The sequence below is a fragment of the Balaenoptera acutorostrata genome, chromosome X (assembly GCF_949987535.1).
Source record: "Balaenoptera acutorostrata chromosome X, mBalAcu1.1, whole genome shotgun sequence".
NCBI classification, from domain to species: domain Eukaryota; kingdom Metazoa; phylum Chordata; class Mammalia; order Artiodactyla; family Balaenopteridae; genus Balaenoptera; species Balaenoptera acutorostrata.
The window spans coordinates 49,481,517-49,553,446 of record NC_080085.1 but is presented as its reverse complement, the minus strand read 5'-3'; the positions used below and the strand labels follow the sequence as shown (position 1 = coordinate 49,553,446).

Genomic DNA, 71,930 nt, shown 5'->3' with positions numbered 1-71,930 from the left:
GGAGAACCCTGGTTCCCTTCTGCCTGTACCATTCTGTTTACATCCCCTGAGCAGGTGAGGAGATAAGCACAGTTTAGAGGGTTTTAAAAGTTCCTTATTTCCTCCCGTTTCTTTCTCTGAAATAACAGTACTCTACCACCAGGTGGGCAAAAGCACCTTAGTGGGTTCCTGTGGTCTGCTTAACAAGTCCAGGCTGCATTGGATTGGGAGAAAGAGTGCCATGTTTTACCATTCAATTATGATTTGAAAAATTTAACATTTTAAAGTGTGAAATGTAATATACAGATAGAAATGTGCATGAGATGTATACATACAGACTAACAAATAGTTATAAAGTGAACACCCATGTAACTAACCACTGCTCAGCTCAAGAAATAGAATATTAACAGTATCCAGAAGCCCCTAGCATTAATGAGTCTTTTGTTTTAAAAAACAAAAAACACATACTTATGATAAGGAATGTTCTACTTGGTGTCTAAACAGTTGGGAGTGGTTTGGTACATTTCTCACCCATGTTTTTTTTTGTTTTTTTAAAAAATAAATTTATTTATTTATTTTTGGCTGTGTTGGGTCTTCGTTTCTGTGCGAGGGCTTTCTCCAGCTGTGGCGAGTGGGGGCCACTCTTCATCGCGGTGCGCGGGCCTCTCACTCTCGCGCCCTCTCTTGTTGCGGAGCACAGGCTCCAGACGCGCAGGCTCAGTAGTTGTGGCTCACGGGCTTAGTTGCTCCGCGGCATGTGGGATCTTCCCAGACCAGGGCTCGAACCCGTATCCCCTGCATTGGCAGGCAGATTCTTAACCACTGCGCCACCAGGGAAGCCCTCACCCATGTTTAACTGTCCTAGTTACTGAATCTAAACAAGGTTTTTAACCCAGGCTTGAATAAAAATGCTTCTTTCCAACTTATTCTGGAATTTTTCTTAGTTGGGGCCCCCTTTCATTCTCTCGACAAACTTTAACTTTTTTATTATGAACATTTCAAACATACAAACAGAGAGTAGTATCATAAATACAGACACACACAACCACGATTGGATAATGAATAAGATTCTGCCATATTTGTTTAATCTATTCCATTTTTTCTTTCATTGAAGTACTTAAAAGCAAACCTCACACACTGAATCATACCCATATATACTTCAGTATGCATTTCTAAAAAAGGACATAATTTAATAAAACCACTATTCCATTATTACACTTAATTCCTTGGTAATGTCTAATAATAAATAAGCAAGTCCATAATTACCCAATTGTTTTCATAATCAAATGACTTTTTACAGTGGGTTTGTTCTAATCAGAACACACTGCATTGTTTGACATGTCTCTTGATGGTCCCTTAATCTAGAGCAGGTCCTCTCTTCACACTTTTTGTGTCATGCCCTTGACTTATTGCAGTTGTGCTGTAGAAGGACTCATCTTCTGAATTTGTCTGTTTGCTCCCTTGTGGTGTCATTTAACATGTTCTCTAGTCCCCACTTTTCCTGGAGATAGAAGTTAGCTCTGAGAACTCTATTGCATCCGGGTTATTATTATTATTACTAAGAACACTACATAGGCGGTGCTGTGAGATTCCTATTTCATCATACCAGGAGTCATATAATATCTGGTGGTCCTGCTTTTAATGATGTTAAGATTCATCAGTGGGTTAAGGTGGTAATAGCCTGATACCCCCATGGAAAATTTCCCCATCAACCTTTCATTTAATGATTTCGTCTATTGATGATAGTTGCCTGGATCAGTTATTTTATTAGGACTTGCAGAGTGGTCATTTTTCTAAAATTCTATCACTTTTCTACATTTATTAACTGGCATTTTATATAAGTAAAAACTTTCCTTCATCAACTCAGGCTATTGGGTTACCCAAAATACAGTTAATACAGGAAAAACAAGATATAGATGTAATTCTGTCATTATAAATGCCAATTTTAGAGCAAGGAATTGATGCCCTGTGGTTCTAGTGGTCCAAATGAGGTTTTTGTTTAAACTTCTTTTTTGCTTCTTCTTATTTTTAGTGTCATTATGAACTCATGGGTTTGTTGTTGTTGTTTTATTTTGGCTGCTCCAGATCTTAGTTGCGGCATGCGAACTCTTAGTTGTGGCATGCATGTGCGATCTAGTTCCCCGACCAGGGATCGAACCCGGGCCCCCTGCATTGGGAGCGCGTAGTCTTACCCACTGGACCACCAGGGAAGTCCCAAACACATGGTTTTTGTTTTTTAAAAGTGTATTTAGTGTTTCGATCCATTGCAATTATTATTCTATTTGATGTTCAAATTGTCCCTCATTTGGCCAGTGGGAACCCCTTCAAGTTTGCTCCTGTACCTTTTTGACATGAGACTAGTAAAACTTTGATAGTTTTCATGACTTCTAGTATGAAAAGATGTTCCAGGCTCATAGTAGACATTTACTGCTCCAGATCTAAAATCAGCCATTTCTCCAAGGCATCCTGGTTCTTTTTAGTTGGGATGTATTTGGACAAGATAAGGGTGCTAGGTGTGTGCATTGATAGTGGGTGTCACTGCTTCTTGGTATTTTCAATGAACAGAGCAAGAAAATTTTTTCTTTGAGAGAAACAAAAAAGTCACTGGATCATATTGATATTTCCAATTCGAAATGAATATTCCAAGTTGTTTATGCAATTTTGAAATTTTATATTTCAAAAGTGGCACTTTTATATGGAAAATCTTGGTTCCTAACAGCATTTATATAATGGCTTCTTTGCAGTAAAGTAACAAAACCAATATTTCTACCAGCAATTAGACTCCTGAAAGAAGTCTAAGATTTCTTAGCAGCTCTATTTGTCCTTGGAATATATTCCATTAAGGGCATGCGTTCAAAACACGGTGCTCTAAAGTTGCTGGAAATAATATTTTATCTTTGGAAGCTATGTCATGAATGTGATATAGTTAGGTTTTTTCAGTCCCATTTGTTTGCAATTTTTAGGGATTGTTTTTAAAATTTTTAATCGAATTTTTGAATATGTAAAACATTTTTATGTTTTCAGTATATAGGCTAAAAACTATATAACTTCCACCCTGTCCTTACACCCTGTTACGCTCTCTCCGTCATAGGTCACTTTTTAAAAATGAGGTTTTTTTTTTTAACATCTTTATTGGAGTATAATTGCTTTACAATGGTGTGTTAGTTTCTGCTTTATAACAAAGTGAATCAGTTATACATATACATATGTTCCCATATCTCTTCCCTCTTGCATCTCCCTCCCTCCCGCCCTCCCTATCCCACACCTCTAGGTGGTCACAAAGCACAGAGCTGATCTCCCTGTGCTATGCGGTTGCTTCCCACTAGCTATCTATTTTACATTTGGTAGTGTATATATATATGTCCATGCCACTCTCTCACTTTGTCACATCTTACCCTTCCCCCTCCCCATATCCTCAACTCCATTCTCTAGTAGGTCTGCGTCTTTATTCCCGTCTTGCCCCTAGGTTCTTCATGACCTTTTTTTTGTTTTGTTTTTGAGATTCCATATATATGTGTTAGCATACGGTATTTGTTTTTCTCTTTCTGACTTACTTCACTCTCTATGACAGACTCTAGGTCCACCCATCTGACTACAAATAAGTCAATTTTGTTTCTTTTTATGGCTGAGTAATATTCCATTGTATATATGTGCCACATCTTCTTTATCTATTCATCTGTCGATGGACACTTAGGTTGCTTCCATATCCTGGCTATTGTAAATACAGCTGCAATGAACATTGTGGTACATGACTCTTTTTGAATTATGGTTTTCTCAGGGTATATGCCCAGTAGTGGGATTGCTGGGTCGTATGGTAGTTCTATTTGTAGTTTTTTATAAAAATGAGTTTTTGGTTTATCCTTCCAGTGTTGCTCTTTGAACCTATAAGTATCTACCTATATGCTTATATGTGTATATCTATATATACTCATATATCATACTTATACTTTGCATTCCCCTCTTTCTTATGCAAAGGTAGAGACTGGATATACTGTTTTACACCTTATGCAAGTTTCTATTGAGTGCTTATTATGTTCCCAGCACTGTGCTGAGGTACTTAGGCAAGAGTGATCCCACTTATCACCATGTTCTAGTGTATTTTTTTGGTATTGCAGTTAATTAGAGCTGCTGCTCTTATCTCTGTCTCTCAGGAGACAGTGCTCCTGGGTACCACCTCAGTGCGACTTATTTATCTCCCACTATCTTGCAGCAAGCACTGACAGTGACAAACACTTGTCCCTCAGCATGTCAAAAGAATAAACATATTTTTAATTACACAAGTGATGCAACATGCACACTGTGAGATGCTGAAACTACACAGAAGTGTATGGAATAACAAGCCATGGTTTGCCCTCACTCTCGCCCCATCCCACTGCACTTGGCTGAAACAATTATTCCTATGGTGGTTGCCAAATGGTGATTTTCTAATCCTATTATTCCTTCTACATTTATTAGTTCACATTCTACTATAAGGAAGAGTTCTATCTCTTTTCCTTCCTTCCTTCCTTCATTTATTCATTCATTTAGTTTTGTCATATGGATTTGTGGATTCTTATTTTATCCAATGAGTTATAAACTGCTACATTCATTATTTATTTTGTTGCCCAAATTGTCCCAGAATTTGACAAGGGGAGTCCTTTCAAGCTTGCTTTTTTGTCCTTTTGATATGTCCATAGTCCTTTGAGCATTCCTTTACTTTCTGGAACATCAAGGTGTTCCAGGCTCATCTTGTACTTTTCCTGCCCCAGCTCTGGAATCAGCCATTTCTCCAAGAATCCAGCCTTGGTTCCTTTTGGTAGAGATACCGAAATAGAGGCACGAAGTGTGCTCACTGCTGCAATTAGGAGTCATTGAATTATAGTCCATCTCAGTGGACAGAGCTGGTGTGTATATATATATTCCTAAGCACATACACACACATTATCTATCTACCTATCTATCCATCTATCTATCATCTATCATCTATCAACCATCTATCTATATCTATCTATCTATGAAATCTCTGTATCGCCTTAAAATCATGAATTCATACTGGTACTCCAACTCTAATCTCAAACCACAAGATTCATTCTAGCCTTCCCCCCTTTCCATATTTCTAACTCCCTTATCTGACAGTGAGAAATCTGGTTCTCATTATCCACAATATACTTACTTATTTGTTCAATCCTAGGATACGCATATAGTTGTTTCAGAACTGCCAACCCACTACTGTGAAAAATAAAGCTACTAACTAGGGTTTAATATTTGTTTACAATTTTTATTTTGTTTTTCCCCTTCAGTGTAGTTGTTATTCATTTGAAATAGACTCATTTGTTTCCATTTGTATTTCATTTTGTTTCTCCCCCATCCTTTTTGATTGATTGACTATGTAGAACATTAATATGATTTAAAAAAATTGAAGTATAGTCAATTTATAATGTTGTGTTAGTTTCAGGTGTACAGCAAAGTGATTCAGTTATACATATATACATACACTTATTCTTTTTCAGATTCTTTTTTATTATAGGTTATTACAAGATCCTGAATATAGTTCCCTGTGCTATACAGTAGGTCCTTGTTGTTTATCTATTTTATATACAGTAGTGTGTATCTGTTAATCCCAAACTCCCAATCAACCCCTCCCCCATTCACCATTTGGTAACCATAAATTTGTTTTCTCTGTCTGTGACTCTATTTCTGTTTTGTAAATAAGTTCATTTGTAGCATTTTATAGATTCCACATATAAGTGATACCACATGATATTTGTTTTTCTCTTTCTGACTTACTTCACTTAGTATGATAATCTTTAGGTCCATCCATGTTGCTGCAAATGGCATTATTTCATTCTTTTTTATGGCTGAGTAATATTCTGCTGTATATATATCACATCTTCTTTATCCATTCATCTGTCGATGGACATTTAGGTTGCTTCCATGTCTTAGCTATTGTGAATAGTGCTGCTATGAACACTGGGGTGCATTTTCAAATTAGAGTTTTCATCTCTTCCGGATATATGCCCAGGTGTGGGATTGTTGGATCATATGGTAGCTCTATTTTTAGTTTTTTAAGGAACCTCCATACTGTTCTCCATAGTGGCTGCACCAGTTTACAGTCCCATCAACAGTGTAGAAGGGTAACATGATTTTAAAAGTCAAAGCCATACAAAGTATTATACCCAGAGAAGTGTCACTCCCCTATGCCCTGTACCCCGTTCCCATCCTCCCATCCTTTTCACCCTATTCCTGCTCATCCCCTATAGGTAATAAATCCCACTAGTTTCTGATTTACACTTAGTGTATTTCTTTTTGCACAAATGAACAATACATTTTTTTCATTTCTACTTCTTTCTTACATAAAAGATAGCATACTATTGATACTCTATTGCACTTTGGTTTTCTTTTGCACTATTTGCTTTACAAAATATATCCTGAAAATGTATGTACTTATAAAAACATTTTAACGGTAAAATATAATATACATACAGAAAAGTTCAGAAAACATATATCCACTTTTTAAGAATAATTATAATTCAAACACCTGTATAAACACCACACAGGTTAAGAAACAGAACATTGCTAACACCCTAGAAGTCTTCTGGGTGACTTTTGCCAATCATAGCTCCCCCTCTCTCACCCTGAATTTTATGCTATTTACTTCCTTGCTTTTCTTTATGGTTAATCACCTTAGTTTAGTTTTGCTTTTATTCAAGTATAACACATATACCAAAGTGCACAAAAATTATGGACAACTTGATGAGTTTTCACAAACCAAACATACCAGATTCAAGAAACAGATCATGACCAGTACCCCAGAAGGCCCACCTGTGCCCCCTCCTAATCACTTTCTACCTCAGGGTAGCCACTATTTTGATTTCTAAGGGTGTGGTTTGGTTTTGCACTTTATATAAATGGAAAACTAATAGAGTATATGCTTCTTTTATTTAATTATGCTTGTGCAATTTCTCCACTCTGTTGACTGAAGAGATAGTTCATTTTTATGGCCGAATGGCATCCTATTGTATGAATATGTCACAATTTCAAAAATCTGTTTCACTGGCACTGTTGGAAACTTGAGTTGTATACACATAGCTTGTAAAAGAGGGAAAAAAATAACCTGAAGATCATAGCCCTGCAGGTGAGACAGACAGATGAGGCAGAGAGTTGTAGCATAAGCTCTCCATGAGAGTTATACATGTGGGGCTATGGATAGATGGACTTTGAGATGTTGAGGAAAGTTTTTTTTTTTTAAAGCAATACATATTCTTTTTTTTAAAAATTAATTTATTTATTTATATTTATTTTTGGCTGTGTTGGGTCTTCGTTTCTGTGCGAGGGCTTCCTCCAGTTGCAGAGAGCGGGGGCCACTCCTCATCGCGGTGCGCGGGCCTCTCACCGTCGCGGCCTCTCCTGTTGCGGAGCACAGGCTCCAGACGCGCAGGCTCAGTAGTTGTGGCTCACGGGCCCAGTCGCTCCGCGGCATGTGGGATCCTCCCAGACCAGAGCTCGAACCCGTGTCCCCTGCATTGGCAGGCAGATTCCTAACCACTGCGCCACCAGGGAAGCCCTTGAGGAAAGTTTTGAAGGACGAGGAGATATAATGTCCTTAAGAGGATATAGGGAGAGACGGGGGGAGGGAGGGAAAGAGAGAGAGAGAGAGAGAGAGAGAGAGAGAGAGAGAGAGAGAGAGAGAGAGAGAGAGGGATTCAAGGCAGGGGAGATCTAGGAACTGGTACCATTTTGGGAAGGCTGGGTCAGAGGGCACTGCATTTAGAGGTGGAGGGGAGAAATGAGGTTGTAGGGTAGATTGGTGAGGCAAAGAACATGTCACAAAAATCCTAGGGTGCTGGATTAAGAACATGAGACTTTATTCCTTAGGGGATTGGGATGCTACTGAAAAATTTTTTCTCCTCCTCCTTAATTTCCTCCTTTATTTTTTAAGCAGGGGCATTATATGGCCTATTTTGCAGTTTAGAAGGATTCAACCAGCAGTGGGCATGGAAGATGGATTGGAGGGTTAAGAGCAGGAGGCAGGGAGACCTGTGAGGAAGCCATAGCAACATTCATATTGGTGGTTATGCCTGAAAGTCCTGGAGTCAGGCTTCCAAATTTTCTCCAGCCCAGTTCTCTCTTTTGATTTCCAGTCTCTCATATCCAGCTTTCTACTCAATATCCCCACTTGAATGTCTAATAGGCATTCTCAAACTCAACACAACCAAAACTGAACTCCTGACCTTACCCCTAAAACCAGCTCCTCCTGCAGTCTTTCTCTTATCATGTTCCATCCTTCTGGTTGCTCAGGCCTCATTCTTAGAGTTTTTCTTCACTCCTCCCTCTCTTTCACACCCCACATCCTGAAGTCTACTAATCTATTTGTTTGCACTTCCTAGATTTCATATAAATAGAACCATACAATATGTTTTCATTTTTTGTCCGGCTTCTTTCACTCAGCATAATTAGTTTGAGATTCGTCCTTGCGGTTGTGTGTGTCAATAGATCATTCCTTTTACTGCTGAGTAGTATTCCATTGTATTTATATACCATAATTTCTTGATCCATTCACCCGTTGATGGGTATTTGGTTTGTTTCCAGTTTTTTGTGTATTATAAATAAAGCTGCTATGAACATTTATGCACACATTTTTGTATGGACATATGCTTTCATTTCTCTTGGGTAACTACATAGGAGTGGGAAGTCTAGATCGTATAGTAGGTGTATGTTTAACTTTGTAAGAAACTGCTAAACTGTTTTCCAAAGTAGCTGTACCATTTCATTCCCACCAGCAGTGTGTGAGAGTTCCAGTTCCTTCACATCCTTGACAAAACTTGATATGGTCAGTCTTTTAATAAGTGTGCAGTAGTACCTAATCATGGTTTTAATTTGCATTTCCCTAATGACCAATGATATTGAACATGTTTTCATGTGCTTATTTGTCATCTGTATATTTTCTTTAGTGAAGTGTCTGCTCAGATCTTTTGCCCATTTAAAAAAATTGGGTTGTTTGATTTCTTATTATTGAGTTTACAGAGTTCTTTACATATTCTGGATACAAGTCCTTTATTAGATACATATTTTGCAAAAATTTTCCTTCCAGTTTGTGGCTTGCCTTTTTATTTTCACAGTAGTCTCTTTTTGAAGAAAATATTTCTGGTTTTGATAAAGTCCATGTTATCAATGCTTTTTTTTTTACATTACATAATTTTAATTTTATCTTTCCAATAAATTTGTAAGGTGGTTGGTTATGGTCTTAAGTAAGTCACTTCTGTGAACTTCAGAATCCTCACCTTTAAAATGGAGATAATATTTCACAGGGTTGTTGTGAGGCTAGAACAAAGTAACATGTAAAGTACTTTGTACAGAGTACTCAATAAATGGTAGCCAGTTTTTACTATTATTATTATTGTTATTACAAATAGAGGAAACAATTGCTTAGGGAAAGTAACCAGCCCAAGGACATTCGGTGAATAGACTTTATTGAGTACCTGCATAGGGCTGTGAATATAAAAATGCATAAGATCCCATCTCTGCCTTCTATCTAGGAACTCACACTCACTCTTAGTAAGAAAGCAAACAAAATCTAGAACCAAATGCTCTTTTCACTCCATTCTGATGCAAATCTGGAAAGGAAAAGGTAAAATGAGAACCATGTCAACTATTTCTTAGATGAAAAACCTTCTTCATATGCACTAAATTTCTTTTCACTGTGCTTAAGGGTACTCTAACTCAGTGTACCCTCCCCAACCTGCATCCCCTCCATAATCAGGAAATCCTTATATACAAACTACTATACTATATATAAGATAGACAACTAATAAGGATACTGTATAGCACAGGGAACTCTACTCAATACTCTGTAATGACCTATAGGGGGAAAGACTCTAAAAAAAAAAAGTGGATATATGTATATGTATAACTGATTCACTTTTCTGTACACCTGAAACTAGCACAACATTGTAAATCAACTATATTCCAATTAAAAAAAAAGACAAAAAAAAAAGAAATAAGACCATTTCAACTCCCCTCATTTTAGAGATAAGAAAGGAAAAAAAAAGTTCCCTTTCCCTAATTTTTTCCTAAGTACTCTTTAAAAAACTATTTGCAAATGGTTCTGAAGAACCTAGGGGCAGGACAGGAACAAAGACGTAGATGTAGAGGATGGACTTGAGGTCACGGGGAGGGGGAAGGGTAAGCTGGGACGAAGTGAGAGAGTGGAACGGATAAATATACACTACCAAATGTAAAATAGATAGCTAGTGGGAAGCAGCTGCACAGCACAGGGAGATCAGCTGGGTGCCCTGTGACCACCTAGAGGGGTGGGATAGGGAGGATGGGAGGGAGACGCAAGAGGGAGGAGATATGGGGATATATATATATGCATAGCTGATTCACTTTGTTATAAAGCAGAAACTAACACACCATTGTAAAGCAATTATACTCCAATAAAGATGTTAAAAAAAAACCTATTTGCACAGTCTTTAAAATATAGCACAATGGTATTTTGTTTTAAAGCAATTGTTTAAAGATATTCTTAATGTTTTGTAAAGCTATGTTTTTGTTAATTATATGTAGAAAACTAAAAATTACTGATAAGCCATGAAATTAACATAATTTTAGATGTAACTTTAAAGAGACAAATGATCACTCCTTTTTAAAATATCAAAAAGAGGATGGAAAAACCCAGAAGAAGAAATTACAAAGTATCTTTTTTAAAAAAAATAAATTTATTTATTTATTTTTGGCTGTGTTGGGTCTTAGTTTCTGTGCAAGGGCTTTCTCTAGTTGCGGCAAGCGGGGGCCACTCTTTATCGCGGTGCGCGAGCCTTTCACTGTCGCGGCTTCTCTTGTTGCGGGGCACAGGCTTCAGACGCGCAGGCTCAGTAGTTGTGGCTCACAGGCCTAGTTGCTCCGCGGCATGTGGGATCTTCCCAGACCAGGGCTCGAACCTGTGTCCCCTGCATTGGCAGGCAGATTCTCAACCACTGTGCCACCAGGGAAGCCCACAATGTATCTTAGTTGTTACATTTTACTTCTGATTTCATACCTGTCATTAAATATGTAGCAAGACAAAATAAAGTCATAAAACAATGAAAAAAAAACATAATCAGGGAATCCTTAACAGTGGTATTTTCCTCCTTTGAGTGGAGAATTCATACCATTGCTTTGGTGTATTGCTGTACAGTTAACTAAAAACACCTTCACCTATGCTAACTAAACTAATCTAACTAGCTAACTTAATCTTCCCCAAGTCCTGTGAGGTATGAATTACTAAAATCATTTTAGAGAGGAGGAAATTGAGACACAACTATAAGTGTCATAATCTAGATTAGAACAAGATCAAAAAGCCTCATCCTAGTTTAATTACTCGTTTAAAGCTTGCTCACTAAGCTACACTGAACCTATATTAAAATATTTTTGCACTCTCACCTAGATTGTCTCCTATTTTCTCTGAGTCTGTGATACTCCAATTCTCCTAGGGGTCTAGTACTGAACCTTGTATTTGAAGGATTCTCTCAGGCAATATGTTTATTCAATAACCCATGCAACATAATATAATGTCACCTTTTCAAGTATGGCTATGACTTTAACATAGACTAGATCCATAAAGGGAGATGGAGAATGATACCTTGCATTTGTTTGGCAGTCTTTCAAAGTGCTTTCATATATATTATTCATAGAGGGAGAATGGAATTTGAATTTAAGAGTAGAAAGGATGTTAGAAATTCTCAAATCTAGTGTTTCCTAACCTTCTTCAGGTCACTTGCCCATTTGCGAATCTGACAAAAACTACAGACCTCATACCCAGAAAGATATACGCGCAAATTTGCATAGTTTCAGGGGATTCTTGGAACACCCCCAGGTTAAGAACTGTCTAATTTGCAACTCACATTTTACAAATGAGGAAGCTGCTAGTTATTATGACAGCATCCCTATGAGGTGGCAAAGTAAGGATTATTATCCACATTTTCCAGATCTGGAAACTAAGGTCTAGAGAAGTTTCAAGATTTGCCCAAAGTCTTAAAGCTAGGTTGCAGCAGTAGCAGAACCCAGGACTCTGGACAGTCTAGTTTTGTTTTTGTTTTTTTATAAATTTATTTATTTTATTTTTGACTGCGTTGGGTCTTCGTTGCGGTGCATGGGCTTCTCACTGAGGTGGCTTCTCTTGTTGCAGAGCACGGGCTCTAGGCACGCGGGCTTCAGTAGTTGTAGCACGTGGGCTCAGTAGTTGTGGCTCGCAAGCTCTAGAGCACAGGCTCAGTAGTTGTGGCGCACGGGCTTAGTTGCTGCATGGCATGTGGGATCTTCCCGGACCAGGGCTCGAACCCGTGTCCCCTGCATTGGCAGGCGGATTCTTAACCACTGCGCCACCAGGGAAGCCCTTGTTTTTGTTTTTAATTTAAGTATATTTAACATACAATATTATATCAGTTCCATGTGCTCGAGTTCTTATTCTTCTAGATCACATTGACTGCATACTGCACTACAGTGAAATTTCTTCACCGTTAAGAAAGCCTTCTACAGCCAACAGTTTATTTTACCCTCCACGACACACACAACTCTCAATCTCTGGTGAAAAAGATCCAAGTACAAAAACTGTCCTATTCACAATAGTAACTAATTTCTTAGAGATTTCCAAAAGGTTTTAGTCATCACTGACACATTAAATATTGGAATCTGGAAATTAGAATTGTAAACAACTCTGTAACTTCTACATTGGTCAACTAAATACCAATTTGGTCAACTTCTCCTTTTAGCAGCAAATGAACATACTTGTTCTCCTTCTTACTTCAGGGAGTTTAGAAACAATAGTAAAACTCTCCAGGTGGATTTTATTGCACTTAAAACCACAATGACCACAAACTGGACGTGACAAGGTGTAAAGGCTGGGTGCTAAACTCCCGTTCGCCCCGCCGCCAGAGGGAGCTGAGAGCGAGCGGAGGAAGCCGAACCCTCGAGGAGGCCTGGGCATCGCTGGAGATCCAAGTGTGGGGGACGTGTCTATCAATGCTTTTATATCCATGCTTTTTGAGTCCTAATTAGGAAATATTTGCCCACCCAAAGGTGACTAAGATTTCCTTCTAAGTTTTCTTTAATATATTTTTGTAGTTTTCAGTTTTACATTTAGGTCTATGACCCACCTCGCATTAATTTTTGTACATGTTGTGAGGTAATGGTCAAAGTTCAATTTTTTTTGCATATGACTATTCAATTATTGAAAATATTATTCTTTCCCTCATTGAATTGCATTTACACCTTTGTTGAAAATCAATTAGCCATATATGTATGGGCCTATTTCTTGACTTTCTTCTTTTTCACTGCTCTTTACTCCAATACCACATCATCTTGATTACTGTAGCTTGAAATCAGGTAGTATAAGTCCTCTAACTTTGTTCTTTTTTTTTTTTTTTTAACCAGGAACTTGATTTCCTTTTTTATTTATTTTTTCCTCCTGTTTCAGTTTCAAATAATTCAAAGAATTATAGGACTAGAGAGGCTTTAAATAAGCTACAATTAGCAATAGAATAGCCAACTATTTTGGCTATTCTAGGTCCTCTGCGTTTCCATATAAATTTTAGAATTGGCTTGTCAATTTATGCATCTTAGCAATATTGAATCTTCCAGTGTGTGAGCATAGGGTATCTTTCCATTTATTTAGATCTTTTATTGCTCTTAGTAATGTTTTATAATTTTCAGTGTACAGGCCTTGCACATCTTTTGTCAAATTTATCTCTAAGCATATATTGTGAGGCTATTATAAATGGTATTTTAATTTCAAGTTCCAATTGTTAATTGCTAGCATATAGAAATGCAGTTGATTTTGAATATTGACCTTTTATCCTGCAACATTGTTAGAATATTTCATAGTTTTTTGGTATATTTCTTAGGATTTTCTATAGACAATAATGTTATACGTGAAAGGATAGATTTACTTCTTTACTTACAATCTGGGTATCTTTTATTTCTTTTTCTTACCACACTGCAAGGGCTAGAACCTCCAGTAGAATGTTGACTAGAAGTGGGGTTGGATATTCTTGCCTTCTTGCTGATCTTAAAGAGAAAGCATTCAGTCTTTCCTCCATAGAGTATGATGTTAGCTGCAGGTTTTTCAAAGATGCTCAACATCATTAATCATCAGGGAAATGCAAATGAAAACCACAAGGAAATATCACCTCAAACCTGTTAGGATGCCTATTATAAAAAAAATACAAGAGGTAATGCATGCTGGTGAGGATGTGGAAAAAGGGGAACACTTGCACACTTGATGGGAATGTGAACTGGTGCAGCCACTATGGAGAAGAGTATGGAGGTTCCTCAATAAATTAAAAATAGAACTGCCATATGATCCAGCAATCCTACTTTTCGGTATGCATCCAGAGGAAATGAAATCACTATCTCAAAGAGTTAATCTGTACGCCCATGTTCATCGCAGCTTTATTTACAATAGCCAAGGTATGGAAACAACCTAAGTGTCTGTCAACAGATGCATGGATAAAGAAAACGTGGTGTGTGTGTGTGCGCGCACACACACACACACACACTGGAATATTATTCAGCCTTAAAAAAAGAAAGAAATTCTGCCATTTGTGACAACATGGATGAACTTGGAAGGCATTATGCATGGTATCACTTATATGTGGAATCTAAAAAAAAAGTTGAACTCAGAAACAGAGAGTAGAATGGTGATTGCCAGGGGCTGAAGGGAGGGGAAAATAGGGAGAGGCTGGTAAAATGGTACAAAGTTTCAGTTATAAGATGAATAAGGTCTGAGGATCTAATGTATAACATGGTGACTATAGTTGATAATACTACATTGTATAATTTAAATTTGCTAAGAGAGTGGAACTTAAATGTCCTCATCAAAAAAAAAAAAAAAACCCAAACAAAAAAAAGTTTATATGTGAGGTGATGGATGTAATGGTGGGAATACTTTCATAATGTACACATATCAAATTATCATGTTGTACACTTTAAATATATCACAATTTCATTTGTCAATTATACCTCAATAAAGCTGAAAATTTTTCTATTCCCCTTTTGGATTTCTTTTTTTTAATTAATTAATTTTTTGGCTGCGTTGGGTCTTCATTGCTGCACGCAGGCTTTCTCTAATTGTGGCGAACGGGGGCTGCTCTTCATCGCGGTATGTGGGCTTCTCATTGCGGTGGCTTCTCTTGTTGCAGAGCACGGGATCTAGGCACGCGGGCTTCAGTAGTTGCAGCACGTGGGCTCAGTAGTTGTGGGGCATGGGCTTAGTTGCTCCATGGCATGTGGGTTCTTCCCAGACCAGGGATCAAACCCATGTCCCCTGCACTGGCAGGCAGATTCTTAACCACTATGCCACCAGGGAAGTCCCTTGATTTCTTCTTTGACACAATATTTAGAAGTGTTATTTAGTTTCAAAATATTTGCATATTTTTCAAATACCTTTAAAAATTTATCTCTAATTTTATTCCATTGTGTTGAGAGAAAATACTTTGTCTGATTTGATTCTTTTAAGTTTATGGAGATTTGTTTTATGGTCCACAGAATACGGTTGTATTAGTTTCCTGAGGCTGCCATAACAAATTATCACAAACTTGATGGCTTAAAACAACAGAAATTTATTCTCTCACATTCTGGAGGGCAGAAGTCTGAAATCAAGGTGTAGGCAGGGTTGGTTCCTTTTGGAGACTTTGAGGGAGAATCTGTTCCATGCCTCTCCTCACCAGCTTCTGCTAGCTGCTGGCAATCCTTGGCATGTAGATGCATCATTCTAATCTCTTCACATTGCCTTCTTCTCTGTGTCTCAAATCTCCCTCCGCCTTTCTTTTATAAGGATGCCTGTCATTGGATCTAGAGTTTACACTAAATTCATCATGATCTCATCTTGAGATCTTCAACTTAACTAAATATTCAAAAACCCTCTTTTCCAGAGGGCAGACAGCAGAAGCAAGAATAACTACAATCCTGCAGCCTGTGGAACAAAAACCACATTCAAAGAAAGATAGACAAGATGAAAAGGCAGAGGGCTATGTACCAGATGAAGGAACAAGATAAAACCCCAGAAAAACAAGTAAATGAAGTGGAGATAGGCAACCTTCCAGAAAAAGAATTCAGAATAATGATAGTGAAGATGATCCAGGACCTCGGAAAAAGAATGGAGGCAAAGATCGAGAAGATGCAAGAAATGTTTAACAAAGATCTAGAAGAATTAAAGAACAAACAAACAGAGATGAACAATACTATAACTGAAATGAAAACTACACTAGAAGGAATCCATAGCAGAATAACTGAGGCAGAAGAACAGACAAGTGTCCTGGAAGACAGAATGGTGGAATTCCCTGCTGTGGAACAGAATAAAGAAAAAAAATGAAAAGAAATGAAGACAGCCTAAGAGACCTCTGGGACAACATTAAACGCAATAACATTCGCATTATAGGGGTCCGAGAAGGAGAAGAGAGAGAGAAAGGACCAGAGAAAATATTTGAAGAGATTATAGTCGAAAACTTCCCTAACATGGGAAAGGAAATAGCCACCAAAGTCCAGGAAGCGCAGCGAGTCCCATACAGGATAAACCCAAGGAGAAACATGCCGAGACACATAGTAATCAAATTGGCAAAAATTAAAGACAAAGAAAAATTATTGAAAGCAGCAAGGGAAAAACGACAAATAACATACAAGGGAACTCCCATAAGGTTAACAGCTGATTTCTCAGCCGAAACTCTACAGGCCAGCAGGGAGTGGCATGATATACTTAAAGTGATGAAAGGGAAGAAACTACAACCAAGATTACTCTACCCGGCAAGGATCTCATTCAGATTCGATGGAGAAATCAAAAGCTTTACAGACAAGCAAAAGCTAAGAGAATTCAGCACCACCAAACCAGCTCTACAACAAATGCTAAAGGACCTCCCCTAAGTGGGAAACACAAGAGAAGAAAAGGACCTACAAAAACAAACCCAAAACAATTAGGAACATACGTATCGGTAATTACCCTAAACGTGAATGGATTAAATGCTCCAACCAAAAGACACAGGCTTGCTGAATGGATACAAAAACAAGACCCATATATATGTTGTCTACAAGAGACCCACTTCAGACCTAGCGACACATTCAGACTGAAAGTGAGGGGATGGGAAAAGATATTCCATGCAAATGGAAATCAAAAGAAAGCTGGAGTAGCTATACTCATATCAGATAAAATAGACTTTAAAATAAAGAATGTTACAAGAGACAAGGAAGGACACTACATAATGATCAGGGGATCAATGCAAGAAGAAGATATAACAATTTAAAATATATACGCACCCAACATAGGAGCACCTCAATACATCAGGCAACTGCTAACAGCTAAAAAGAGGAAATCGACAGTAACACAATAATAGTGGGGGACATTAACACCTCACTTACACCAATGGACAGATCATCCAAAATGAAAATAAATAAGGAAACAGAAGCTTTAAATGACACAATAGACCAGATAGATTTAATTGATATTTATAGGACATTCCATCCAAAAACAGCAGATTACACTTTCTTCTCAAGTGCGCATGGAACATTTTCCAGGATAGATCACATCTTGGGTCACAAATCAAGCCTCAGTAAATTTAAGAACATTGAAATCATATCAAGCATCTTTTCTGACCACAACGCTATGAGATTAGAAATGAATTACAGGGAAAAAAACGTAAAAAACACAAATACATGGAGCCTAAACAATACGTTACTAAATAACCAAGAGATCACTGAAGAAATCAAAGAGGAAAACAAAAAAAAAACCTAGAGACAAATGACAATGAAAACACAATGATCCAAAACCTATGGGATGCAGCAAAAGCAGTTCTAAGAGGGAAGTTTATAGCTATACAAGCCTACCTCAAGAAACAAGAAAAATCGCAAATTCATGCGGTTTTGATTGCATTTCCCTGATGGCTAATGATGTTAAGCATCCTTTCATGTGCTTATTGGTCATTGTATATTTTCTTTGGAGAAAGGTCTATTTATATCTATGCCCATTTAAAAATTGGGCTATTTGTCTTTTAACTATTGAGTTGTAAGGATTCTCTCTACAATCTAGATATCAGGCATATGATTTACAAAAAACTGTTTCCCATTCTATGGGTTGCTTTTTCACTTTCTAATGGTGTCCCTTGCAGCATAAAAGATTTTCATTTTGATGAAGTCTAATTTATCTGTGTTTTTCTTTTGTTACTTGTGCTTTTGTTGTCATACCTAAAGAACCTATTTTACACTCATGTAGTTTTATGTCCATATTTTCTTATAAGATTTTTATAGTTTTAGCTCTTAACTTAGATCCTTGATCAATTTGGAGTTAATTTTTGTATATAGTGCAGGTTAGGTATACAGCTTCATTCTTTTGCATGTGGATATTCAGTTGTTCCAGCACCATTCGTTGAAAAGAATATTCTTTGCCATTGAATCCTCTTGGCACTCTTGCCAAAAATCAATTGGCCAGAAATGTGAGTGTTTATTTCTGGACTTTCAATTCTATTCCTTTGATCTATATGTCAATCCTTATGCCAGAACCATGCTGTCTTGATTACTGTAGCTTTGCAGTAAGTTTTGATATCAGGAAGTGTGACTCCTTCAACTTTGTTCTTCTTTTACAAATTGTTTTGGCTATTCTGGGTCCCTTGCAACTTCGTATGAATTTTTGGACCAGTTTGTCAATTTCTGCAAAAAATGCAGTTAGAGTTTTGAAAGGAATTCCATTGAAATAGATCGATTTGGTGAGTATTGCCTTCTTAACAAGCATTAAGTCTTGTGATCTATTAAGTCCATTTATTTAGGTCTTCTTAGATTTTTCAGTGATATTTTGTAGTTTTCAGTGCACAGTTTTGCACTTCTTTCGTTAAATTGACACGTAAGTATTTTATTATTTTTGATGCTATTGTAAATTGAATTGTTTCTTTAATTTCATTTTAGGTTGTTCATTGCTAGTGTAGAGAAATACAAATTATTTTTGTGTATTGATCTTTTATCCTGCAAACTTTCTAAACTCATAGTTTTCAGTGGATTCCGTAGGACTTTCTATATACTAGATCACATCATTTGCAAATAGAAATAGTTTTACCTCTTTTCCAATCTGGATGGATTTTATTTCTTTTTCTTGCCTAATTGCCCTGGCTAGAGCCTCCAGTCGGTTTAGCTTGTTGCTCTCATAGAGCTACCAGCCTCCTCTTAATTGCTTACAGCAAAATCTCCATTGTTTTTGAGGGTCCTTAAGTTTGAACTTCTCCACATTCTACTTGAAATAAAGTCAGTTCCTTTGGGGTTAACTTTGGAGCTCCCTCTTCTTAAGGACTGCCTATCTCCCTGGGCAAAATCTCTGAGCCACGGCCCCAGGCACTGGGTGAGGGTGGTAACTTCTGCTCTTCTCAACTGAAACTTCTTCTTATGAGTAAGCTGGGGCAAGGGCTATAGATGCTCTAGTATTTTTGGCCTGCTGTGCCTAGGGTAAAGTTTCCACTCTATGAATGGGGGCTGGATGGAGGAACGGAGGCTCCAGTCTCTCAGACACATTCACTAGGAATTTAGTGTCTGCAATTTGGAGTGGGAGGGGATGAGAAGTGTTGGTGTCCTGCCCCTTTCAGTGAGATACCGTATCCCTCAATTGGGAGCTCAGTGGAGAAGGAGCCTCATCCTTTTTGGCACATCTTCCCACAGTGGAGCTTCCATCTAGCTGAGCTGGGAGTTGGGGGATAGAGCGGGTCATGGTTCAAGTGCCACAAACTTTCAATTTTCTGAGATTTAATAGAATCTCTTGAATAAATGTTTATTTGTTGTATACCCTTAGTACAATATCTGAAGACTTTAAACACTTTGGTGTTTAAAAAATAATTTTCACTAGTTGTTTCACTGGTGAACAGATCCACAGAGCACCTTATATTGCCATTCTGGAGGTAGAATCCCCTGAGCAGTCCATCCTCTTACATTTAACTTATTTGTGTTTTTATATTCAAATTTGGTTTCTTTTAGCCAGTATATAGTTGTCTTGCTCTTTTACCCAAGCCTACAATTGTTGTCTTTTAATTGAAGCATTTAGACTCTTTCTATTTAATTTTATGATTGTTATGTTTGGGTTTACATATTCCATATCATTATTTGTTTTCTATTTGTCCTATCTGTTCTTTGTTCCCAGTATCCTCTTTTTCTGCCTTGTTTTGGAGTAATGTAGTATTTTTATGATTCTATTTTATGATTTGTTGGCTTATTTTCTGTACTTTTACTTTTTAGTAGTTTATTCAGGGTTTATAGTTTATAGTATACAGCCACAATGTATCACAATATACTCTTAAGTAGTATTATACCACTTTGAATGCAGTGTAAGAATTTTACAACTGTATAATTCCATTTCACTTCTTGCAGCGTTTTTGCTTTTGTTGGCATACATTTTACTTTTTCTTATGTTATAAATGACAAAATATATGGGGTGTTTTTGCCTTAAACTGTCAATTTTTTAAAAATTATTTTATTTTTTATTTTTGGCTGCATTGGGTCTTCGTTGCTGTGTGCGGGCTTTCTCTAGTTGCGGTGAGCAGGGGCTAGTCTTCGTTGCGGTGCACGGGCTTCTCATTGTGGTGTCTTCTCTTGTTGCGGAACACAGGCTCTAGGTGCACAGGCTTCTGCAGTTGTGGCTCGTGGGTTCTAGAGTGCAGGCTCAGTAGTTGTGGTGCACGGGCTTAGTTACTCCACGGCATGTGGGATCTTCCCAGACCAGAGCTCGAACCTGTGTCCCCAGCATTGGCAGGCAGATTCTTAACCACTGTGCCACCAGGGAAGTCCAAACTGTCAACTTTTAAAGTTGTTTTAAAAATGAGAAAATGGGTGATTTATATTTACACACATATTTATCATTTGTGGTGCTTTTTCATTCTTTGTGCGAGTCTTATTTTCCATCTGATATGATCTTCATTCTATCTGAAGGACTTTTTAAAACTTTTTTGTGTGTGCAGGTTTGCTGATGAATTCTTTGAGCATTTGTATCTCTAAAAAAGTCATTATTGGGCTTCCCTGGTGACGCAGTGGTTGAGAATCTGCCTGCCAATGCAGGGGACACGGGTTCAAGCCTTGGTCTGGGAAGATCCCACATGCCACGGAGCAACTAGGCCTGTGAGCCACAACTAATGAGCCTGCGCGCCTGGAGCCTGTGCTCCGCAAGAAGAGAGGCTGTGACAGTGAGAGGCCCGCGCACCGCGATGAAGAATGGCCCCCACTCGCCGCAACTAGAGAAAGCCCTCACACAGAAACAAAGACCCAACACACCCAAAAATAAAATAAATAAATACGTTTAAAAAAAGTCATTATTTTGTCTTCATTAGTGAACATTATTTTATCTTGGGTTTCAAATTCAGTTTGACAATTCTTCTCTTTTCATTACATTAATGATGTTCCTCCACTGTTTTTTGGTTCCCATTGTTTCTGAAGAGAAATGTGCTGTTATATTTTATCTTTGTTCCACCTTTCATAATGAGTCTTTTTTTCCTCTGGATGCTCTTAAGACTTTCTCTTTTTTATACCTTTTAAACATTTTGATTATAGTGTGCCTTGGTGTAGTTGTATGTTTCTTGTGCTTGGGATTCATTGAGCTTCTTGGATGCGGGTATACGGTTTGCATTAAATATGGAAAATTTTCAGCTATTATTTTTGTAAATATTTTTTGTGTTCACCTTCCATCAGCATCTTCTAATATATAGGCTATTTAAAGTTGTCATACATTTCACTGTTCCTCCATTCGTTTTTAAGGAAGCTTTCTTTTGCGCTTCATTTTGGATTTTTGTTGTTGTTGTTTTGGGGGCTATTTTGTTTTTGTTTTTCTTTTTAAAATTTCTTGGCTGTGCCGTGCAGCATGCAGGATCTTAGTTCCCCGATCAGGGATTGAATCCCTGCCGCCTGCATTGGAAGCTTGGAGTCTTAACCGCTGGACTGCCAGGGAAGTCCCCATTTTGGATTCCTTTAAAATCTCATTATGTTTCAACTTCACTAGGCTTTTCTTCTGAAATATCTAATCTGCTGTTAATTTCATCCAGTGTATTTTTTTTTTTTTGTCTAAGACCATGTGTTATTCATCTCTGGAAGTTCAATATGAGTCTTTTAAAAATAATGTCATGTCTTCTATTAGCATACTTAATTTTTCCTCTATTTTCTTCAACATGTAGAATACCTTTTTACTTTTTTGAATGTTTATACCAGGGTTTGTTTATTTGTTTTTGATTTGTTTATTTTGTAGTGGTCAAAGCTTGGAAAAACACTAATATGTCTTTTAATAGGTGAATAGAATACTTTTATAATAGCTGTTTTAATGTCCTTCTCAGGTAACTTTATCACCTGTGTTTCTGAGTCTGTTTTTTATTGATTAATTTTTCTCTTCATTACTGATTGCATATTCTGCCTCTGTGCATGCCTAATAACTTTTTATTGATGCCAGACATTGTGAATTTTATCTTCTTAGGTTATGAATTTTATAATAACAGTAGTAATAATTCCTTTAAGTGATTTTGAGCTTCGTACTGGGACACAGATGAGTTACTCGGAAACAGCTTTATCCTTTTCAGGCTTGCTTTCAAGCATTATTAAGACGGGATCAGAACAGTCTTTAGTCTAGGGTGAAATTTCCTGACTACCAGGGTAATACCTAGCTGAGAAATCCACCCAGTACCCTGAATATTTTGAGGTTTTGTCACCTCTGGCAGGTGAGAAGATAAACTATTTCCACCCCTCTGAGAGCTCTGAAGTCATCCACCCACTCCTTTTTGGTGGTTCTTTTCCCAGCCAGAATTCAGCAGGAGACTCTGAAGGGAACCCTCTGCAGATCTCCAAGCTCTCTCTCTCTTTCTCTCTCTCTGCAGTCCTCCCCCATCCATGCAGCTCCCTTTTCTCTGGTCCTGTGCTCTAGGAATTCTAGCGGCCTTGGCCTCCCTGAATGCTGAACTCTGTTTCCTCAGCTCTGATAGAATGCTGGCCTCTGTCTGGGTTCCCTCTCCCTGAACTGAAGTCTGGAAAGCCTCTCCAGGAAGTAAGTTGGGGGAAATTGTAGTGCTCACCTCATTTTTCCCCATCTCTCAGGTATCAACATCCTGCATGCCTGTTGTACCACATCCGAAAACTGTCACTTCCAATTTTTTAGTTATTTAAAGTGGGAGGATAAATCCAGACCCTGTTACTCCATCATGGCCAAAACCAATTCCTACTTCAGTCTTAATTAGCCCTTGAATGCTCTGTTCAGAGGATCAGTTATCTTCCTCATATGACGTGTGTGCGTGCTGTGATGAAGAGGTTGAGGGAAACTCCTGAGGTTCTGTCAGTGTAAAGATGTAACTGCTGTTGCTATCCTGACAATTGCCACTGTTGATGATGATGAGAAGGCATCATGTGTAAAGCATGTGGCAGCTGAGCACGATTTAAAGAGCACCTGCTATACTAGAGGCGGAAGAGAATGTTGTTTTACGTCAGGACACAGAGTCACAGAGTGCAGTGTGTGAATCCAGGCTTTGCCATGAACTAGTGGAGAGACCCTGGGCAAGCTGTCTAACTCTTTGATACCTCAGTCTCCTTGCCCATTGGTCTATTAGCAGAATCAGGGGTGAATGTGGCCTGTTGCAGCCACTCAAAGGAGGGAGTGCCAGGAAGGAGGTTGTGAAGGGTCAGCTGGGGCAAGGGGCAGAGGGTTCCTAGAACGTGGGGCCTCAGAATGCCTTGCCCAGCAGCAGGGAGAGGTGGGTTCAGCCTTGGACATGATCCTGCAGGTGACTAAGAGGTCTCTGGAGGACAAGACCCACAGGATGGATTCTCCAGCCCACAGGACATGCACAGAGAGGAGTGGTCACTGAGACTGAGAGTACTCCGAATATCTGGTCTTTCCTATTCATGTGGTGGGGACCACATTTCTTTCCGGGATTATGCAGGTGCGGTCTTGACTGGCTTTGACTGTCTTTCTGATATCAGTGGCTACTGCTGTCACTGATATTGATGTGGAATAAGGCACAGACAGGGGTAATGGGCCGGAGCTCTGTGACCAGACAGACCTGGGTATGAGTATGGTGTTTCCCCCTCTGGTGAGCTTGAGTAAGTTAGTGAGCTGATGCACAGTACATCAGTTTACTCATCTGTAAAATAGTGATTAATAATAATAACCACCTCCCAAGGATGTTAGAAGGAGTTAACTGATGGTTAAAATAGAGCATCTCTGGAAACAATAATAATGACAAAAACATTAATAATACTGGCTAATATTTATCTCACATTTATTCTGTGCCAGGCCCTGCGAAAACTCTTATTGGGATCATCTCATTTACACTTCGTGAAAGCTTGTGAGGATTGATACTATTTCACAGTGGAGAAGACGGAGGAACAGGGAGAGAAAGGGAATGAACCAGTCACACAGCTGATATGAAGAGGACAAGCTGAGATCGACACTCAGGGAAATGTCAGAACCCAATGCCAGAACCAGTGCCAGTGTTCGGGCTAGGCCGTGGAGACATCTATTCCAGATGGGGCTCTGCTGGGGCTGAAAAGTGGAAGAAGGAATCAGAGTGGGCTGCTGTGGGCAGTGAGTACTGGGAAGATACACCGAGTGGACGAAGGGGTTGAAGGGCAGTGATGATGCCTACCGATGCGGGGGATTGCAGTGTCGACTGAGGACCCTAAGAACGGAGGAGAAAGAGGACTGTATGGGAATCAGAGGGAACATCCCTGGCTGAGAACAAGGACCCTTCTGGATGTTAATGTTAACTCCTGAATTTGTTCGTTCATTCATTCACTCATTCATTACTTCACAAACCATTTCCTGAGCTCCTGCTGTCTTCTAAAAGGGCTCCAAAAAGGAGCGCTCAGACTCAATCCTGCTCCCAGACATATTGTTCTACATGACTTACACAGAGTTAGATTGAACCACAATTTTTTTCACTTTAATTTCTATCATTTAAAAAAAAAAGCAGTATATGACAAAAACCCAGACCTCCAGCTTCTCTGGGAAAATCACAACCCCTGCCCATGCAGGGGTCTCATTCCTGCACAGAGATAGTAGGCGATAGCAGCATTGTGGATGCCCCTCAGACAGGGTGAGGGTCTGGGGTCTGCGCCAGCCCCATCTTCTCTATCGTACCCACACGCTGGCCTCTGTCTGGGTTCCCGCTCCCTGCACTGATGCCTGGAAATCCTCTCCAGGAAGTAAGCTGGGGGAAACTGTAGTGCTCACCTCATTTTCCCCCTTCTCTCAGGTATCAGCATCCTGCATGCCAGTTGTAGTGCTTCTGAAGACCGTCACTTCCAAATTTTTAGTTACTTAAAGTGGGAGGATAATCCAAACCTGTTAATTCAACATGGGCAGAACCAATTCCTAAGTCAGTCTTAATTAGTCCTTGAATGCTGTGTTCAGAGGATCGGTTATCTTCCTCATCTGACATGTGTGTGTGTCCTGTGATGAAGAGGTGGAGGGATGCTCCCAAGGAGTTTACATCAGTGTAACGATGTAACAACTGTTGCTATCCTGACAATTACCACTATTTATGATGCTGAGGAGGTTGTTGTGAGGGTCTGGGCTCTGTGCCAGCCCCATCTTCTCTATCGTACCCACACCGGAAGCAGGTTGGCAGGGAACATTTACCATACCCATGTGCTGCCCTTCCTTACCCTCACATGAGCTGCGTTCCCTAATGCACAATAACTGCCTGGCCCTGGGGCATGTAAGTTTGAGAACCCTGTTGCTGGAGACCCTCCAGATACCCTCACACACAAATGCTCTGTGGTACAGGTATTGTTTTCACCACATGACTTTGCTTTAGACAGAGTTATTCGAATAATACGTGAATAAGTGGCTGCTGTGAAAGATTCCATTAGTACATCAGTACATGGACTACACAGGTCATCACATTCCTCCACATTCTCTACTTCCTGGGCCAAACAGTGGGGCTAGTTATAGGTGCTTCCTTGTTCCTTTCAAAAATATTTCCCTGTATTTAAACCACACACACACACAAACACAGAGCAGGCCCCACTATGAGCATCTCCCATTTGCTTCCCCTCCCACCTAATATTAACAGCATGTCCTGAAGAAGATCCCTCTGATCAGTACACACTGGTCCCCTCATGCTGTTCCATGGCCAGTGTGTGCTCCATGGTATAACATGAACCCCTCACCGTTTGTTTACAATCCAACCATCATCGACTCTTAATGGACATAAAGAGGTTTTACACAATTGTTTGCTACTACCTTCCTTCTACACACAACTCTGTGAATGTGTATGTTGATTATACAGTTTTAAAGTGGAGCTGCTGGGTCCAAACTCAGTCATTCACCAATCATCCACTGAGCGCCTACTATGTGCTGGGCACTGGGGAGACTGGCCGTACTAGACAAAAAAAAAAGTCTCTACCCTCACCGACCTAGCATTGTAAGGATTTTTCACTTTGATACATGCTGCCACGATGCTGTCCATCAGTGGTGCAGGAGAAGTAAAGCTTGTTTATGGGCTCCTCACATCATTCTTGGGGCAAGCGCTCTGCGGCAGTGAACAGGATGCTTAGACCTTTGCTCCCTTCAAGATCTTCAGGGTCTGGCGATGAGACTGTACGTTTGGATGTGTTGGGGGGTAAGGAGGGGGGGAGAGAAGGGAAGGAACAGTTCACAAATAACGTGGTGGAGGGAGGTAGGAATGCTAGAGTCCACCACTTAGTTGTGTAGGAGGGACGCTGAGCCTGGTTAGAAATGCAAATTCTCGGGCCCCGCCAAGGACCCACTAAATCAGAAACTCGGGAATGGGGGGGCAGCAATCAGTGTTTTAACAAGCCCTCCAGGTGACTGCGATGCATGCTAAAGTTTCACATTCACATTAGACCCACAGAATAAAGTGGGAAGATAGGACTGAAGTGAGAAACAGCACCCCCCCCCACCGCCCTGCGTATCACCTCCTGGGGGTGTCCGGGTCACCCCTTCGTTTCTACCTGGTCACATTCAGGTGGGGATGGCAACGGGGCGAGAGATTGGCTCCGGGATTGCAGGGCCGGAAAGCGTTCTGAGCGGTGATTGGTCGCCACGAGATTGCCGGAATAAGCTCTTCCGGTACGCAAAGCGGAGCCGGAAATCCCGCTATTCCCTCCCCCTCCCCCCGCAAGGCTGTAGCCGAGTTGGAGTTCAGGGCGAGAGCGTGTTCGTGTGCGCGTGGGCATTTTCAGAATGTACATTTCACTGAGTTGGACTACTCCAGAACTGGCTGTCCCGACAGGCATAGCTAGAAAGGGCGAGGATTCCGCTAGGGTACATGTACGGGGTAACAGAACGGTGACAGAGCCCATGGTCTTTATCTCATGTAGTCAGTGTCTTTGGGACCCCTGGGAGATGTCCCCTTTCCTAACGGAACCGAAGGCACGGTTGTCCTTTCCACCGATTACAGTCAAGGACAGAGGCCTGCCCCTCACCAGGCCTTCTGATCCCAGTCTGGAGCTTTATCCCTCCTGCCCGTTGGGGGGCTGTGGCTGGCTTGCCCCACTAGGCCTATTCTGTATTACCCAGGGAGGCACAAGCAATCACAAGGCCCAGCACAGAGAAAACTTCTTGTAATGCTCCCTGTTATAGTGGTGTCACTGCAGGGAGGTAACTTTCCACGTAGGAAGACTTTTTCCCAGATCCAAGACTCCAGAGAATTGCGAGGGTTTCATCCTAACTGTGCCCTCCCTCCCTTTGGGAACCCGCCAGCAATGGTCCGCGGGCATCTACATCCGCTGTTCCCCGATCCCACCACCAAGGGGCGCGCGAGATGAAACGGTTCTGTCGTGGAACGTACCACTGAGGGGCAGAGGGAAGACCTTCGAGTCGGGAAGGAACCATTGGGGAGGGGGCGTCCGTTCTGGAATAATCCACTGAGCGCTGTGACAACACTGAGGGTCCCCTTACACCACGTCGGGCATCAACCATGGGTCCCAGCGGAGGCACTCAGGGCGCCGCTGGGTCCATCCCCATTGTAAACACTCCATCTTCCCAGCACATTCGAGGGTGATTGGACACCTGGTCTCAGCCTGCAGCCTTCTTTTCTATCTACTCCAGGTTCACCCCTTCGTTTCTGCATGGTCACATCCAGGTGGGGACAGCAACGGAGCCAGAGATTGGCTCCGGGATGCGTGTGGGGGGCGGGGTCGAAATCGAGAAAGCGTTCTGGGCGGTGATTGGTCGCCGCGAGATTGCCGGAATAAACTCTTCCGGGGCGTCAAGCGGCGCCGGAAATCCCGCTATTCCTGCCCCTCCCTCCTCACCTGCCCACTTCCCATTGGCTGTCTGTCTGGGACAGGCACAGTGGTCGCCGAGTTGGCGCTCAGGGTGAAAGGTGTGCGTGTGCGTGTGCGTGTGCGTGTGTGCGCGCGGGCATTTTCAGAGTCTACATTTTTCTCCGAGTTTGACTACTCCAAGACTGGCTATCCGTAAGGGGCTGATTAGCTGCCCGGGTCGGTGGCGAGGTTCGGCGCAGTCGCTGGCTGTGCAGGGTGACGATGGTGGTGTCTTTCCGCGAGCTCTTACAGTCTTGTTTAGCCTTCACTCAGTCTGGGGCGTGTGGTACCGCAGGGTCAGTCGCGCAGATTCATATAATTAAGCCCAAGGAGAGGTCACTAAACTTTTTTGGTGTCTCTCCCTGGGAAGTAACATGAGTCGTGCAGTTTGGAGATGTGTACCGCTACGTCTGACATGCCAGGTGCTGTTTGAGTACATTTGACGTCTCTGAGCATTTGGGGGAGATTTTGGTGAATGGGATATTTTATCTGAGTGGATTTTGTGAGCCATGGTACAAAGTCTGTAGGGCTTTGTGTCCTTGTAGACCTGGGTGTGCATTTTCTGAGCTTTTGGGCATTAGAGTCACTGGGTGTTAGACCCTAATGTAGAAGTCTGAACCCCAGAGTGTGAGGCCTCTGAACTGTTGTGATTCTGGGTCCCAAGGTGTGATGTCTCTGAGCTGCTTTAGGAAGGGGTTTGTCTAAAGGTGTAAAGCATCTGAGCTGTTTGGGGTCTGTGTGTCAGTAGTAAAATCTCTTACCATTTTGGCTGTGAGGTCTCTGTCCAGGAACTGAGGGAGTTGGAAACCCGGCAGATATGATTCCGAAGCCTGGAACCCGACGTGCTGATGGTGCGTTGTTGAGGGTGTCACTTGTCTCCTGGAGTCTCAGTACGTATCATAATTAATAAAATGGGGCCAGTGCCCACCTTGGAGGGTACCTGTGCATGTTAGCAGTGTGTGTAAAGGGCCTGGCTCCCAGCTATGGTTCAGAAAATGTTTTCTGAGCACTTGCCATGTACCTGAGTACTATTCGAGGAGTTTGTGACAGGACAAAACTGGCAAAGTCTCTCATTTCATAGAGTTGGTCAATAAATAAATCAAGGGTGGCAGGTGCTATGTATGAAGAAAGATAGGGCTGGATCAGGGGAAAGGGTATGTGGAGATGATGTTATTATTTCATTCAAGGTAATCAGGGAAAGTCTCCCTGAAGGATGACGAATGAGCAGAGACCTGGAGGAAGTGAGGGAGCACGCCATGGGATTACCTGAAGGAAGAGCATTCCAGGCAGAAGGAACAGCAGGTGCCACGGTCCTGGCGGGGCCGTCTACTTGGCGTGCTCCTGGATATCAAGCAGTCCTGTGATGCACTGGGTTTGGCACGTCGCACTCATTGAAAGGTGTCCGGTGCTGCTCTCTGTTTGTCCCACAATCTGTGGTCATCCCCATTTCACAGATGAAGGACCCGAGGCTCCAAGATGTGCCCTGCACCTTCTCTCCTGCTTACACCTGAAATTACTGAAGAGGGGTGAAACCTTCTAGTCCATCATGAGAGACAGAGGGCTTGAGTGTAAGAGCTGCGGGGAGGACACCATCCACACTGAATGTCAGCCAGCCAGCGGAGATCAGTGATAATATGGGAATCATGCCCCTCATAACATTGCTACTCTTGATGGAGGGCAGGACTTAAGAATGAGAAAGGAACTGGGGCAAAGGAGAGAGGCAGGAAGGGGAAGCTGGCGGACAGTGCGAAAAAAACCCACTGGCTTCATCATATTGCTTGGATTTGGCCCAGTTCACCTTGATTAACTGATTGTACTAAGATATATTCACTTTTCCCCTGTCCCTACCCTTTCTTTCCCTTCCCTGCTCTTCTCTTTTGTGCCTGAGCAGTTCAGTCCTAAAGCCATTAGGTGTTGCTGGGCAAGGCAAGTATATGCGCGTAGGGGCATCCCAATTTGGGAGGTCAGAGCCCAAGGCGGTAAGGAGGATGTCCCTGGGGGTTCTGTGGGGAGGAGGCTAACTGGCTCAGGGATTCAGGCTTGAGTGAGGTGTGGAAGTCAAGGGCAGGGGATGGTTCAGCATAGCACGTGGGGAGGACCTCTTTGTGGAGGAGGGATGGCTTATATGCATTGGGATTTGTCAACTCAGTAAATATATAAGGATGGTGGGAGCCACGTCTGTCACTTCTGGAAGAGGGAATTTCCATTATGGAAAGGAGGTAAACTGGAACAACTTCTGAGGAGTTCTACTGGAACTAGAGGTCTCCGTGAGAACTCCTGGTTTTCAATAGATATGTGTGCATATGTGGATAGACTGATATAGAAATATGGAAATATATGTGTGTGTGTGTGTGTGATTGTGTTCACACATATATTCCAAACTTCCTGAAAACAGCAACATCCCAATGACAATAAGTACACCTACCGCTAGATCCTAGCTTCTGAATACCATTCTCCACTAAATGATGGGTTCCCAGGCTGAGGAGAGAGAGGATTAATGAGCCAGGCTCAACTTGTCATGTCAGTAATAAGGGAAAGTTAAAGAATGGTGGGGAGATGTCAGGGGGACACAGAATATAGCTGGAGGGCTCTCCCACTGGAAAAACTGGGGACTCTTTTATCTTTTCCAGCTTCTTTGAGGTATTATTGACATATAGCATGTAAGTGTAAGGTGCACAGTGTGATGATTTGATACACGTAGATAGGGCAAAACGATTACCACAATAAGGTTAGTTAGCACTCTATCCCCTCACAGAATTACCTTTTTAAAAATTGTGGTGATAACATTTCAGATCTACCCTCTTAGCTTTCAATATATGATACAGTTTTGTTCATTATACTCAGCATGCTGTACATTAGATCCCCATAACTTATTCATCTTATAGCTGGAAGTTTGTACCGTTTGACCAACATTTCCCCCAGCCCCTGGCAACCACCATTCTAAACTCTGTTCCTGTGAGTTTGACTTTTTTAGATTCTACATATAAGTAGAACATACAATATGTCTTTCTCTCTTTCACTTACTTCACTTAGCATAAAGCCTTCCAGGTCCATTCATGTTGTTGCGAAAGGCAGGATTTTCTTCGTTTTTGTGGCTGAATAATATTCCGTTGTATATGTCACCACATTTTCTATGTCCATTCCTCCCCTCCATGGCCACTTAGTTGCTTACATATCTTGGTTGAAGCTGCATTGTAAATTGTAACGTTGGTGTTAGTCCTCCAACTTTGTTTTTCAAAATTATTTGGCTATTCTAGTTCCTTTGCCTTACCCCAGAAATTTTACCATCAGTTAGTCTATATGTACAAAAAAATCCTTGCCTGGATTTGTGATTGGAATTGTATGAAATTGATGGATCTATCTGGGGACTGTTGACATCCTAATTATATTGAATTTCTCAACACATGAACGCAGTATGTGTCTCCATTTTGATAGGTCTTCTTATATTTCTTTCCTCAGCATTTTGTAGTTTTGAGCATACAGATCCCGCTTATGTTTCGCTAGGTTTTGGGGGAAAGCTATTATAAATGGTATGCACAGGGGGCTTCCCTGGTGGCGCAGTGGTTGAGAGTCTGCCTGCTAATGCAGGGGACGCGGGTTCGAGCCCTGGCCTGGGAGGATCCCACGTGCCGCGGAGCGGCTGGGCCCGTGAGCCATAACTGCTGAGCCTGCGCGTCTGGAGCCTGTGCTCCGCAACGAGAGAGGCCCGCGCATCGCGATGAAGAGTGGCCCCCGCTTGCCACAACTGGAGAAAGCCCTCGCACAGAAACGAAGACCCAACACAGCCAAAATCAATCAATCAATCAATCAATCAAACTTACGCATCTGATTCAAGATCCTCATAAAAAAATAATAATAATAAAAAATAAATAAATAAATAAATACTTAGGAATTAAAAAAAAATGGTATGCACAAGTCTTTTTTTTTTTTTAATTTCCTAATTGTTCATTGCTAGTACAGGCAAATATGCCTGATTTTTTTTGTGTTGAGCTTGTATCCTGCGACATTGTTAAACTCCCTTCTTAGTTATAGGAGTTTTTGTTAATAGATTTCATGGGATTTTCTAGGTAGATAATCATGTCATCGGTGGGTGGGAGCAGTTTGATTTCCTCCTTCCCAATCTCTAAACCATTTATTCCTTTTTCTTTTCTTACTGGAGTGGCTAGGACTTCCAGTACAATGTTGACTTATAGCAGGAGTAAGACTGGCTATCCTCCTGGCCTGGTTCCTGATCTTAGGGAGAAAGCGTTTAGTCTTTCTCCATCAAGTAGGATGGAGGGGCAGGTATTTTTGGAGATGCTCCGTATCAGGTTAAGAAAGCTCCCTTCTCCTCCTGGTTAGCTGAATGTTTTTCATCATGAACGACTGTTGAATTTTGTCAGATACTTTTTCTGCGTCAACAGGTAACGATCATGTGGTTCTTTATCTTTGGTATGCTACTATGGTGGCTTGATTGATTGATTTTTTTAATGCTGCACCAGCTTTGCAGTTCGGGGATAAATGTCACTTGGTCATGGTGTATTATTCTTTTTATATATTGAATTTGATTTGCTACTACTGTCTTTGTTTGACTTTGGTATCAGGGTAATGCTAATCTGAAAAAATAATTCAACAAGTGTTCCCTCTCTTCTGTTTCCTTGAAGAGATTGCGTAGAATTGCTGTTATTGCTTCTTAAATGTTTGGTAGGATTTTCCAGGGATACCATCTGGCCCTGGAGATGCCTTTTCTGTAAGTTTTTCAACTACAGACTCGATTTTAAAAATAGGTGATCTGTTTCTTTTCGGCTGAGCTTTGATAGTGTGTTCCATTTCGCCTAAATTGCCAAAAGTAGTTATGTAGAATTATTCATAGACTCCTTTTAATTTCTGTGGGATCTGTAACCTGTTTCATTCCTGATGTTGGTAAGTTGTGTCTTCAGTTATCTTGCCTTTTTTTTTTTTTTTTTTTGTCTGTCTGGGTAGAAGTTTATTCATTTGTATTGACCTTTTGAAAGAACCAGCTTTGGGTTTCGTTGATTAACTCTATTCTTTTTCTGATAACTGTTCCAATCTCTATTTCCCTTATTTGCTTGCTTTGAATTTATTTGGATTTTCTTTTTCTAGTTTCTTAAGGTGGAAGCTTTCATTATTGATTTGGGTTCTTTTTTCTTTCTAATACAAGTATTTGATGCTGTACATTTACGGCTAAGCACTGCTGTACCTGCATCCTGCAGATTTTGTTAGGTTGTTTTTTCATTTTCATTTTGTTTAAATTAATTTGTAACTTTCCTTGATCCTTGCTCTTTGGCCCATGGATTACTTAGAAGTATGTGATTTAATTTCCTTGTGTTTGTAGATTTTCCTCCTAACTTTGGCTTACTTATTGCGGGTTTCTCTCTTTTGGTCAGATAACATTCTTTGTATGATTGCAATTATCTTGCAATTGGTCATATTTCTTTTATGACCCAGGATATAGTCTACCTTGGTGAAACTTCCATATGCACTTGAAAAGAATGTGGTATATTCGGCTGTTGTTATGTGGAGGGTTCTATACCTGTGAGAACATTCGGTTCACCCATGCATTCTAATTTGCTTTCTCTCCGTTCTGTGTATTACTGAGATTGTTGAAGTCTCCAGCTGTTCTTGTAGATTTGTTTGTTTCAGTTCTTCCAGTTCTGACTTTGTCGTGTATTTTGAAGCTTTGCTGTTGAGTACTGTGCAGAATAGAGTTAACATAGCAGGCCTGGGACTATAATCCTTAGAAGGGCTGGCTTGTGGGCCCTCACGTCGCGTCTGAGAACTTGGATTTCAAGAGGTTTCCCACCGTTGCCTCCTTCAGAAGTGTAGGTTACTCCTCCATCTGTCCAAACAGTATGTTTTATGCTAAACACCTGCTTTCCTCCTGGGAACCTGAAATCTTGATATGTGCTAGGCCCCGGGTTTCTCAGGAGCTTCCCTGGTGGACAGCATTTCACGCGCGTTGTCATGACCCGTTGCCGGAGGGACAAATTGCGTGATTCTACTAGGAAAGGACTCTTGGAAGCTTGCGCTGGTTTCCTCCGGATGTTGCCCAGTGCACCTCTCCCCCTGGATGATTTGGCTTTGTATCCTTTTGCTGCAGTAAATCTTAGCCATGAGGATGACTATGTGCTAGGTCCTTGGAGTCCTCCTAGGAACTCATCAAAAGCAAGGGTGGTCTTGGGGCATCTGAAACAGTGGTGGCAGCTGTGGATTCACTAGCGAGACTGTGACTCGCTGAAATACGGTGTAAGCCTTGTTTGAGTAAAGGGAGGATGAAGCAGTAGGGATGACGATCCTTTTGTGCTTGGTGACTGTGGATGTACCCGTGCTATGAAACAGCAGCTGAGCCACTGACTGTTGTGATAGGTGTTACTTACAGAATTTGAAAACAAAAGATCCAGATCCAGGAGAGTTAGCGCACTGCATCCTCGGCTGCTTCTGCTCTGCTGCCCGATGTTGGGGGTGGGGTGGGGCGGGGAGAGTGCAGGCAGCTCCTGACTTTGGTGTTTGTTATTTCCTCCAGGCCTGGGGCAAAAGGATGCGAACCTTACAAAAGGTGGAGTCTGGGTCGGCCAAAAAATGTTGAAAGTTTGACTTGCTCTCTCCTACAAGCGGAAGAAAGCAAATAAAATCAGGTTCTGGGCTGGAGAAAGCTTCAGATAAACTAGAGGCAAGAAGGGGAAAAAGCTCTGCAGGCTTTTCTTCAACTTGGCGGCGGCTGCTGCTGCTGCAGCCCCAGCCCCTCCCGGCACTCGCGCCTGAGCTCCCCGGCCGCTGTGCGGTACCCTGGTGAGTGTCAGTTTACTGCTAGGGGTTTGAGTAAAGCGTCCCTGAGAGAGGGAAAAGGGGGAATTTTAAAAATGGCTTTGTACGTTGTGGCTGTTGCATCCGGATGTTTGAGACAACTGAGACGAGACATATGAGGCATATGACTCTTCAGTGCAAGAGAATGAGCTTTTCCAGCCTCCTCACGGGATCAGTGAGAGAGACAAAAGGACAGGAGGTTGTGTCAACCCATTTTGAAAATTCTTTAACATTCAGGATTTTGTCCTGGCCAGTTGCGAAACATAATGTCTTTACAGTTAGATTATAAAACATGTTTTGCTATGAAAGTACTTTTGCGTTTCTTGCCTACAGCCCTTCCATACAAAAGGCTTGGGGGACATTAGGAGATAATTAAAGAAATGTAAAGTTTTGATTTCAGGATTGTACACAGTGATTGTATAACAATGGAGAACACACCACCCCTGGCACCTGGCGGGGAAGCGTAGCGAGGGAGCGAGGGCATTAATGATCTTGTCTGTCCAAACTGTTCCTGGGAATTTTCTATGTTTCCTGAAGGAATACTCCCCGTGCAGCCTTCAGAGCTGCTGTGAGCACTTTTTTTTTTTGAATTTTATTTTATTTATTTTTTTATACAGCAGGTTCTTATTAGTTATCTATTTTATACATATTAGTGTCTATATGTCAATCCCAATCCAGTGAGCACTTTGAATGCAAACTGTCTGCTGAGGCTCCAGTCACACCTGAGGGAGCTCTGACTGTGGGACCGCGGGAGGGGCCCCAGCCCCTGGACGTTGCATGCAGAGCACCTCCAGATGTCACCCACCCTCGGAAAGAGGATGCGCTGGGGTCCTGGACAGACAGAACTGTTTGGAACGGGCTGCCTCCAGGCAGTGCCTCTGAAACTAAGACCTCCCTCCGATGGATTATTCAAACTGGACAGGGAGTCCTAGGGGGGCAGGTTCCTGGGTGGGAGGCCACACTGGGGCCCCAGGGAGCTGTCCTGCCTGCCTGATGTATGTCCTGCTCGGGGCAACCTAGCAGTCGTGAACCCTTTGTTTCTAGGGATACATGTATGCCTCGGAATTACCCTCCTTGTGTGTGAGCCCTGAATATCCCTACACGGCCTCAGCCTGGACGAGTAGTGACCAGAGTATGCTGTGCCTGAATTGGTGCCTCAGGTGCCTCAGCTACAAAAGGTTCATACAGAAAACTAAGCCGTAAGGTTCCTGGCTTTCTAAGTTAGACCTTCATGGTTAATGACATCTGTATTTAAATGGCTGAGCCCTGGAACCCTAAGGGATGTAACTGACGTCAGTACTGCAGTGTAGGCTGGTGTCAGTGTGCTGCCTGGGTCCTAAGACCTGTGGCATTCCCCTCCCTCCCTCTGCAGACTGACATCCTTCTCGCTCGTCATTAAGACACTGGGTCCAGTCCTTCACCCGTTAACGTCAGCTCCACAAGTGTGGACTGACTTTCTACCGTGTGTCAGGTCCTCTGCCCCGAGGACACCAGGATGAACGGGGTGTGTTTCCAGCCTTCTGAGAAGGAGTTAAAAGTCTGGTGAGGGAGACAGACGTGGAAACAAAACCTCAGTGCCTCAAAGACAATGGGCTTATCTGGCTTTGTTCAGCAACTCATGGCAGATCACACTATGAACATTTCCCACGTAATTTTTCCCGTCCATTGACAGCATATCCTGAAGATCCGTCTAGTCAGCACAGTTGGATTCCCCTCATTCCTCTAGGCGTGTGCAACCTCAGCTATCAAGCGATACTGGTGTGTTGCGTCAAGCTCAAAGCCAGTAACAGAATGGCCTTCAGTATGTGTTCTCTAAAACACTCAAGGATTCTTTGTAAGTTTCCAGAGAAAGCAGCATTCAAGCTTCCCTTAATTCACAGGGAAATTACAGTTATGGAAAATCCACTTTATTTAACTCTCTGCTAGAAAGTGTTTGCCTCCCTGTAACCCTCAGCCCACAGATGCCGGTAGCTCCTCCCAAGCATTTCAACACCCAAACCTACCCTCGGAAACTTCGTGTCAGCTTCCACTTACTTACCAGATGCATCACTGTGGTAGTAAACCACATAACATACTGGTTATCAACCACAAGAATAGGATTTTATGAAGGTATCCCCAGACCTCTTATTCACATCCAAAGGATAGGAATGTTATGGTCCATGTCAGGGTCTGGTCTGGGGAAATAGCATGGCAGCATGGAGTAGGACACAGGACTCCCCAGGAAGGATTCCAGGCACCTTCCTCGTCTGTCTGGCTTTCTGTGACAAGATAACGGTTCAGGGACAGATGGGGTGTGAGGTAAGGCTTCGTTTCCAAGGTCAATCACTGCCGTAGGCATCAACGTTTAGGATGGTTCTGTGGTCGTCATGGCTCTTGGCTCCCGGGTCTGGGGTCCTTCTCAGAGAGGACGAGCCCTCTCCAGGCTAGGTCACCAGAGTCACGGGCCAGGCGAGGACTTTAAGCTACTAGGGAAGGCTGTCTGCTTTGGCACGGCAGATGAGGTCAGAGGAGGACAGCTGAGAGGAGAAGAGGGGAGAAGATCTCCTCAGGTCAGGGGCAGGTGTCTGATGGGTGAAGGGAAGACATTTTTCCTAAATTCTGGTTGCTCTGGGCTTGTGTGGCATGGAGGGGGTGAGGGTGCAAGAGAGAAGCAGAGGCTGACTGGAGGTGGGGAGAATAGGTCATATAACCTCATATTGTCTGTGTCCCATGGCCCCCGAGAAAAGCCCAGGCCATGTGGGATCTCAAAGGTCATCTCCTCTCACCACCTCCACCCACTGGCCATGAAGAGAATGGATCTGAGATAAACTGAAGCCTCAGAGAGACAGGCCAGTGGGGTGGTGATGTCTTCTCAGAAGATCCACTGCCCTGCCCTTGGTTTGACTCTCACGCTGTGTCCTTTGCCTTCTGTCTCCTGTGCTCTCAGGTTGGTCTTCCCAACTGTGTGTTTGTCCCGGGAAGAGTCAGTACATTGGAGACAGTCTCACTACCAAAGGAGTTTAATAAAGTTCCTGAGAGTTTCCCAGGCAGAGTGAAAAATCAAAGATTCGAGGGCACCGTTGTAGCCACACTAAATGAGATTCACTGAGTGCGGATCATGGAATCTGCACTTTTTGTTTGTTTGTTTTTTCATAATTCCTCAGTCCTGATTGACATGGACAACTTGTCTGGGCACTACCAGAGCAGAGGAACGGTCTTATTTTCCCTACTGCCAGGTTTCTCTCTCCATCGGGAGCGTGTGGAGGTGACAGAGGTTTGCTGCCTTCTCTGATGCACAAACCCAAGACCTTCAGGCTAGGAGGCTGACATGCTGTCTGCTGTTCTAAGAAGGCTCTCAGATGATTGTTTCCACAAAACATCCTGATTCCAATCCTGTCAAGCCTCCATCTAAAAGATTTCTGAAGAAACCAGATTTCTATGTAGTGTGCAGCTCCATGCTGTAAGGTCAATTTGTGTTATGTGTTAGCTGCTTTTCTACATATTTTGCAGTAGCCATATTGGATCTTGCCCTTGACTGAGTAAATACAGAACACACTGGGTTTTCCACAATGCCTCCACAGACCTGTGGCTCCAGCCCTTATGCTGGGTGACCCTGAGCAGGCTACTTAGCGTCTCTGTGCCTCAATTCTTCCGTCAGTAACGTGGAAACACTAGTTAGGAGTAAATGTAACTACTTCTTGGGGCAGTTTAGAGCACTGACCGTGTTAAGACTTGGGAAGTTGTCAGGACAGTGCTCGGCATGTGACAAGTTCCTGGTGAATTCTAGCTGTTGCCATTACTGTTGTTAATATTGTTACCGTTCCCACATTTCCCGGGAGAGTGTTCCAGAGACACAATGTCAAGACCACCTTTGACTCACCACATGGACTTTGCACTATCACTTCAGCCCCTCAGGGACTCAAGAACTGAATGTATGGGGCATGGGTGTGGGTATTTTTTTTTTTTAGCATAATGAGTATTTAACTCTCCTTATGGGGATATTGTGAAGCCTAAATGCAATGCTGGGGTTTCATCAGGCGCTCGTATGGAAAAGTTTAGTGCCTATTCTCTAGGAAATTAGAAGTCTAATGACCTCTTCGTATGATTTGTATAATGACGGGAAAGTAAGTGATCGCTGGACGATTGTAGAACATGAGTATATACATTTTCAAAAGCATTCCAGAGGGAAATTTAAAGGCCCAAGAACCTCATCATATAGCCCTTCTGGGGGGCCATTATTTTTATCAAGTCTAATTCTCCTGTATCAAATTCTGAATATCTGAATCTGATGAAGATACAAAAGTATTAATACTCAAACTTTCATCAGTAGGACTTTATTTCTTGTGTAGTTTTCACATTGCCGGTTTTATGGTGTTTCTTATTTCTTCCACTAATATTCACGTTTTTTTAACCAAAGGGTGATGGTATGAATATTTTCTGAGTTACATCCTGAGGAGATGGTAAACAGTGTTTTTGGATAGAGAGTCTGAGGGAGGGGGCAAGGGGGAGAGAGAGTGCAGCGGCACTGGGGGAGGAGAAAGCATGGGGGCAGGGAGAGAGGGATATGGCTACAAGCAGAAACCGAAGTGAAGAGACACAAGAATAAAAGCTCACCCTTCTGGACCATGTTTAGCTCTCTATGTGTATAAGTATAATAAGGTCTCTGAGTACTCACAGCAACATTATGAGGTAAGCATTTTTAACGTTATCGTCCCTTTTTGCAGATGAGGAAGCTTGAGACACATAGAGGTTAACGGGTGAAGGATCTTGCCCAAAGTCACCTGGCCGGCAAGAGCTGAGTCAAATTGCTACCCAGGCCTGAAAGAAACAGAGAGGTGTGGTATCTGACCCCCGAATCTGGAATACATTGCAGTGCCCAGCGTCCTCTGGATCAAAAGGCAAGTGAGCATGTCCATCGGCATGAATCAGATTACCAGGGATCTGTGTATGGATTGAACATGATGTCTCCAAAGTGCATGAAAGACCACGGGGTGTCGTGTCAATATGCACACGTCACAGAGAACAGTTCCTGGTCCATATCAAGCTCTATACATGTGTTTGCTCCTACCGACGTCAGTATCAGCATCCTCATCCTCATCATTACGGGAAGTAGCATAACCGTACTATAATGATAAACAGAACAACAGATACAAAAGTATGAAGACATTACCTCCCCCCATGTCCTAATTTTTAAAACTGCAGAGAAAAAGAACTGGAAGGCAGTAGACCACGTATTAAGTGTTTTTCTCTTGAGTGTGAAATTCTAGATAATGCCCAAATAACCTTTTAATGTGCTGTATCTTCATTGTTACATAGCCAGTTTTTCTATTATAATTTTAAAATAGTTTTTCTGAAGACCTGTTCTCTCAGGTATCTTGACGTTTCAGGATTAAAAAAAAATTGTTTTGGTATCCTTGCAAAGTGAAAACCCAGTCAGCACACTTAAGTGAGGAGTATGATCTTTGGTACAGTGGTGGGGGTGGGGGGGTGGGGGGAGCAGAGAGGTCCTGATGGAAGGTTAGCTAAGTCTGCAAGCGTTGTGAAAAAGGCCATGGACGATATAAGCCCAAACCAAACAACAGCTCACAGGTCCCTAGGAAGAGGCTGGTGTTCTATCCACATAAGTGTCTGTACTAGGACTTCTTAGACCTTTGCTCTTTTGGCTTCCGTGGCGCAGTGGGGCAGCGTGTGGCGCTTATAACGCAGTCCTGCTTTGACCCAGGCTGTGGATGAGAGTCGCAGCCTCCCCTGCAGCACCGCCCCTTTTGTGGGCCAACTGGAGCACTTTTCTTGATGCCTGGGAGCCTCCAGATTCAGAAGGGAAGGGAGACAGAAAATACATAGCTCAGTAGGTAGATCCGACCCTCCCAGATAGAGCTGTGCACAGCAAGTGAGATGCAGGTGCAGCTTGGTGCAGTAACCCGTTGGGAATTAGCAGAGTTGGATTGGGTGACTCAGGGAAGAAATGTGGACGTGAATGCAAAGGGGAGAAACCACATTAAGAGGGGTAAACAGCTATAATTCCCATTTCTGTAACAGGGTAGGGTACTCCATTATTGTTGGGAGAAGGCTTCCTGGTCTGAGCTCTGGGAGGGCGTCACGGCACTTTAGTGATGAGCATCCTGAGGAACCGCCATCAACCCTAACCAGGGGGCGCTGAGTGTCTGAAGGCAGGAAGTCTCAGTCTTTACCCCTAACAGACACAGACAGCTTCTTAGCCCTGCTGAGAGTGGTGCTGTGGCACCTGAGGGAAGCTCAAAGTTGCCCTCTAGCAAAACTACCAGTGCTCCTTATGTCCTAATCCAGGTCAGGGTGGCTGCCCAGGCACTGTGCACTGACCTGGATAAGTCTGATGGTAACTGTGTGTGCGTGTGTGTGTGTGTGTGTGGTGTGTGTGTGTGACAGTGACTATTCATTGAATCGTTCACCAAGCTCCAACTGTGGTCAAGGCACTGTGCTGGATGGCTGGGGATACATAAATTGGTCAGCTGGGTATCTGCTCAGTCAGCTGACTGACAAGGACAAGGAGGGATCACAGATACTGAATGACAAGCCTGTGCCAGGCCTTAGAAGGAGTGAGAGGCAGGACGTGGGGGAAGAGCAGAGAGAGTCGAGGTGGAGCGAGCAAGGAACTAGGAGGACCGCGTGAGGGGCAGCTCCGAGTGAGGCTGATGGCCTCACCTGGACTTGACATACCCTTCCTAACTGTGCTCATGTCCCTGACTCCATGGACACCTGTGCTCTGGGCACAGCGTCACAGACTCCACTAGCAGCCTGCGTTCATTCAACAGTCCATCGATTGGACGCGTAGTTGCGGGGCCTACACTGGGCACCAGCCACTTGGTACTTGGGAGACATTCAGTGAACATTCGGTACTCTAAGGATCTTGACCCAGGTTCCGCTGTGAGGCCAGAACTGTGGCTGATGGGGCAACAGAGTGACCCACACGTGTGTAATGAACGTTGCAGCCTCTTTGATTAGGAGTTTCCGGAATTAGGGATCGTATGAAAGATGCAATGCTCCTCCCCCCACCAAAGGGAAGAGAATCTGACTCGAGATATGCCCTGTTTACTCCATTCTCCTGTGTCAGTTTTAACACAGAAATAACTGGTCCAAGAAGAGCTACCCTTTATTGACCAAGTACGTTGAGTCGAGGTCCTTCATTCATTGAGGAAACAAGTTCGAAGCACCGACCAGACACTAGGTCTCCGCTACTGGGGTCAGTTTGGGGATGCAGGGATGATGGGGGCTGCAACCTGCAAGCAGATGACTGCCCCCTGTTGTGTGAGAAAAGCCATGGCAGGATGTAAATCATAGAACCCTAGGAACACAGAAGAGAGCCTCTGACCCCTGCCATAGTGTGTGGGGGTGTGTGGTGTGTGGGTGTTTGGTCAGGACACACTTCTCGGGGCGGGGAGGTTCTTCAGGTGGCACTTGGATCATCCACAGTTGACAGACACAAGCTGAAGAGCAGAGACATGAACACGGGTGGAGCCAGATTTCCATTCTCAGTCTGTTGGCTCCAGACCACCATGGCAGCTGGGTCAGCTCCAGAGCTGTCATGCAGCCACTAAAAACACTTCCTCTGCCTCTGCTTGCCTCTCAGTTCCTTACATCTGACAAATAGAGTGAGACTGGTGGAGACATAACTGGGGGAGGGTTGATTGCAAAGCCTCTCTGATATGGCAGAGTGCCTCCCCACAGGGGAGGCTGAAGTCCTGCCCGGCCGTTGGCTCTGAGGCAGTCCTTTTGCGCCGGTGGACTCCAGTTTCTTGGCTGCGAGGCAGCTCCTGCGAAGGCAAACACAGAGAGGGTCTTAGAACCTTTCAGGGTGGCTTTGCCCTACTGGGTGCCTGCATTTCACAGGTGGACATGGTATTGGGACAGTCATGACTTTCCTGTCACGGAACAACATCTGCATCTCGGCACCTGAATCACAAGCCAAGTGGGTTGTCGTGACCGCAAAGAAGACGGGCTTTGCAGTCGGGCAGAACTAGGGCTCGACTCCCAGATCCAGCCTTTACTGCATCAGTGACCTAACCTCCTCTTTGAGCTTGTTTCCTTGTCTGTGGAAGGCGGGGGTTGATACTTCTCTGGATCTATGGGAAATAAAACCGCATATGCCCGGCTCCCATTATTAGCTCAGTAACTAGGCTCCGGGTGAACCATTTTACACTGCGCCCTGTGTTAGGGACACATCAGTGTGGAGGTAAGCATGCCGGGGACCTCTGGGCATCTACTCCACCCTCTGGCTGGGGTGGGGGTTGGGGTAGTGGTGGTGGAACTGGTGCCATTGCCATCTCTTTAATTGTCTTTACATATCAAAGGCACACACTTCATTTCATACTTAGGTGTGCTCTGCTCAGAGGAGTTGTACTGAATGAAGTCAGTCCTCACAGTTGGGTCTGTAGCAGGCAGAACCAGCAGTGGGGACACCTAAGGAGTTGCAGGAAGGTGCTGTCAGATTCCCTAAGAGGGTCCCCATACTGAGCACGCAGCTGATCCTTGCCTCCCTGACGACCACAGGGGACTAGTAAATCAAACCTTGCATAGGGAGGACCCGTTAATATACTTTCTCCTGGGGCTTCCCTGGTGGCGCAGTGGTTGAGAATCTGCCTGCTAATGCAGGGGACACGGGCTCGAGCCCTGGTCCGGGAAGATCCCACATGCCGCGGAGCAACTAGGCCCGTGAGCCACAACTGCTGAGCCTGCGCGTCTGGAGCCTGTGCTCCACAACAAGAGAGGCCGCGAGAGTGAGAGGCCCGCGCACCTCGATGAAGAGTGGCCCCCGCTTGCCGCAACTAGAGAAAGCCCTTGCACAGAAACGAAGACCCAACACAGTCAAAAATAAATAACTTAATTAAAAAAAATATATATATATATATACTTTCTCCTGTCCTAACAGAAACTCGGACTATAAACTATAGTGAAAATCTCATCAAAACAAAGTCCATGGGTAGGGCAGTTCAAAGCCTGTTCAATTTACTGGGTCACAGATACCATAAAGTGACAGATTTTTTTTTCCCATTGTTCAGCTTATCCCTCCTCACTGTGAGGCAGGTGGTCACCCTGGATCCCTCTATGCTTCCAAAACTGTGGCCAAATTCCAAAGGTCATATTCAAAGGCAACAGTGGGCCCGTATAACATAAGGCGAGAGCTTTTCTGTCTGTATCCTGTTCTTAGCAAGGAAGCCTTTCCCAGAAAAACTCAGCCATCAGGTTGCATTTCAAATCAGCTCGTTGTGAACCACAGTAAAACGTGTGTCCATGTGGGGAATTCATAATGAAATCTCCATCACCTTCCATTCGGTAAAAATATCAAATCTGGTAACTGTGGCTTTTCATCCAGGTACTCCCCAGGAAAAATGGAAATGGCTCTACCCAGCCTGACAGCTGAACCTAAGAAGGAATCAGATAGATGAGGAGGGAGGGAGGGCATGTAAGATGGAGGGAACTGCACGTGTGAGGTTGTGAAATCTGTGGGTGGCGGGGGCCGGGGGGGGGGCGGCGGGCAGGGGTGGCGAAGGAGGACGAGTGTGAGCACACCGGCCATCTGATGAACAGAAAGAGGTCTCGGTGCGCTGGAATATCAAGTGGGGCTTGGAGCAGAAGGAGGGGGTCTGGTGAAGATCAGGCGTTTGGGGGCAGGCAAGGCCTGCTGTGCTTAGTCCAGGAGGCTGGACATTATCCTAAGAGCAGCGGGCAGCCCCTGCAGAGTTTTGAGCAGGGGTGTCATGCCCAGGTTAGGACTTAAGAAACCTTCCTCAGGCAGTAGGATAGACGATGCGTTGGAAAGCATCAGGATTGCTGGTGGTGGTCAAGGAGAGAGATGAGGGTGACGTGGACTAGGGAACTCACTGTGCCGATGGAGAGAAGTGTCAGGATCTTACTTAGAAAGACTTAGGAGGCAGAAAGGTGGGGATTGATGATTGAGAGGGTGGTGAGAGAGAGGCAGCAGGCAAGGATGGCTTTAAGGATCTCTGGCCTAAGCAGCTGGGGAGAAGGCTGCCTTGCCCTGAGTTAGGCAACAGTAGAGGAGGTGCAGCTATGTGGGGAGGGGTTGTGGATGGGTTCAGTTTGGACTTGTTGAGTATTCCTTGCCTTTGGGGCTCAAACACGTATTACCTGAATGACTTGGGGGAGCTGACCTAACCACTCTGTGCCCAAGATGCCTCAACAGTGATAGGGGAATGAGACTAATAATTAAGAAAAAGACTAATTTCTGTTTCATTTATTTATTTATTAAAGAAAACATTTTTTAATCTTACAGCACAGTGCCTTGAAAAGTACAGTAGTACGGTACAACAGCTGGCCTACAGGGGCTGGCGTTTCATTTATTTAGTCTATGAGAATGTCCTCCTTTTACACAGCAGCACGCTGTTTTACTGTCAGGTACTCCCTAGGTACAATGGGAATGTATCTTCCCTCCATATATCTGCTTGGTTTTACATATCTGCTTTGTGTATTTTCACCATGTACCATGCATTGCCAACTGTAAAAGAAAAATAAATACATTCAAAGTAACAAGTGTTTGTCACATGCATGCAGAATGGCAGTCCATCAGCCTGTCTCTCAGAGAAATAGCCCCCCCTTCAGACCCTCCAATTCTTCCTCCTCTAGCCCCTCACTCCCTCCAGGGAGTGGGCACAGGGCCTTTGGGACCAAGTTTGTCTAACACTTCTCTTCGCTGTGAAGTCATCCCCAGTGTCCCAGAAGTTGCCTAGCACTTGTTGAGTGCAGTCTCCCTGTGGACCTGTCAGTTGACTAGGGAAGTCTGTAGTTTAGGAGAGAGGATTGAGCCTGATAGGTGGAACTGGAAACCATCGGTGTGTGGCTGCCTAGCAGGGAGGTGATGAAGCCACAGATACCTAGATTTGAATCGAGGCCCCACCACTTACTCCTTCTGTGACTTTGGGCAGGTTACTTAACCTCTCCGTGGCTCAGTTTCCTCAACTGTAAGATGAGGATGATGGTCCTATTCTGGGATAATAACTCCTTTTTGCTTCCTTCATGTAGATCACAAACATATAACCTTTTGATAACTATACAGTGCTGTTCGAGCGTCGATTACTTCCAGGGCAAAAAGGGAAGCTCTCTGCTTATAGACTTATCTACTTGGACAGGCATGAAAGATGCCTGGCTCATGTTTACCATGTTGACAAGGTTGAACTTCACCTGAGCCCTGAAAAAAGCCACAGTAAAGAAATCTCTGCAGACTTTTGTGTTCCCGAAATGGCTTACTGCAAAGGACCACCCTTCCCCTTATGACTCAAGATAAGGCTTCTCATAAGTCTCAGGTGACTCCTGGGTTTACCTGCTACAAGGCCAAATACAGACCTTCCTCCTTTTCCTTAAAGGGCAGATACAGACCCTCCAGCTCCTTGTTTTTTGTCTCATGACTAGTAACTGAGATTAAAAGTCAGTCCTCCTGAAAGTAGCTAGTCACAAAGATAATCATTTCCTGTTCAGTTGACTGGGACTTCCCCTGAACGGTTTTCCCACCTGCAAACGTCCCCACTGTAACTTGGCTACTACTCTCTACGAAATGAAGTACAGTGCAAAACCACCCTGCTGACAGTCTGATCTTCAGATCTGGGGTGCTCTCCCAATCGCAATTGGTAGAATAAAGTCAGTCTCTTTATTAGTTTGTGTTTTGTCTTTCCCAGTGTGATGTATCACACGGGGTGTGATTGGTAAGAACTAGGTAAGAAAAAAATCAAGTAACAGGAGCTGCTTCTCACGTAGGCACGCAACAACACAAATTACCAGGCAGTCAGGGAGAAGCCCGCCCCCACCCCCCTTCCAACCCCAATAGCCCACCACGACCATGCGTCGTCTGCGAGGTCATCTCCAGCGGCCGGAAACTCTTCCTGCGACTCCAGAAGCGATCGTCCCTTCTACTCTCCAAGCTCCTGGGAGAGGCGCTCCGGTGCGCGGCCGGGAGGGGCGGGCACTGCCTTCTCTTCTCCGAATCCCCCAGCCCTACTGCCGCCGTCCCCGGGGAGGAACCTACTCTCCTTCAGGCCACTCCCGGCTCCCTCCCGGCCCACTACAACCCAGGGAAGGCCTAAGGCGACCCTGCTTCTATAAGGGGCGGGGGGGTGGGGGGGGTGGTGGGCGGGGAATGTCGCATCCCTATGACTTCAGACGCAGACCCGCAGACTCCTCCTCCTCCCGTGGAGGGCGGGTAGCCTGTATAGGACGCCGGAGGACTCCTCCCCTCGGTGGTCTTAACCCTTCTATTCCCGGCGCGGCCCGCACCCCCGCCACTCCCGCCTTCCCGCCAGGTCTGAGGATGGGAGGCGGTGCACTGGCGTCCTGATGGCGGAAACCTGATCCCGGGAAAGAAGGTGCGAGAGTGAGGGATGGAGACAGGGACAGACACGCAGACAGAGGGAGACTTCTCCCTAGGACCGACCAGGTGTGCGTTAGTGTCACAGGACCAGAATCCTTCTCTTTAGCCAGTTGGGGTCGGTGCTCTCTCTGAGAGAACAGTTGCTTTCCGCAGATGCCCTACCTCTTGAGTATCAGAATTCCTGTTGGACAGTCTGTGTATGGCTTATTTCTCTTTCTCTGGTTGGGGATTGCCATGTTTTAAGCCGAAAGAGACGATGTTGAAACTTCCAGTGGGCCTTGGTCGACCCCCGGGATAACTGGGCTAGAATCAGTGTTCAACAGGTTCAGAAATAGTTTGTCTGTTTCCTTGGCATCACCTCCCTCCCCACCTCATGTCCCACCTCACAAAATGAGACAAAATAATTGAAGTGTTTTCAAGGCAAATGCGTTTCCTGTATTGAACGCATCAGAGGAATTCTTCCTCGAGAGTGTGTGAGAGAATTGGGTCATGATGTGACACGACTAGGAATGGGTACATACTTTTAACAGGCTCTTTGATTCCTGTGTTGGTGTGGAATGATTTTGAAAACTTTTACCACATGAATCGACAAGCAGCAGTGTATAATAATTAGAAAAGGAAGGTGTCTTTGGTGGTCTGGTTTTCTGGAGTACAGCTGATCCTGGGCAGTAGACCTCTACTGTGGTCAGAAAGTTGGATCTATGATTAGTTAGGGGGTCTCCGTTTGTGTTTCCAATAACCATTTCCTTATATTTGACATACGTCTATTGGGTGTATTAGATATGTCTGTGTGCCTGTGGGTTAGGGTTGTTTTGCTTGTTTGTTTTGTCAGAAATAGAAAAGTGAAGCGGCTTTGCTTGCCTGAGTCTCTCAGGGCACCAGCAACAGAGAAAATGGATACAAAGAAAGGATTTCCATATTTTAAGGAAAAGAATTCCCACAACTCCCTATGAGAGGGGCTGGGTCTCCTACCTAGAACGCGTTGGCATTCAATGAAATGTTTTGTGAGTGGCTGTTTTAGGGAAGCAGTGGTTCTACTGTTTTTCCTTGACTATTGGCTACATTTAAAATTGTACTTGAGACTGTGTGAAATAGGTGAGTAAAACTGCAGATCTCAGTGACCCATTTTCTTCACCCAGCTTGTGAGTGCGATACAGACTCAATGTAAACCTCCGGGTTGGGCGGGGCCGACGTGCCCGGCAAGGAAATTTTGTTTATAAAGTGGAGAGAGGCTGGATGTGCTCAAAGGAAATCTGTACTTTGTTCAGCAGATTATTTATGTATTAAAGGAGTAAGTAGAGCCAAGGGAATGTTTAAGGTGGTGATGGTGAATTAAAATAGGTGACAGCATTCAGAGAGAGAGAGAGATTGGTATAATGAATAGTGCAGAGACCTTTGCATGTTAACAGACGTAGGTGAAAACCGGTCAGGACCACTACCTAGCAGTGTGACCTTGAGCGAGATGCTTACCCTCTCTGATCCTCAGTTCCCTCATCTGCAAATGGGGACAATACTATTATATATTATCCCACCCCCGGGCGAAGCCATTCCTCACCACCTGATCCCAGCATCCTGTGGCTCCGGCGGCCAAGGCTCTCATCACGCTTGTTTCGCCACTGTCTTCAGTCTGGCTCCCTGCCCGCCACACTGTGAGCTCCTTGAGGACCGTTTTCCTGCGTGAAATGTTCCCGTGGGCACAAAGTCTGCGAAAGCACAGGTCCTGGAGCCTGGTGCCCCGCAGGTGCTCAGAACATGTTTACCGTCTTGCGAGTGATGATGACGTGAGGTACACGCCCAGAGCAGTGTAGCTGTTGTTATGCTGTCAATTTGTTTGTTGCAAACAGTATATCCGAAATGAGGGGCTAGAGCAAATCTCTCTGCTCAGTTTTCCGTTGGTCCAGGGGCTGTTTGTGTCTTTTATCCCCACATTGTCCAGAACCCTATTGTACCAGAGTAACACCCACGTTTCCCCTTCCTGGTGCATAACTATTATAGCAGCCGTTTCTCAGCTGAAAACGCGTACTGTCAATGAGCGAACACTGAAAATCCTCGGCTCAAATTTCTGTTCCTTGGAGCGGGTGAGGAGCATCCCGTCTTCTATCCCGACTCTGTTGGGAGTGTCTGGTGTCGTCTCTTCCCCACTTTTCTTCCCCTTGATTTGGTATCTTGGATAATCTTGAGCCTCCTGAGACTGAGGTCTGTCCTAGGTTGTGGCTGCTTTGGGCACTTTGCTGAGGGCATTGATGACCAGGTGGGCCCTGGGTGAGTAGTTGTTGGATGAATACAGCCCGGACAGCCAGGCTGCTTTGTTTCGTGGGTGAGAGGTGTAGCTGTCACTCGGGCTCCCATCAGCAGGATGGACGGTGTGAACCCGCTGACCGGTGTCCTGGGGCAGGTCCCCGGGAGCTCTGTCCCTCTGCTCTGCTCGTCTTCCCCTTGCTTCTGTAGCCACTCCTGCGCCTTATCCTCCCCCCGTGCCCTCCTTTGTGCTCCCACTGCTCTCTGTGTATATGTACACTGCGCCTGAGCTTGCCCTGTCTCCTGGCTCCATGCCGTGTGGTTGTGCGTTACCTTTCCGATTAGGCCGGTTTGAGGAGTTTTCTCTTTACTCACAGCCCAAAGCAGACTTCCTGATATAGTGAGCATCGTGGGTTTCCTTTTTTCTTTTTCCTTCCTTTTTTCCTTTTCTGAGGGAACAGTATGGTGTCGTGGGTAAGGGCACTAGCTCTGATTCTAGACAACCTTCCTTTCAGCCCAGTTCTGCCACTTGCTATCATATCATCTTGAGAAATTTACTTGGCCCCCTGTGCCTTACTGTCCTCACCTGAAAATGGGTTAATTATTCTTAATAACGATACGAACTGAGGAGGGTTGTATTTGTGAGTATGGAATGAGGCAGGCGTAGAAATGTGCTGGCACGTTCCCTGTCATAACAACTACTGACGCTGCCACGGGGCAGGTTGTAGGTCAGGCCTTGCCCTGCAGGAGCTCCAGGAAGAACTTCAAGATCACATTAGACATCTGTGTCCAGCCCTAGAGGCTCTTTCTTTCTCTGCCACGCTCCTCGAGCTTTCCCCTCACACCTGGATGACCCCTCACCAGAAGCCTGGCTCTTCCTTGGGGCGTCTTCCCAACTGGAAGCCACAGACGGACATCATCTTCTGTTGTGTGCGTCCTTCAGTTCATGCCAGTTCTGTCCTCAGATGGGTTGGGGCTGCTTCCATTGCGGGAGGGTGCCCAGGGCTGGTAGCAAAGGGTGTGATGTTTTGCTGCTCCCCCGTGGCACTGGAAACTCTCTGGGACCTGTCCCCAAACTCCTCTCCCCAAAGTCATCTCCCTCCACCCCAGAATTCACAGTTTACACTCAAGCGGGGTTCCAGTGCAGCCCCTGCCAGCCCAGTCACTCTCCTTCAGCCTCAGATTCCTCATCTGTAAAATGGCAATAAGTCTGCCTGCTGGTGAGGTTTGTTGGGAGACCTGAGGGAGATAACGGATGTAAAACACCTATAGCGCCCATGACCGGACACGAGGAAGGCACTAAAAAAACAGCAGCATCCCCCATCACACTTCTTTAATCCACAGCACCTGGCGCGGGATAATATGGTGACTCAGGCAATGTCTTTGGGTTGGACTGAGAAAGATGTGACATATTGGGGGCGTATTAGTCAGGCGTCTCCAGAGAAACACAACCGATAGAGATTTATTTTAGGGAACTGGATCATGGGATTGTGGGTGCTGGCAGTTCTGATATCTATAGGGCGGGTCGGCTGGCTGGAAATCAGGTTGCAGTCTGGAGTCCGAAATCCGCAGGGCAGGCCAGCAACTTTGAGTCTCACGCAGGGTTTCTCGGCTGCAGTCTTGAGGCTAAATTGTTTCATCCTCAGGAAGCCTCAATCCCTGCCCTTAAGGTTTTCAGCTGATTGGAAGAAGCGCCCCCCCCCCCCCGCCCCATTATGGAGGGTAACCTGCTTCACTTAAAGTCTACTGATTGTCGCAGTGTCGATCACAGCCACAGATACCTTCATACAGCACCATCTAGTGGCTAACATCTGAACAACGGGGCACCAGAGCCAAGCCAAGCTGACTTTTAAATTATTCATCGTAGTGGGGAAGCAGTACATCGAGAGACATCACCTCCCAAACTGAAGCTCTGACCAATGGGCTGTCTCTCTGGCTTCACTCATCTCAACTAAAATCTGTTCCCTTTCCTCAGAAGCTACGTGAGATGACGATGGAGACTCGAGGCAGCGGTGATTTAAGCAGAGAGTTGGTGCAAGATCCTTATTCATGTGGGGCAAGTGACTGTGGAAGGAATGAAATGGGGTGAGATGATGAATTCATTGCCCCAGCCACCCCCCTGCCCCCAGGTAGCCGACTTCAACAGGGCTGGCTGGGGTTAATGCCTTGTGTAGAGGCTCACGAGTCACGTCGTGTGTGTGGTTTGAGAAGCTCGTGGGGCACGTACAGATAGCATGGCCAAATATTCATTTCACAGAGTGGATGGAGGGAGAAGAAGAGAGAAAAGAATGATCAAACGTGGGTTAGTTGTGAGTCAGTTTCTAAAGTCTCAGTATTTTTTTACAAGGGGTGTGTGTGTGTGTGTGTGTGTGTGTGAAATCTTTTCTTTATTTGAGAATTGACTTTCTACGTGAAGAAATATCATCTTGAGAGACTCCTTGTGACACGTGGAAATTGGCTGGGAGTTAACTGGGTTAAGATCATTTTCCAAATGTTTGACCCCAAATGTTTGTGTAACAGGATGGCGATGGCCCAGAAGAACTGAACTAACTGGTTGAAATACAGATCTCAGTGACTGAAATGTGAAGAGACTCTTTCTGGGAGGTGTGATCATCTTAGCCTGTGTACACAGGCAAGTCATAGGATTCTAACCATGTCTCAGTAGTGTCCTTTTATTTCTTGCCCTTGAATGTGCTGGGAGCCGCTGTTTGGTTACTAAAGTTCGTAAGTAACAGTCCTCTGAGAAAACTAGCTCTCTAGAAAAGAGCAGTGCCTGAGCAGCTGATCTAAAGTTCTAATATAGCATTTGATGTAATTTTTGTTAGCTTCACCCAAGATATATTTATTCAAAGAATATAGAGAGATGCACCTACTTCAAAATCTACCACTGGATATTTCAAATTAGCATATAGTAAGATCAGCCTGGTTTTCTTTTTGTTGTTGTTGTTGTTTCTTATAAATGTATTTATTTTATTTATTTAATTTTGGCTGCGTTGGGTCTTTGTCGCTACGCACGAGCTCTCTCTAGTTGCAGCGAGCGGGGGCTACTCTTTGTTGCGGTGCGCGGGCTTCTCATTGCGGTGGCTTCTCTTGTTGCGGAGCACGGGCTCTAGGCGCGCGAGGCTTCAGTAGTTGTGGCACGCGGGCTCAGCAGTTGTGTCTCACTGGCTCTAGAGCGCAGGCTCAGTAGTTGTGGCGCACGGGCTTAGCTGCTCCGCGGCATGTGGGATCTTCCCGGACCGGGGCTCGAGCCTGTGTCCCCTGCATTGGCAGGCGGATTCTTAACCACTGTGCCACCAGGGAAGCCCCCAGCCTGGTTTTCTTTTGGTGTACAGTTCTATGAGCTCTAACACATGGAGAGATTCAGGTGACCACCACCGTGACCAGGGCACAGGCCCAGTCCATCACCCCCGAAAACGCCCAGGTGCTGCCCCTTTGTTGTTTCCCCTTCCTTTGGGATGTTTCCCAATCCCTGACAGAAAGGATCTGTCCTCCTTCACTGTAGTTTGTCCTTGGCAGGGTGTCCTGTAAAGGGAGTGACGCAGCCTGTAGCCTTCTGAGATGGGCTTCTCGCATGTAGCACAGTGCACCATCTTGCATGAAGCTGACAGGCACCTATCGACAGTCTGTGCTTTTTCAGTGCAGAGCAGGTGGCCATTGCATGGGATACCATTTGTTTATCCATTCATCCACACAAGGACATTTGCACTGTCTCCATTTTGGGGAAGTTGTGAATAGAACAGCTCTAAGCATGCATGTTCAGGCTTTTCATTTCTCTAGGGTAGATACCCAGGAGTGGGATTGCTGGGTCATAAGTAAATGTATGTCTAAGTTTCTAAGGAACTACCAAACTGTTTTTCAAAGTGACTGTGCTGTTTTGCATTCCCACCTGCTAAAAGTGTGAGAGTTCCACCCTCACCAGCGCCGGGTGTTGCCAGGACTTTTGATTTTAGCCTTTCCAATACGAGATTCGGTATCTCATCTTGGTATTAATTTGAAGTTCCCTAAAGGTTTATGATGTTCAACACTGTATTACGCGCTTATGTTGAGTCCCTATCCCACTTCCTAATTGGGTTGTTTGTTTTCTTACTGTTGACTTTTAAAAATTCCTTACATATCCTGAATATAAGCCCTTTGTCAGATCTGTGATTCGCAAACATTTTTCTCCTAATAAATAGCTTCCCTTTTCATTCAGGAGGCATGAGCGATGAAATCTACTTTTTCTCCCCACACCCGGAGTCCAATGTTGTATACCACGCGAGTGCCCATGAGATTCTTCTGAACTGAAAATGAATTCTGCTCTCTGTCAGTCTGTGCTTTTAGCTAGTCCTCTGAGCTGTATTTCTGCAGAAATCTACGAGTCTTCTGCAGACAGAGGCGCTGGAGAGCAGGTAAGTTGATTGGATTCTGAACTCGTGATCTCATCAGAGAGCTTGGGAGCTCAACCATCCTGCCAGGCTTGTCTCCCAGCTCCAAGGGAGAAGGTAAGTCAAGCAGGGCTTTTCTTCTTGAAACTCAAAGGCCTGAATTCAGACAGTCACTGGGGGTGTGTTTAGCACGGGTAAAATGGCATTTCACGTTTGTTGATCCTTTCCCAGGTATCAGACAATATTCAGTGTATTTCTATCACCTTATTTAATCTCTCGCAGACCCATCATTTTGCAAGATATCAATCCTAATTGATGATGGGACTTCCCTGGTGGCACAGTGGTTAAGAATCCGCCTGCCAATGCAGGGGACACGGGTTCGAGCCCCGGTCCGGGAAGATCCCACATGCCGTGGAGCAGCTAAGCCCGTGCGCCACAACTACTGAGCCTGCGCTCAAGAGCCCGTGAGCCACAACTGCTGAGCCCGCGCGCCACAACTACTGAAGCCCGCATGCCTAGAGCCCGGGCTCCGCAACAAGAGAAGCCACCGCAATGAGAAGCGCGCAACGAAGAGTAGCCCCCGCTCGCTGCAACTAGAGAAAGCCCGTGCGCAGCAACGAAGACCCAGCGCAGCCAAAAATAAATAAATAAAATAAACAAATTAAAAAAAAATCCTAGTTGATGAGGTGGGAAAGCAGACTACAGAGAATTTAGGGGAGCTGCTCAGGGTCACACAGGCCGTCAGAGGAGGAGTGACCCACAAACCTAGGCATACTCGATTCAGAGCCCACACTCTTTATTTTTTTAATTAAAATCGACATACCATATTGTATTAGTTTCAGGCGCACAACAAAGTGATTCCACATTTTTAAACATTAGGAAATGAATACCACGATAAGCTTGGTTACCATCTGTCACCATACAGACTTATTACAATATTATTGACTATATTCCGTATATGTACATTCCATCCCCGTGACTTATTTATTTTATAACTGGAAGTGTGTATCTCCTAATCCCTTCACCTCTTTTACACAACTCCCCACCCGCTCCCTCTCTGGCAACCACCAGTTTGTTCTCGGTGTCTCTAACTCTGTTTCTGTTTTGTTCCCTGTGCTCACTTGTTTTGTTTTTGAGGTTCCACATACAAATAAAACCGTGTGGTATTTGTCTTTCCCTGTCTGCCTTATTTCAGTTAGCATAATACCCTCTAGGTCCATCCATGTTGTCGAAAATGGCAAGATTTCATTCTTTTTTATTGCTGAGTAATATTCCATTGTGTATATGTATACCACTTCTTCTTTATTGATCCATCTATCGATGGGCACTTCCATATCTTGGCTAGGGTAAATAATGCTGCAGTGAACAGAGGGGTACATACAGCTTCTGTGATTAGTGTTTTTTGTTTTCTTCAGATAAATACCAAAAAGTGGAATTGCTGGATCATATGGTAGTTCTAGTTTTGGGGTTTTTTTTTTTAATTTGTTTTATTTATTTATTTTTGGCTGCGTTTTGTCTTCGTTGCTGTGCGGGGGCTTTCTCTAGTTGTGGCGAGCGGGGGCTACTCTTCATTGCAGTGCGCGGGCTTCTCATTGCAGTGGCTTCTCTTGTTGCGGAGCATGGGCTCTAGGCTCACGGGCTTCAGTAGTTGTGGCACGCGGGCTTAGTAGTTGTGGCTCGCAGGCTCTAAGAGCGCAGGCTCAGTAGTTGTGGCGCACGGGCTCAGTTGCTCCGCAGCATGTGGGATCTTCCCGGACCAGGGTTCGAACCCGTGTCCCCTGCTTTGGCAGGCGGATTCTTAACCACTGCGCCACCAGGGAAGCCCCTAGTTTTAGGTTTTTGAGGAAACCCTCACTGTTTCCATAGTGGCTGCACCTAATTACATTCCCACCAACAGTGCATGAGGGTTTCCTTTTCTCCACATCCTCGCCCGCATTTCTTACTTGTTGTTGTCTTTTTGATAATAGTCACTTGACAGGTATGAGGAAGCACCTCACTGTGGTCTTGATTTTGTAATCCCTGATGATTAGTGATGTTGAGCATCTTTTCATATGCCTGTTGGCCATCTGCATTATCTTCTTTGGAAAAATGTCTATTCAGTGTTTTGCCCCACTTTTTAATCGGGCTCTTGGTTTGTTTTTTGTTTTGTTTTGTTTTGATAATGAGTTCTATGAGTCCTTTAGATGTTTTGGATATCTACCTCTTTTCGGATATATCACTTGCTAATATCTTCTCCCATTCAGCAGGTTGCCTTTTTGTTTTGTTGACGGTTTCCCTTGCTGTGTAAAAGCTTTTTAGTTTGATGTACTCCCATTTGTCCATTTTTGCTTTTGTTGCCCTTGCCTGAGGAGACATATCCAAAAAATTACTGCCAAGACCAGTGTCAAAGAGCATACTTGGCTACGTTTTCTTCTAGGAGTTTTATGGTTTTAGGTCTTACAATTTAGGCTTTAATCCGTTTTTTGTTTATTTTTGTATGTTGTGTAAGAAAGTGGCCCAGTTTTCCCAGAACCATTTATTGAAGAGGCAGCCTTTTCCCTAATGTATATTCTTGGCTCCTTTGTCGTAGGGGTTTATTTCTGTCAGAGCCCACACTCTTAAGCATTCCCAACCGTACCCTCCGTAAAGGCTGGGGAGAAGTGGGAAGAGCTGGTGACTTCAGTGTCCGTTCACAGCTGGTGGCACCAAGTCTGGGTAAGATACATCATTGATCCTGCCCACAATGCACTGGGGCGGGGATAACCATCCCCACCTGGCACGAGTTCACCAGGGTGGTGATGTCACGGGCTCACTCCAGCAGCCAACCCAGGTCAATCCTGCCAACCACAATCAACCATTTAGCCAATCATGAAGGTTTTCACTGTATCCGTTACATCCCCCCACTCCACGCCAGGCTGGCTGTTGAGACGGGGAGGTGAGGAGGAATTGCAGAGCCAGTCCCTGCCCTCGGGAGTTGAGTCATTAATCAGAGAGAGATCTGACACCCATAGATGTGGTGGCAAGTGCATCATTGATCCTCTGTGAGGCTGGGTTGCTAGGAGACGAGAGGAGTGACAAGGATCAGGGTGGGATGAAGTGGACATGGCGGCGGGGGTGGGAGGAGCGGAGCAGGGTATGCTGGGTACTTGCCGAGGCCAGTCCCAACTGCAGAATTACCCACAGCCTGCATGAGGGCGCCTGGAGGATGGATGGGCGGGTGTAAATGAGGGAATCAGCAGCGCCACCCCATCCCCACCTCAAAGTGTCTGTATCCCCAACCTGTGTATTGGGTGTACGTGGTCTGGGGTTCCCATCTGAGACAGCATACTCTCCCAAGTTACAGAGTAGGAGCCAGAATCCCGTGATGTCCAGAGATGTCCAGCATGTCAAATTCTAGGCCAGAGACCGAGCCACAGGCACCAAGAGGCCAGAAAATATTGGATGGCAGTTGGCTTAAAACGCAATGGCCGGTGCTTTGCGATGACCTAGAGGGGTGGGATAGGGAGGGTGGGAGGGAGGCTCAAGAGGGAGGGGATATGGGGACATATGTATGCATATGGCTGATTCACTTTGGTGTACAACAGAAACTAACACAGTATTGTGAAGCAATTATACTCCAATAAAGGTCTATTTAAAAAAGGAAAAAACAAACCGCAATGGCCAAATAACAGATTGGAATGTATGTACCTATAGCAAGTAAAGATATCGCATCATTAATTTAAAAACCTTCCCACAAAGGGAAGCCCTGGGCCTCCTGGTTTCATTGGTGAATTCTATCAAATGTTTAAAGAAGAAATAATATCCATCCTTCACAGACTCTTCCTGAATAGACAGGAGGGAGGAGGGAGCATTTCCTAACTCATCCTGTGAGAACAGTATTACCCCACTACCAAAGCCAGACTTGACATCACAAGAAAGCTATAGACCAACATCTATCATGAATAGTGATACATACATCCTCAACAAAATATTAGCAAACCAAATCCAGCAATATTTGCAAAGGGCTATGCAGGATTTATCCCAGGATTGCAATATTGGTTTAACATTCAACTTCAGTTAAGGCAAGCACCATGTTAATATAATGAAGGACAGAAACCACCTGTCATCTTGGTAGACAAAGAAAAAGCATTTGACACAATTCAAGACCCATTCATGATAAAAACGGTCAACCAACTCGGGATACAAGGGATCGTCCTCATTGTGCTGAAGGACATCCCCGAGAAACATCCAGCTCTCGTCCTGTCATATTTAGTAGTGTTAGAATGAATGCTTTCCTCTTGAGATCCAGACCAAGGCAAGGATGTCTGCTTCAGCCACTTCTCTCCCACACTGACTGAAGGTTCTAGCCCGTGCATCGTGCAAAACATGAACTTCTGCTTTCTGCTACAGCATGGGTGAGCCTCCAAAGCATTATGCTAAGTGAAAGAACTCAGACACAAAAGGCCCCTTCCTGCAGGAGTCAGTTTATATGAAATGCTCAGAAAGGGCAAATCTACAGAGATAGAAATTAGATTAGAGGATGCCTGGGCCTGGAGGTACTATTGGGGGTTGACTGCTGATGGGTACACGTAATCTCTTTGTGGTTCTGGCAATGTGCCACAACTGGATTATGGTGATGGTTGCACAACCGCGTAAATTCGCTAAAAGTCACTGCATTGGGTGCATTAAATGGGTGTGATTTGTCGTATGTATATTATACCTCAATAAAGCAGTTTAGGAAATGTAATGCAGATGTCCAAGTAAGTCATGCGGGAAAAGATATGCCACTGCTTTTGTCACAATGAGGAATCCCCCCCTTCCGTGTTCTGGGTCCGGCCTCCTCCATATGTGCTAGATGCTCCCTCCAGAAACAGCCACTGTGCACATCAGGACAGAATTGCTAGTGAGCACACATGTCTAGCGTGCCTCTGTGTGTTCATGCACAGGCACCCTTTGTGTGACCACAAGTCAATGGCTCTGGGCAGGCTCCCATAATCCATCCTGCGTCTGAAATTCTACTTAGCTGTTTTTCCATTCTTCTCGAATCCCATGGACCCAGCTTGCGTTTCTCTGGTAACGGATCTCAGCCCTTAGCTCCAACTTCTGGTCACAGGAATACCTGTAGCCTGGGCATGAGGCCCCCTGCCTGAGCTCAGCAACCCAGGGGGGATGCTCAGCAGAGTGGTAACCAAGACAACGGAACCCCATCCAGCCTCCTTCTGCCCCCAGGACTGAGGTCCGTTCCCTCCCCTCCACCTGCCTGAGTGTCTGATAAGGAAGGGGACTTGGGGGCATGACACACAACCGAGTCATTGAAATTGTTCTAAATATGGCTGTGAAATAAGTATGTCAAAAATAGCTCTCAGGGGACGTCCGTGGTGGCCCGGTGGTTAAGAATCCGCCTTCCAATGCAGGGGACGTGGGTTTGATCCCTGGTCGTGGAACTAAGATCCCACATGCCGCGGGACAACTAAGCCGGCGCGCCACAACAAAGAGCCCGCACGCCGCAACAAAAGATCCCGTGTGCGGCAACGAAGATCCCACGTGCCGCAACTAAGACCCGACGCGGCCAAATAAATAAACAAATAAATAAATAAACAAACATTAAAAATAATAGATCTCATAAGACACATTATAAAAATTTTTAAAAATTTCATTAGTAACAAACATGGCTCTGAAGCTCAAGATTCTATTTAAAACCAGGACAGGTGAAGCATCATGCAATTATGCTTCTCAACCTAAGTTGTGCATCAGATCTCCCCTGGAGAGGCTTTAAAAGCAGGACATCCCCAGAGAGTCTTAAGTAGTAGGTCTGGAACGTGGCCCCAGCATGAGCATTATCTGAAAACTTCTCTTATGAAAGCCGAGATTGCAGCTGTGGGAACAGAACCATCCTTACAGGAGGAAATCATTTTAGATTTGAAATTTGAGACTCCTCTCTACAAGGAAAGCAGGTTTTCACCATGACCCGCTATGCTTCGCAGATATCTTAGGCTGAGGAAAGGGACAACACGCCCAACGCTTGTTTTAAAACTGACCTTGTACTTGCTCTGCTCCATGTTCCTGAATCCAAAATTTTACAGTTAAAATCCTGCTTTTGCTAATGAAACTTAGTACTCTTTAGTTCTTGTCAGGATCCCTTGTGCTTAGTTACTTGAAAAGATTTCTGAAACATTGTGGCGCTAACTTCATGCGACAGATCAGAATAGTTCTTTGAAAATTAAAGATGGCTGAGAATTGTAGCCGTTGATGCAGAAGGATCAGCTGTCGGCTTATCTGCTGAGTGTGCTGAGTTGCATTTTTAAACTTTTTAGTATAATTTATGTTATCAAATTAACTCCCGTGCTCAGATAAAGACCAAATAGGACCAGGATGTTTATTGTGAAAAGCACAACTGAGCAATCCCTTGTTCCATGCACACCCATGAACACCCACCTGCACAAACGTTCTCTTTCAGGGATCTCTTCTGGATATTTATCTGCACATTCCCAAATGATGGGCTTACACTGCTATGTCCTGACTCATCGTCTTGCTAAAGACAAGGCTTTCAATCTATTAGGCGTGTTACAGTGCCCAGGTTCTCCTCGGAGATCCAAAACAGGGCGTAGGCCTGTGCTCAGGACCCGCTCAGAGTGTGTCTGCCAAGAACGAGGCCTCACAGAGGAAACAATCCACATCTGTGGCAACATGAAGGTCACGGGTTAGCCTTTTCCAAAGCAGGTCCAGGGGAGTCATGGCGCGGTGGAGATCACACCCAGCAGCGTCCCCGGGATTTTGGTTTAAGGAATTGGGTAGATGGCAGTGCCCATCCATGAGATGGGGAACATTGGTTTGGGGCCAGCAGCAGATTTGCAGGGCTTGTGGGAGGTCTGAGTGCAGATGTCCCGTAGGTCTCGGCCTGTGGGGACTCTGGGGCCCAGCTGAGATTCCTTAGGTAGACTTGGCGATGGGCAAAGCCATCAGCATACAGGGGGATACAGATGAAAACAAGTCAGATGGGTAAAAGCTCTGGAGGGGGGGGGGGTGATGTGGTCACCCAAAGATCATGTATAGAATGGAGGAGCATGGGGCAGAGGTTGGAAACCAGAGGAAAAGAAAACCAAGATTTAGGAGGGGATCAAAGTAAATGGACAGACAATGAGACTCAGAAGTAATGGACTGAGAGGTAGGAGGAAAGCCAGGATGAGCTGCTGTCACAGACTCTGACACAGGAAAGCGTTTTTAAAAACGGAATGTCTCTGTGGCCAATACAGCACCGGGTACTACGGTTTGGGACATGGAGCTCTTGGGAGATGTTAGCAAGGGGATGTCGCGTGGATGGGGCACATGGAGGAGGAATCATCGAGAGGTAACCAGATAAGGATGCTCCTGGAGCCTACACTTTCAAGAAGCTTGGCTTGAAAGGAATCAAAGACGCAGGGTAGTAGAAGCAGAGGGCTGTGTGCTTGCAAGGTATGTAATTTTCTGTTCCCCAAACCAAGAAGACCAGGATGCAGGTTCCAAAAATTCCTAAGAATCATCAGGACTGTTGAATAGATGACAGAGTCGAGAACTGGGATGATCCTCACCGGTGATTCTTCAAGTCGAGGAGTGGGGAGTGGTGGTCTCAAAGCAGCAGTGGAGTTGCAGGAAGACTTCCATCCTCCCCCTCCAGGCCCCACTCTTGCCTCTGCGACCCATGGTCACAAGAGGAGCTGGTGGGGAGGGGTTGCTGAGATCACAGACTCATTCATGCTCCTCAGACTCCACGGGCGCTTTGGTGTATTTATTCTCCCTGGCTGATCTGATCTTCGTCACGAATGTCCACCCTCCAAACTGGTTAGTAAGGGGGTGGGAGGGGAAACCCACTGACTGAATTTACTTCTAATCTGGAAAGTGTGGTTGGATGCAATGAAGTGAATGGTCCCCATATACAAACGCTCAGTCTGTTTTGGTGAAAATGCTCAGTCTCACATTTCCACCCCACCTCTCTTCTTTCCAAGATGGGGAAAGGGTATGTTTGTCGTACATCTGGCAGTAATGTGGGAAGGGTATCTACGACAGGACACACCTGTGTTGCTCACAGTGGCCTGGGTGGTCCCTGAGGGAAGGACGGCTCTCCTCTCCCGGGTCCAGCTGGCGATGCTGACCTGCACCGCCCATGGGTGGGGCTGGTGAAACTTGCATTTTTGTCTCTCTCTTCTTGGTGGGGAGCCGGTGCTCCCTGGCTGACTCAGCCTCAGCTCACTCTGCTGGCATCTGCAGACCCCTCTGAATCTGGGTCTCATCCTCCATCCCACCCGTGGGCAGGGCTGTCCCCTCCACAGCCTCAGCTGCAAGGTCACCTAGCCCATTGCCTGCTTAGGCTTCCTCTGGATTCACTCACTTTCTACCTTCTTCCCTCAGGGGATGCAGGTCCCTCCCTTGGATCTCACCTGCACCACAGCAGGAACCAAGATCAGCTCCAGAAAATTAAACTCCTAAACTCCAGCTACCCCTGTGCCCAAAGACACTGTTGGGTCATTGTACAGAGTGTGCCCCTGTGAGTTCCAAGTGTGAATGGGGTGAAATCCTCCTGTCCTTGGTGCTCCTCTTCATTTCTTGACACACCTCCCTTGTCTGAGCTGTCTTACCTCTGCCTGCCACTGCCTCTGTGGGCTGTTCCCCCCTGTGACTGGGACACTCTTTTCTTTGGCTTGTCTTTCATTTGACCCAAGACTTCCCATACAATATACAGGTCAAAAGAGGCATACTGTAGAATGTGTACCTTGTCGAGTACAATTAGGAGAATATGTTGTCACATAAGCCCTCCCCCCGCCCCGGCAAATATAAAAAGAGTGATAAAGAAGACAAGGGTCAAATATGCCAAAGGTGCCTGAGATGTTGTCTAGGATGAGCACTGAAGAGTGTCTGTGGGATCAGGAAGTATGGATATTAACGGTGGCCTTGACAAGGCCAATTACAGTGGAGTGGTTGGGACAAAAGCTCCATTGAAGGGGGTGAGGAGAGAATATCTCAGCAGAATTTGAAGCAGTTTTGCTTTGAAGGGCAACCAGTAATGTGCCAGTAGCTGCAGAATGGGGTGGTGGCAGAGGGCGGGTTTCCCCCTTTGCTGTGGAATGCCCCGATGTAGAGGGAGCAGGTGCTGATTCAGGAGAGAGGGGTGGTAATTGCAGGCGCAAAGTCCCTGAGAAGGTGCAAGGCATGGGATCCTGGGCAGAGGTGAGGGGCTGTGTGCAGTCAAGGAGCACGTGTGCCGAGGGGCAGCAGAGTGACAGGGCAGAAACAGGCAGTTTGGGAAGTTTGAGAAATCCCACGGGATTGCTTCAGTCTTCTCCACGAATTATTGGGGGTGGGGGCGGGGGGGAGACTGGTGGTCATTAGCATGGAGGAGGGTTGCCAGTGTGTAATGTAGTATTGTAGGTGAGAGTGAAAATGAAAAGCAATTCTCCCCTGGTCATGGATTTAAGATAAAACAATTCCGTAAAGTTTCAAAGTTTCGTCCTCAATGCTGAGGTGCTCAGATACAGGCAGGGGGTGAGTGGGGAGGAGGGTGCAAGGAGCACAGGAGGTGTGTTTGTGGGGGACAGTTTCCAGCCCTGGGTCAGCGGAGTAAGGAGGGGCCTGGCGGATGGTGTGGAAGGATGTGTGGTCGGTGAGCTGGCGGTTTCCAGGAGGTTGGGGCTATCAATGCAGGAGCACTAGAGCGAGGGAGCTGGAGGACAGGACGTCGTGTTGGGGGTGATGAGAGGGAGGAATGCTATACACCATGAGGGCCGCGGTCTTCCTGATACCCAGGGCGTGACCGTGGGCAGGGGGATGCTCGGGTGGGGAGGAGAAGAACATCGCTGAGGTCGGAGAGGCTCCGGGGTGACCGGCTGAGCCTCGCGGGCACTGAGGTCGCCGGGACGGATCAGAAGAGTGAGGGCTGACAGGAGCACAGTTCAGTGTGCCACGGGACGAGGAGCGTTCACAGGCCGGGGGTGGGCGGGAGGAGAATGACCAGGGGATTGGTACCGGTCCCGCACGTGGGGGGCTGGGGCAATGGGCGACAGGACCCGGACAAAGCCCGAGAGAAAGCGTCTAGCGGACCGGGACAGGGAGACTGGCACGAAACTCACTGAACTCCCGCGCGCAGGCCCAGAACCCACCAATCGGATCACAGCCCCGCCCTCCGGGCGCCGGATCTTCCCGGGCGCCCCGACTTCCTGCCGCTGTTGCTATGGTTGCGGGGGCGGGACTAGGGGGAGGCTGCACTACCAAGGATGGTTCCGCAGGCAATCGGAACGGTTCCCTTCCTTTCTGTGGTCCTTACTGGAGTCAGCCTTAGTTTCCGCATCCACGTTCTCTAGCGGTCGGCGCGGAAAACCAGCAGAAAGGATGCATTTTCTTCCGTGCTTGTGGCGTTCGGTTTCTCTGGTCTGCAGGTGGCAGTGTTGCTCCGTGCACGCGCTCGGCCCGTTTCTCCCCCGCCCTTCGCGCTTGAAAAAACTCCGCGGAGCCTTTTACCGCAAGAAGTGGCGGATTTTTTCTCCTCGCCTGCTGGTTCAAACTTGAAGAAGTGGCGGATTTTTTCTCCTCGCAAGAAGTGGCGGATTTTTTCTCCTCGCCTGCTGGTTCAAACTTGAAGTATGCACTTTCACGGGGGCCCCTAGACAAAATTCTCTGCCCCGAGCCCAAACATTTTTGCCTTTCAAGTTGGTTTTCTACTAAGAGGCTGCCTAGTTTCCTAGGCAACTTGTATTTGTGTTTCTCTGAATGGTACTGTCTTTGGCTTTCCCCAATTGTTTCATGGACCTCATAACTATATTCTTAAGTTTCGCCAGTCACTTGACTTCCCTGTAAAAAATTTTGAGGACAGATTAAATATAGTAAAGAAATATATCTAAGCCACAGCCCCATCACCCACTGATGACCATGAATACTACTTTGTGATAAATTTCCTTAGAGATTTTTAATCTATAACGGTGCAGTTTAAACACAATGAGATTCATATATTGCATTGTGACTTCACCATCTTTTGTTAATCTCAGATATAGCATGAGTTACCTGTTCAAAAAAATCATTTGAAGAGACTTGAAAAAAATTTTTTTCATTTCTCTTCCTAAAAGTATACATAGTCTGAAAGAGTGGGGGGAAATTATATTTAATGACTGAGATGGAAAGAAGGAATAACCACTGACCCCCTACCTCAAAGGGAAATATAATGTAACCGTCCTAAGGACAGGTGCTATATTTTTTGCTTTGTTTTTGCTCACCATTGTATTTGCAGCATTAACAAAACAATGCCTGGCAGTGTGTTCTTTTTTTTTTTTTTTTCCCAGTGTGTTCTTAATATATATTTGTTGAATTAATGAACAAGTAGCTGATTTCTTCCAGGTGCTTTTCTTTGTAAATATGTTATCATGTCATAATACTGGTGTAGTGTATGAACCATTTTCTATGTGACTTTTCCCCCCTTTCATTTAGCATTTTATTGTGAGTAAATACACTTCTTAAAAAGTTTTGCAGGCTGTTTTACCATCTTTTCCAGTGAGTATTTTATTTCATTCTTGTATTGGGGGCAGGAAGGCATCCTGCAAACCAGTGTGCAATCTACAGTCTGACAGAACTGGGACCTGAATGTAAGGACCCTCATTGAGAAACCCCGAGACCCTTGTCAGCTGACTCTTTCTCTGTGTGCCACAGTTTTCACAGGCATAAAATGAGGGCAGTAATAGCATCTGCCTCATGGGTGGTGTACAGCATCAATTACCCAACAGGTTCTTAGCTTGGCACTTGTAGCTATCCTGTTATTATTGTTGGTGCTATCGTCAGTATTTGCTATAATGTGTAGTAGGTAAAGATTTTCTAGCCACAAGACTCAGTGTGATAAATATGTTCTCTTTAAACTTACTTACAGCAGATATCTGTTCTTCAAATACCCATTTCTGCTTTTTGATAGAGAACTCACACTAGTAATTTGTAGGGAAATTCAGTCAAGAAAATATATACAAGGAAAACACATTGGTACCTTCTTCAAAGATTATCCCTCCAGAAAAATGAAAATAATATTTTTGTACATACATATTTTTACCATCTCTGACTGTTTATAATAGATTTCCAGGAGTAGATTGAAAGACATGAACAATTTTTTAAAATTTTATTTTATTATCTTATGTATTTATTTTTGGCTGCGTTGAGTCTTCGTTGCTGCGTGTGGGCTTTCTCTAGTTTAGGCGAGCGTGGCCTACTATTCCTTGCAGTGTGCAGGCTTCTCATTGTGGTGGCTTCTCTTGTTGTGGAGCACGGCCTCTAGGCGCTTGGGTTTCATGTGGCACGGCATGAACACTTTTAACACTCTTGGTGCACATTGCCAAAACATAATACCCATTTGTTTTCCCATCGACATTCTATGAGAATTTTTGGTTTTCATATCCTCACCAGAATTTATTAATGTTTTAAAAATAATTAGCTTATTTACTTTAATAGTTGTATGTGTAGAAATTAACCCCCCATTCTGTCATACATATTGCAAATACTTTTTCTGTTTTTTGCCTTTTAATTATATTTGAGGTTTTCAGATGCACAGATTTTATTTTTATGTAGTCTTATCTATATATTCAAAGTTCAGACTAGGGAACAAACCCATGAGACAAAAGAAAATTCCTTGGCTGACCAGTATGCCAAACAGTTTGCTCTCATCCAGGTATCAAATATTAAAGGTGGTCTGATTACTCGGGATCATTTCTATGAAACCTTGAGAGAACCACAGTCACAAGCAGGAGATTCTGTAAAAAATATGTTGGGAGTACAGTGATGTCTCAAAAAAATTAAACATTGAATTACCATATGATCCAGCAATTCCACTTCTGGGTATATATCCAAAAGAATTGAAAGCAGGGATTCAAACAGGTATTTGTACCCCCACGTTCATAGCAGCACTATTCACAATAGCTAAAATGTGGAAGCAACCAAAGTGTCCATTGACGGATGAATGGATAAACAAAATGTGGCATATTCACACTATGGAATATTATTCAGCCCTACACAGGAAGGAAATTCTAACACATGCTACAACATGGATGAACGCTGAAGACATATGCTAAGTGAAATAAAGCAGTCACAAAAGGACAAATACTGTATGATTCCACTTATATGAGGTACCAAGAGTAGTCAAATTCATAGAGACAGAAAGAATGATGGTGCCAGGGGCTGGGGGGAATGTGAAGTTATTGTGCAACTGGTACAGAATTTCAGTTTTGCAGATGAAAAGGGTTCTGGAGATGGATGGTAGTGATGAACGCACGACAATGTGAATGTACTTAATACCAATGATTTGCAAAAAAATCAACATTTTAGACTGTGTTTTCATTAGTTTTCAGTAAAAGGACGAAAAATATGAAAATGATTTTTAAAAATCTACAACTGCCTTTAAAAGGGAGGTTAAGGTACGATGCAAAAATGAAGTTTAGTATGTTTAAAATACACATTTTGAAGAAAAGCCTCTGGGAAAATTGATCACAAAATACTATTAATGGACATCGGTGGCTGATGGGACTGTAGCTTATACTGTTTTATTGTATTTTTAACTGTCTTTGCTCAGAAACTTTTCACAAATGTCTCCAAGAAAGGAACAAATCTAGTTTCAACCAGCCAAACAGCGCAGGCACAGAAAAAATCCGCCACTTCTTGCGGTAAAAGGCTCCGCGGAGTTTTTTCAAGCGCGAAGGGCGGGGGAGAAACGGGCCGAGCGCGTGCACGGAGCAACACTGCCACCTGCAGACCAGAGAAACCGAACGCCACAAGCACGGAAGAAAATGCATCCTTTCTGCTGGTTTTCCGCGCCGACCGCTAGAGAACGTGGATGCGGAAACTAAGGCTGACTCCAGTAAGGACCACAGAAAGGAAGGGAACCGTTCCGATTGCCTGCGGAACCATCCTTGGTAGTGCAGCCTCCCCCTAGTCCCGCCCCCGCAACCATAGCAACAGCGGCAGGAAGTCGGGGCGCCCGGGAAGATCCGGCGCCCGGAGGGCGGGGCTGTGATCCGATTGGTGGGTTCTGGGCCTGCGCGCGGGAGTTCAGTGAGTTTCGTGCCAGTCTCCCTGTCCCGGTCCGCTAGACGCTTTCTCTCGGGCTTTGTCCGGGTCCTGTCGCCCATTGCCCCAGCCCCCCACGTGCGGGACCGGTACCAATCCCCTGGTCATTCTCCTCCCGCCCACCCCCGGCCTGTGAACGCTCCTCGTCCCGTGGCACACTGAACTGTGCTCCTGTCAGCCCTCACTCTTCTGATCCGTCCCGGCGACCTCAGTGCCCGCGAGGCTCAGCCGGTCACCCCGGAGCCTCTCCGACCTCAGCGATGTTCTTCTCCTCCCCACCCGAGCATCCCCCTGCCCACGGTCACGCCCTGGGTATCAGGAAGACCGCGGCCCTCATGGTGTATAGCATTCCTCCCTCTCATCACCCCCAACACGACGTCCTGTCCTCCAGCTCCCTCGCTCTAGTGCTCCTGCATTGATAGCCCCAACCTCCTGGAAACCGCCAGCTCACCGACCACACATCCTTCCACACCATCCGCCAGGCCCCTCCTTACTCCGCTGACCCAGGGCTGGAAACTGTCCCCCACAAACACACCTCCTGTGCTCCTTGCACCCTCCTCCCCACTCACCCCCTGCCTGTATCTGAGCACCTCAGCATTGAGGACGAAACTTTGAAACTTTACGGAATTGTTTTATCTTAAATCCATGACCAGGGGAGAATTGCTTTTCATTTTCACTCTCACCTACAATACTACATTACACACTGGCAACCCTCCTCCATGCTAATGACCACCAGTCTCCCCCCCGCCCCCACCCCCAATAATTCGTGGAGAAGACTGAAGCAATCCCGTGGGATTTCTCAAACTTCCCAAACTGCCTGTTTCTGCCCTGTCACTCTGCTGCCCCTCGGCACACGTGCTCCTTGACTGCACACAGCCCCTCACCTCTGCCCAGGATCCCATGCCTTGCACCTTCTCAGGGACTTTGCGCCTGCAATTACCACCCCTCTCTCCTGAATCAGCACCTGCTCCCTCTACATCGGGGCATTCCACAGCAAAGGGGGAAACCCGCCCTCTGCCACCACCCCATTCTGCAGCTACTGGCACATTACTGGTTGCCCTTCAAAGCAAAACTGCTTCAAATTCTGCTGAGATATTCTCTCCTCACCCCCTTCAATGGAGCTTTTGTCCCAACCACTCCACTGTAATTGGCCTTGTCAAGGCCACCGTTAATATCCATACTTCCTGATCCCACAGACACTCTTCAGTGCTCATCCTAGACAACATCTCAGGCACCTTTGGCATATTTGACCCTTGTCTTCTTTATCACTCTTTTTATATTTGCCGGGGCGGGGGGAGGGCTTATGTGACAACATATTCTCCTAATTGTACTCGACAAGGTACACATTCTACAGTATGCCTCTTTTGACCTGTATATTGTATGGGAAGTCTTGGGTCAAATGAAAGACAAGCCAAAGAAAAGAGTGTCCCAGTCACAGGGGGGAACAGCCCACAGAGGCAGTGGCAGGCAGAGGTAAGACAGCTCAGACAAGGGAGGTGTGTCAAGAAATGAAGAGGAGCACCAAGGACAGGAGGATTTCACCCCATTCACACTTGGAACTCACAGGGGCACACTCTGTACAATGACCCAACAGTGTCTTTGGGCACAGGGGTAGCTGGAGTTTAGGAGTTTAATTTTCTGGAGCTGATCTTGGTTCCTGCTGTGGTGCAGGTGAGATCCAAGGGAGGGACCTGCATCCCCTGAGGGAAGAAGGTAGAAAGTGAGTGAATCCAGAGGAAGCCTAAGCAGGCAATGGGCTAGGTGACCTTGCAGCTGAGGCTGTGGAGGGGACAGCCCTGCCCACGGGTGGGATGGAGGATGAGACCCAGATTCAGAGGGGTCTGCAGATGCCAGCAGAGTGAGCTGAGGCTGAGTCAGCCAGGGAGCACCGGCTCCCCACCAAGAAGAGAGAGACAAAAATGCAAGTTTCACCAGCCCCACCCATGGGCGGTGCAGGTCAGCATCGCCAGCTGGACCCGGGAGAGGAGAGCCGTCCTTCCCTCAGGGACCACCCAGGCCACTGTGAGCAACACAGGTGTGTCCTGTCGTAGATACCCTTCCCACATTACTGCCAGATGTACGACAAACATACCCTTTCCCCATCTTGGAAAGAAGAGAGGTGGGGTGGAAATGTGAGACTGAGCATTTTCACCAAAACAGACTGAGCGTTTGTATATGGGGACCATTCACTTCATTGCATCCAACCACACTTTCCAGATTAGAAGTAAATTCAGTCAGTGGGTTTCCCCTCCCACCCCCTTACTAACCAGTTTGGAGGGTGGACATTCGTGACGAAGATCAGATCAGCCAGGGAGAATAAATACACCAAAGCGCCCGTGGAGTCTGAGGAGCATGAATGAGTCTGTGATCTCAGCAACCCCTCCCCACCAGCTCCTCTTGTGACCATGGGTCGCAGAGGCAAGAGTGGGGCCTGGAGGGGGAGGATGGAAGTCTTCCTGCAACTCCACTGCTGCTTTGAGACCACCACTCCCCACTCCTCGACTTGAAGAATCACCGGTGAGGATCATCCCAGTTCTCGACTCTGTCATCTATTCAACAGTCCTGATGATTCTTAGGAATTTTTGGAACCTGCATCCTGGTCTTCTTGGTTTGGGGAACAGAAAATTACATACCTTGCAAGCACACAGCCCTCTGCTTCTACTACCCTGCGTCTTTGATTCCTTTCAAGCCAAGCTTCTTGAAAGTGTAGGCTCCAGGAGCATCCTTATCTGGTTACCTCTCGATGATTCCTCCTCCATGTGCCCCATCCACGCGACATCCCCTTGCTAACATCTCCCAAGAGCTCCATGTCCCAAACCGTAGTACCCGGTGCTGTATTGGCCACAGAGACATTCCGTTTTTAAAAACGCTTTCCTGTGTCAGAGTCTGTGACAGCAGCTCATCCTGGCTTTCCTCCTACCTCTCAGTCCATTACTTCTGAGTCTCATTGTCTGTCCATTTACTTTGATCCCCTCCTAAATCTTGGTTTTCTTTTCCTCTGGTTTCCAACCTCTGCCCCATGCTCCTCCATTCTATACATGATCTTTGGGTGACCACATCACCCCCCCCCCCTCCAGAGCTTTTACCCATCTGACTTGTTTTCATCTGTATCCCCCTGTATGCTGATGGCTTTGCCCATCGCCAAGTCTACCTAAGGAATCTCAGCTGGGCCCCAGAGTCCCCACAGGCCGAGACCTACGGGACATCTGCACTCAGACCTCCCACAAGCCCTGCAAATCTGCTGCTGGCCCCAAACCAATGTTCCCCATCTCATGGATGGGCACTGCCATCTACCCAATTCCTTAAACCAAAATCCCGGGGACGCTGCTGGGTGTGATCTCCACCGCGCCATGACTCCCCTGGACCTGCTTTGGAAAAGGCTAACCCGTGACCTTCATGTTGCCACAGATGTGGATTGTTTCCTCTGTGAGGCCTCGTTCTTGGCAGACACACTCTGAGCGGGTCCTGAGCACAGGCCTACGCCCTGTTTTGGATCTCCGAGGAGAACCTGGGCACTGTAACACGCCTAATAGATTGAAAGCCTTGTCTTTAGCAAGACGATGAGTCAGGACATAGCAGTGTAAGCCCATCATTTGGGAATGTGCAGATAAATATCCAGAAGAGATCCCTGAAAGAGAACGTTTGTGCAGGTGGGTGTTCATGGGTGTGCATGGAACAAGGGATTGCTCAGTTGTGCTTTTCACAATAAACATCCTGGTCCTATTTGGTCTTTATCTGAGCACGGGAGTTAATTTGATAACATAAATTATACTAAAAAGTTTAAAAATGCAACTCAGCACACTCAGCAGATAAGCCGACAGCTGATCCTTCTGCATCAACGGCTACAATTCTCAGCCATCTTTAATTTTCAAAGAACTATTCTGATCTGTCGCATGAAGTTAGCGCCACAATGTTTCAGAAATCTTTTCAAGTAACTAAGCACAAGGGATCCTGACAAG

The 71,930-nt window shown here is 44.9% G+C and overlaps 4 long non-coding RNA genes across 5 annotated transcripts; 2 read left to right on the top strand and 2 right to left on the bottom strand.

Annotated features, from left to right (window-relative positions):
- Window positions 1-24,216: 24,216 nt before the first annotated feature.
- Window positions 24,217-26,991, bottom strand: LOC103000348 (uncharacterized). The gene is made up of 4 exons (XR_450402.2): window positions 26,896-26,991; window positions 26,338-26,519; window positions 25,151-25,261; window positions 24,217-24,596 (listed from the first exon to the last, which is right to left on the bottom strand). It is a non-coding gene; the product is annotated as an uncharacterized LOC103000348 (long non-coding RNA).
- Window positions 26,992-28,283: 1,292 nt separating this feature from the next.
- Window positions 28,284-39,859, top strand: LOC130706209 (uncharacterized). Of its 2 annotated transcripts, XR_009006589.1 has the most exons (4): window positions 28,284-28,365; window positions 34,736-35,001; window positions 37,738-37,942; window positions 39,720-39,850. It is a non-coding gene; the product is annotated as an uncharacterized LOC130706209 (long non-coding RNA). The 2 variants fall into 2 exon arrangements; XR_009006590.1 differs by lacking the exon at window positions 37,738-37,942 and having other exon boundaries at window positions 39,720-39,859.
- Window positions 39,860-42,106: 2,247 nt separating this feature from the next.
- Window positions 42,107-47,086, bottom strand: LOC130706533 (uncharacterized). The gene is made up of 2 exons (XR_009006755.1): window positions 46,816-47,086; window positions 42,107-42,785 (listed from the first exon to the last, which is right to left on the bottom strand). It is a non-coding gene; the product is annotated as an uncharacterized LOC130706533 (long non-coding RNA).
- A 57-nt stretch (window positions 47,087-47,143) lies between these two features.
- Window positions 47,144-57,414, top strand: LOC130706521 (uncharacterized). Its single transcript, XR_009006750.1, has 4 exons — window positions 47,144-47,345; window positions 53,784-53,979; window positions 56,525-56,649; window positions 57,272-57,414. It is a non-coding gene; the product is annotated as an uncharacterized LOC130706521 (long non-coding RNA).
- Window positions 57,415-71,930: the final 14,516 nt, after the last annotated feature.